The sequence below is a fragment of the Onychomys torridus genome, chromosome 8 (assembly GCF_903995425.1).
Source record: "Onychomys torridus chromosome 8, mOncTor1.1, whole genome shotgun sequence".
Classification (NCBI taxonomy): domain Eukaryota; kingdom Metazoa; phylum Chordata; class Mammalia; order Rodentia; family Cricetidae; genus Onychomys; species Onychomys torridus.
Window position 1 is genome coordinate 53,740,590 of NC_050450.1, and position 72,089 is coordinate 53,812,678.

Consider the following 72,089-nt stretch of genomic DNA (forward strand, 5'->3'; position numbering starts at 1 on the left):
TGGGGGAGCTCTGCACTTGACATGTTCCGCCTCTGTCAGTGCCTCATCAAAGCCAGGGAAGGGAGAGCAGAGGAGAAGAAACAGCTGGATTCACTTACACTTAAGATACATATAGTTTGGAAATAAATTTTCTATCAAAGTGTGTTTTGCTTCTTGCTTATTCCAGCATGTTTGAAAGTGTCTGAATTGTTTGGTTGGGGCCAGAATTCTCCAGGGATCAAGCCTTTCATTTTTGTGCCAGGGTCTGTTCACACGTGCCATGCTTTCTCTGCTCCTGCCCCGAAGGAAATAAATCACCACCTTCATATTTGATTTGGCAAAGCCCTAAATCTCTGTCCCCGACAGCAGATTCAGGTGGCCCTACCTGCAAAGACAACAGACGCCGATAGTTTCTCACAGCCTCTCTGCTGCTAGCTGGGTGTTGTCCCGGAGAGGTTAAGCTGTCTCCTCAAACAGTTTCCCACTTTGACCCTTAACCTTTCTGTGATCAAAGTTCAGGACAGAAGCCAGAGATTGATGCAAAGGCTTAAACCCTGTCAATGTGCTCCCATAAGTGACCCTCCTATGTACATCAAGTGTCCAAAGAAACTGCCAATAGTGAATGTTCTTTTATAAAATTCCTTTTTTAAAAAAAATTGCCCCTGTAATGTAGGAAGCTTACAAGTCTAAACTGGATAGGGTGAGTCATGGGGCTGGAGACCCAGGGAATAACAAATTCTGTAGTTCAAGAGTTCAAGGCATTAGCCTGCAGAATTCTCTTCCTCTGGGGAGGTTAGCCTCATTCCTTTCAGGCCTATAACTGACTAGAGGAACAGTATGGACAGTAGACTACTTTCCTCAGCATCCATGGATATCAATGTTCATTTCATAGAAAGATCTAGAACAATGTTTGTGTGTATTTCTGACAGCTGTAGATCCCTGAGTCCACAGAGAATCTGGTCTGGAATAATGATCTAGCTGGGACTGCAGAATATTTTTAAAGCCTCGCAGTTTTTAATGCTCAACAAAGGTTAAGGACGATTGCTCTGTAAATCTTCACACACACACACACACACACACACACACACACACACACACACACACGCACACACAGTGCTCTCTTCAAAGGCCACATAATTTGACACATCCCTTGACTCTAGACAAAAATACAACCTCATTTCCTACAAGACTTACCTTGTGGTTACACTCATAGTTATTTGAAACATGATTGTTTTCATTTGTTTTCTGTAGCATCATTATTCATCCTCTAGTATATGTACACACACACACACACACACACACACACACACACACACACACACACGAAGGTAAATTACTGCTTTTCTCATGTTGGACCTCTCAGGAGCTACAAGAAGCCCGGTGGACATTGTCGCATGAACAGATGAATGATGGATGAGATGCAGAATTTCTTCTTCCCCAACAACTCAAACAACTCACCTGTCTTGTACTCTGAACCATCTCACTACATACCAATGCTAATGTCTCGTAGCAGAAGTTTTGTCACACAAAGCCGGGTACAAGCTCATGGGCTCTTTAGAGAAGTCAGCCAGTCGGTACCCCTGCTGGACAATAAGATGTCCTCCTCTTAAACTGGAATCTTGAGTTGTTCCATCGATCCTGATCCTTGTTTTGGTAGGAACATGGACTGGCTCAGGGACAGGTGATTTTTTTTCTTACTACAGGCAAATTTCTCTTTGTAAATAGTTACAAGTAGAGTACTAAATTAACTACAGGCCATATTGCCATTCCTGCCCAGCACTGGTTGGCATCCTGTTGTCTAGAGATGGCTGTTGCATTGACTTTCACATCTGAGAATAGTCCAGAGGCAGACATGCCCAATGCTATGACTTCACTTCCATATCTTACCTTAGAAGGTCCTCCTTGGACATTTGCATAAAGCATGTATTGTATTTCCTAATTATTTCAAAACCTTTTAGGAAAGCTTGAAAGCTAACTAGAGTTTTGACCAATGGTTTTTAACTGTCCATGTTTCCCCTCGCTTGTTTGAAACACAAAAGAAACTTCTGGGTGTGTAGAATGGCGGAAAGTCAGTGACCTCTTCGGGAAATCCCAGATGCCACTCCCTTTCTATGATAGCTTAAGAGAACTTTCTGAATTAAACATTTGCACAAAGGCCTGGATTCGAGTTTCTGGGAAACACACTTAGGACATCAACTCTGTGTAGCCATGTGAGCCCTCAAAGTTCCAGAGCAGTATACTTCTGTTATAGAAGCAGACAAAACGATGAACGGCTGTTTTTCCTTATAACTCAACCTCAGGGGCTAGGAGTGCAGTATGGCATGGAGGGGGCTTCCCTGGCATTCAGGAGGCCAAGTTTAGATCTCCAGCTCTGCAGAAGTCTGGCATGGTGGCAAATGCCTGTAACCCCACACTCTGGAGGTAGAGACAGGAGACTAAGAAATCCGAGGTCATTCTTGTCTACTTGAGGAAGTCAAGGCTGGGCTAAAGACTGTCTAAAAATGAAACACCTCAAATATCCCTATCTCAGAGTCACCTGATAACAGTGTCCCCCCGACCTCAAACATTGGTGTATGATAATATATACACAGTTGAAGAGAGTCACTCTTCTTATAAGCTGTGAATGAACAAATACATTTTTTGAAAGCTCATATCCGTTTGTTCTTTCTCAGGTGCATTGATCAAGTGCAGCAAAGTCTAATAAATTGTGTATTTGCACGAGAGAATTATTCCCTCTGAAACTCTTGAAACATAGACCCTTCTCTAATGTACACTAAGGTACCTGGTCATCTAGCAGCTCTTTTCTACCATCAGCGCTTAATGTCTTAAAGCAAGAGAGCTGTTATTCCATGAAGTCAGATGAGTTTAGGGGCTCCAGAGCCTACCCGTGTACACTTGCGTGTATATTGGAGTTCAAGCAAGGATATCTATAGTGCAAGAGGAAGGGACCTTGAAAGGGTTGCAGAGTAAGGCTGAAAAGATGGCATTTATTGGCAAAGATCTTGAAGGGAAAGATCATGTGGGAAGATAGAAATGTGGAAGAGACATAATATTCAGAATTAGCAAAGATCTATGTCATGATTTGGATATACAAGAGAACAAACAAGGAAGTTGTGTTTTGTTTGAATATTGTACAGCAGTAGCCCCTGAACAAAATAGCCGCCATCTTCATAAGACCAGCTGTTTCAGAAGCTGCAAGAGATTTCCACAGCTGGGCTTGTAGATTGTTGATGTTCCCTCACAGAAGGAAGGACAGGGAAGGTCACTGGACCTTCACGTGAGTATCCAGTGCTTCTCACAATCGATTGTATGCAATTCTACCCCAGCTGCACATAGCTTAGGGACTCAGGGAAGGGCTGAGTGTATAGGAGAGGGAAGGGCGAGGGGAGTGGGCTCCATCCACAGCCACAGGAAAGCTACCATCTATGCTGGCAGACTTTGCAATGCAGCTGTTTTAGGGACACCCATGCCACTGGTCACTGCTCATCTGTGCTCTGTTTTCGAGTCTAACAAACTCATTGATTCCTAGGGTCAACTTTGGTGGATTTAAACTTGGGTTTGTTATTGGCACATCAGAGGGTTGGGAAGTAGATAGTGACTTGTCCCCCACCCCTTACCCTAGGTAGAAAATTCTCACACACAAATGTGAAGTGCCTTTACAGGCTCAGGTTTAGTGGGAACCTCCCCAACTGGTGGTGGTGTTGTGCAAGGCTGTGGACACTTTTGGAGATGGGCCCCTGCGGAAAGAAGTAGGCCACTGAAGGGGAGATACTTGGGGACATATTATTCCTGCTCCTTTCTTACTGAGCTCTCTGCTTCCTATCCATCATAAACTGTTCCACTTTGCCACATCTTCCCTGCCATGACAGACCAACACATCTGAAACCGTGAGTCAAGATGAATGTTCCCCACTTGAAGTTGCTCTTGAAGATATTTTGGTCACACAACACAAAAGCAGAACTAATAAAGACTGAAATAGAATATATATTTTAGTAGGATCCTCACAGGTTTTTTTTCTCCTCCTAGTATCTCATTCTGTCCCATCTCACCCACAAGTAAGGAAGTATGAACCAAAACTGATGCTGGGTACCCAGTTGTTAAGACCCAAATCCTCTTTCCTTATGAAGAGGCCCCGGTCACATTCAATCCACAGCACACGCCAGTGAGATAGCAACATCCTTCACCAGCTGGAGAATTAGGTCTGTAGAACCTCTGTTCAGAGAGAAGCAGCATAGAACGGGAGGGAAGGGAGAACCTTCCAGAAGTCTGTAACTAACGAGCACTGGTTCTGAACCTTCCTAACACTGTGACCCTTTAATACAGTTCCTCATGTTGTGATGACCCCAACCATAAAATTAGTTTTGCTGCTACTTCATAACTGTAATTTTGCTACTGTTATGAATTGTTCTGTAAATATCTGTGTTTTGCGATGGTCTTAGGTGACCCTTGTGAAATGGTGATGACCCAGATGTTGAGAACCACTGGATTATAGGATCAGCCATCCAGCAGAGGTCTTAAAAAGAGAGAGAAAAGAGAAAACACTGGCACTTGAGAATACAAAAAGCAGGACCTAGAAATTATCGTCAGTAATCATATTGGGAACATCAGAAATGAGATGAGCCCCTAAGCAATCTTCTGGGGATTGGGAAATGACAAGTAGAGGTAGCTAGAAATGACAAGGATCTATACAACAGGAGGGGAGGGTGGATGGCAGAAGGATATGCAATTTGGGAGAGAAGTGCTTCTGCAGAGGAGAGCATCAGAGGGCTGTGGGTTAGTATCCTGTTTCCTACTGCTGGACAAGACAGTAACCCAAAACTCAGTGCCTAAAAACATCAGGCTATTTATTACTGCACAGTTCTTCAATTGCAGCAGGGCTCAACGTGGACAGTTTGTTACAGATTGAATTGTGTCTCCTCCACCCTCCCACCCACCCCCAAAACGGGAAATGTTGAAATCCTAACTCTCAGGATTGGTAAGTGTGACTTTATTTGGAAATAAGGTCTTTGTAGATGTAATAATGTTCTGATGAAGTCATTATGGTGGGCCCTAGTCCAATGACCAGCATCTTTGTAGGAAGAAATTTGGGCCACAGTGTGAGGGAAAAGAGCCATGTAAAGATGGAGACAAAGATTGGAGCTTGCTACCTCAAGCCAAGGGAGTAGCTGGGGCTATGAGGAATTGGAAGAGGTAAGGCGGGTCCTCTGCTCAAGCCTTCACAGGGATCCTGGCGCTGGCACACAAGACCTTGATTTCAGACATCTATCCTCTATATGAGAGAATGAATGTGGGTCTCCTTATTTTGTGTCTGTTTTGGCATGCTAGCAATCCAATACAGTTTTTATCAGCTTCCATGTGGCACCCAACAAAGAGGAGGCTTAAGTGAAGCAATAGGATCCCCTTCTAAAATGACTGTGCTCCCATGCTGGAGTTAGTGCTGGCTGGCAGCTGTGAATACCTGGAGCTGCTGGCTGGGGGGCTTCTGTCTTTGTCCTCATGAACTTTGCAGGGCTGGCGTAGGCTCCTTGCAGCGTAATGATCTGAAGGTGGCAGGATCTGAAAGTAATGGCCTTTTCAGATCCAGAGTAAAAGACGCCAGGCTTCCTGAAGACAAAGATGAAGGCCAGATCTGTATCCCTTCTTCCACATCCTAGTGATAAAAGCAGGTCACAGGGCAACCCTGATTCCCAGGGAGGGGTACCCTGGAACTCGGGTTCCAGGAATCTATTGCCATTGGAGTTTCAAATTTTAAACAGGTGAAGAGTAGAAACAGAAAATTGGTAAATAAGTGACTGACAAGACAGGAGAAGTGGCCTGCTAAACAGCTCAACAGTAACGATCATGAATCCTCATACCTGCATGGAAGCATGGTAACTTACAAGTGCTGTGTGAGTGAATCCAGCCCCTTCCCCTGCCCCATGTCTCATGTCCACACAAAAATACCCAGCACATAGACAAACTATTTGTAAATATTTTCCAATGACTTGACTCATCTTTGAAAGTTCCTGAGTCCATTTGTATATGACACACTGACGTGAACTCTTGTACAGTACTTTCCCAGAATAAACAGCTAAGTATGTTGGGGGTGGCACTTTGGACAACGAAAATTCTTAAAAAACAGGAATAACTAAACTTTTTCATTGTGCGCTTTAGGTTCCAGTAAGCAGGAGAGGCAACCAAAGACAGCTCAGAAAATGCAAGTGTACCGAATGAAACATTTTAAGTCAGTTTAAAAGGTAGATTTTGCACAAAAGGATGTGAATCCACAGGAAAACACTGAGCCACACGTTTTGACCCTCCAACTGTGTGTTACAGTGTGGATAACCATGTTAAATGCTATAACCTTTTTTTTTTTCCTTCTTTTTTTGTTAAGGCAGGGGAAATGATCCCTACCACGGAGATCTACTATACTCCTGATAGTTTCCTTGGTATTTTCTCCCACTTCCTGGCCCATGTCCCAATGTGGCTTCTGAATTCCTTTTCAGTTTCGAATGAGAACCATTCTCTTTCTGAAATTTCCAAGATAATTAAAAAGTTTTAAATGGGTTTTACTCAATTAAATTCAAGAAATATCCCCCACTAAACTCCCAGGTGTCAGGCACGGGTGGATCGTCCTTGGCCAAAATAAATACACAAATCACGTCTGTGGTGGCATCTAGCATCCTCGGAGAAGGCCCATAAAAATTTACTTTCTATGGGTTGGTCACCTTCTCCCACCAGCTCATAAAAAACCCATTTAACATATTATATGTTCTTGCTCCGCAAGACTGACTTACAAATCAATCTTTGGCAGAGGTCAGGGTTTGCCTGTGCTGAGAGCAGGCCAGTCTAAATGTTTTCAAGCTCTTTCCTCCTCTCCATCCAGCTCAGTGAGACTGCAGAAGTACCCAAAAATGCCTGTCCCTTCAGATGCTGACAACCCAGCGCAGCGTGTTCCCAATGCTCAGTACAAATGCGAGAGATGACTTTCCAGAGGCTTGTGGACAAACATTTTCTGTTTTGATAGATATGTACTTATTTTAATGTGTACCTCAAAATTATGACTTGTAATTTAAGTCAGTTTTATCTTGAATATTATTACTTAGAATTTGGTTGGGGAGGTTCTTGTATGTCTATGAAGAGTCTATTTAAGGAAAAGTGATGTGTAAGTAATGTTATAGATGGTGCACCCATACAGTCATGAAGGACTCCTGTAGATACTGATGTAGGGATGCTGTCCAAAGTGCCAGCACAATGCAAGCATTTCAAGATCAGATGTTGGCTATGATAAGAATGGAAATCTCTAACCAAAATGTATATATATATCTCCAACATTTCTAAGCAGATGGTGGTGGCACCTGCCTTTAATACCAGCACTTGGGAGACAGAGGCAGGTGGATTTCTGAGTGCCAGGCCAGCCTAGTCTATAGAGTGAGTTTTAGGACAAGTCAGAGCTACATAGAGAAATCTTGTCTCCGAAAAAGAAAAAAAAAATCAAAGAACAGAAATATTCATATTTGTGGTGATTGGTGAAGTCATATTTTTAATGTTTTCATTTCAATATTCAACTGACTGTTTCCAGATGTTAGTAAACTGTTTTATAAGCTTAGGCATTTCCACAACCAAACTGGCCTTCTGAGATCATCTCAGAGATACGTACGTGTACCAATGAGCATATACACCCTTTTGAAGGCTATGCGTCCTGAGTTTTGGAAGTACAGATACATCCATAAGAAACCACAACATGTTCCCTTTGAGGTCTAGAATCCAAGAGTATCAGCTGTGCATGTGACTGAGACTTCCGCTCCCATGCTGGGAGTTTTCTCCATCTGTTCCCCTTAGAATATAAGACAAAATTTCCTTCAAATTAAAATAATTATTTTCATTGTCATGTTACAAAAGTAATTTATGGTCAGCATATAAAAATTCAACAATTAATATGAACAATTTTTCCTTTATTTATTTATTTTATTATTATTATGTGTTTTAATTTTATACATCAGTCATGGGTTCCCCTGTCCTCTCCCCTCCCGCCCCCACCCCCACCTTTTACCAGCCCCTCCCCTCCATTCCCATCTCCTCCAGGACCAAGACACCCCTGGGGATTTATTTAAACCTGGTGAATTCAGTACAGGCAGGTCCTGTCCCCTCCTTCCAGATTAAAAAAGTGTTAAACCACCATGATTCTAACACCAGTTAACCACATGAAAAACCTTGAGTGATTCCTTCTTAAGGTCTCTTAGTATCCATATATCTCAAACACATACAGTCATATTGGCTGTTTTAATATGGTCCTGGGAAATTTTGTACTCTGTAACAGACATTTTTCACTCAGTGAAATCCATGTCTTTAAATATGTGCATTTAAAAGATTGACAGCTCTGTACAGGATGGGTACACACAAATGGTTTTTAATACTTCCTGTTACTTCCACTTCTGTACTATTATCAACAATGTGTTGGCAAAGTCATTATGTCTCTATGTATTTCTTCTTGATTGATTCCTGGTCATAGAATTCTTCTGAATTAGAGTCAGAGTCGGGTTCTGTGGGAAACAGAAGAAAGTCAGGTGAGCACTGGGAGATTGTCAGAGCACATTCAAACCATATCTGCTAGACGTTGCAGGAAGAGGGAAGCAAAACCCCACAAGGTCCCTGAGCTGTCATGCAGCCCCTGCAGCTCCACAGGGAGCCCTACAACTGTATGACCTCTCAGAATGACCCCAAATGGAGGCAGGTTGGTGGCAGAGAACACTGGCTCTACACTGAACCGTCAGTACTGTGGCTGCTCCTGCCTGAGGAGGAACTGAGAGCCAGAGGTCTGCACAGGTGACAGGTCCTGAGGTGGGGGCAGGTATTTTGAGCTGTGTGCTGAAATATAGTATTAATAATATTATATTAATTATATTATATTATAAATATTTTAGGATAGAGCAAAGCCAATTTTCAATTTTTTAAAAAAATTCAACCTGATCAAAATGCTGCTGAGAAGGCTCCACCAATTTTCACTGTAAGAAAAATATCCCTTTCTGCCTTGTAAAATCTGTGAGTAGCAGGATTGTAGCAGGGTAGAAATATACCCAGGGACTGTGCAGCAGGGGATGAGGAAATGCTAACCTACCAACAACATTGACTTTGCTTTTTTCTGCCATTCTTCAGTGACTGAGTTGGGAACTACCTTACTGGAGGGGAGGGAGAGAGTTTATGATTATGAACTTCAAATAGCAAGCTAGATGTGGTAGCACACACCTTTATCCCAGCACTTGGGAGGCAGAAGTGGGCAGATCTCTCTGCGAGTTTGAGGCCAGCCTGGTCTACAAAGTGAGTTTTAAGACAGCCAGGACTGTTACACAGAGGAACTCTGTCTCAGAGAAAAAAAAAAAAAATTAGAACTTCAGGTGGGCCCTTCTCACTTTCCGGCAACAGCGTGTTTCATTGTCCCCTTTCTCCACAACTCCCTTAAGAGAATACCTTACACTTCTCTATTCTCAATGTCCAGCATTGTGTCTTTGTGTCCTCTTTCTTCCATTCATCGACAGCTTCCTTCTGCATGGGACACATTCTATTTTCTACTAGCCTCCTGTCTTTCCTGATGGAGCACCCTCCCCACATGCTCACACCAGGCCTTCTCACAAGAGTGTCTCCTGCCCAGGCCTCACTAAACTCTACACTCAGATCCCACTGGCTGTGTGACACCTTACATGCCCAATATTGACCTAAAACTGTAAGTGCCTCCATCTGGGCTCTGAGTTTCCTTGTCCAATCTGTTCCTTCTATGGTGGTTTCCCATCTTACTCTCTATTTCCTTTATTATTCTACTAGCCTGATTGCTAAAGCAAGGTCCCCTACACTCATCTCATAATGCATAGTCAGACTACAGGAAATCCTGTTGGCTCTCCCTTCAGAGCTGGTTCTAGATTCATCTACTTCTCCCAGGTTACCCTGCTGCCACCATGGTCTCAGCCACCCTCACCATCCCCGTCAGCATCGATTCTCAACGTGGCAGCCAGAACAATGCTTCAGTGTAAGTCTAGTAATAGCCCTCCTCTGGTCAAAGTGATCCCTTTTATCTCATAACAGAAGCTACAACACATTACAGAAATCCACCATGATTATGTCATCTGGTCCCCTGCAACCCCTTGGCCTCATTTGCTTCGATTGTCACCCAACTCATGTCCTTATAGGCAGTCCATTCAGTGGCTTCTGAATTGTCTCTGCCTCTCTCTAAGGGGCTTTTTTATCCAGACTGCTGCTAGGCACACTCTCAACTACTTTCATGTTTGTTTAAATGGCAATAACATAGTAAGGCCTGCAATAACCTTCCTAGTTTAAATCTTAACAAATGCTTGGATACCCCACACCAATGTCCTTAACCTGCTGGAATGGAGCGTGTAGTGTACCACATGGTGCCTGTATCTCCCTGGATGCATCTTGTGGTATACCACACAGTGCCTGTAACCCAATGGTAATATTGCTTTGGTAACATTGGCAGCATCTCCTGCCATGTATGCACCTTTGGCACCTCTCTTCAAGCCACGGAAGACCTAACATTCACACCATCAAACCAGAATTTTGAGAGGAGTGGCGATTCCCCAGGAGGAACGTGTACCCAGAGATAAAGTCCTATGTTCCTCATTGTTCCAGAGGATAATTCTTTCTGTTTGTTTATGGGATGAGGGTTGGCACTTGGGGCCCTCCTTGTGCTTGCTCAGTGTGATGGTTCACCTTCACTGTTAACATGACTAGACTTAGAATCGCCCAGGCAACACACTTCTGGTATCTATGAGGTTGGACTGAGGAAGGAAGGACCCACGTCAAAAACAGACGACCTTATTCTGAGGGCTGGGAAAGTGGACTGAACAGGAAGGGAGGTATGAGCTGACCACTAACTTTCCTCTCACATACATTCCCACCACTGTCTTCCATGCCCTGATGTACTGTATCTCTCAGTAAACCCTGGACCAGAGTAAGCCTTCCCTCCTTAAAGTTGCCTATTGTAAGTTACTTTGTCTCAGCAATGAGAAAGGTAACAGATCGGTCTGCCCAGGGCTCTGCCATGAGCCAGACACACAGCCCTAAACAGCTCTTTAATGACCTTTTCCTCATCTTGAGTCACTCTCTCCATCCTGAGAGTCTGCATCCTGGGATTACATGCTAAATAAAGCAGCCATTCCAAGTCCTGATTTCAGGCTCAGTTTAAGGAATCCCAAACTGAAATAAACCCTTCCTGAGCCCACACCTAGCTCTTTTGCCAAGTACTGCCTGTCATACAACATGTATTCCATGGTACAAGAGAAGCCAGATTTCATGCAATTCAAACACATGCAATTGAATTGCATGTGTTTGTCACAGTGGTGTATTACATAAGCTATCACATTGAGGCAAGCTCACAAGGGCAGAGATTTTGTTTATTTTATCCGCTGCAGCACCTAGAATACTTTCCAACACTGAGTGGGTACTCAGCCAACATTTATTGGATGCTAAACAACCTTCTGCACACTTTAGGACCAAGGCATTAAGAGTCAATGTAATGTTCGATAATGTTCAGTTTCAATTTCAAAATTCCAAGCCTTCCATTGATTAGCTGGGTGACCTGGAGGGAATTAATATCTCTAAGACTCCATTTGCTCCCTGTAAAATGAGGGAAAATGGTGTTCACTCTGCCACCAATGACTTAACCTAAAAAAAATCCAGGAAATTTCTGGATGGAAATTCCAGGCCCCTTTCTCTCAACCTGTCCCTGGGACCAACAAATCCTGGTGTAAATTAGCTAACCCCATGACTCAGCATCTTCTCCCTCAGATTCTCAACTCAAGGAAGATTCCTACACAGCATGTCCTTTTGCCCAGGGGAGGTCAGGAAGCCAGGCTTCTTTCAGTCCTCCAGTGAGATGCCAATTAGAAGGATATAACCAGCGGGAAGAGCTACTGGGGAAAAACCACACACTTGTTCCAAAACAAAGATCACTCTGCATGTCATAAAAGCCCAGAAATGCCTTCCAGATGTTGTATACTGGGCCTGCACAGATGTTTCCGATGTCAAACCATAAATGTTGGAAACATAAAACATTTGTGCCCCACAGATGTAGAGATTTAATTATACAGTGAATGTGATAAATCTTTGGGTAATAAAAGGAGACCACAAACTGGCCACATTACATTTTTTAAAATCTGTTTTTCCTCTCCTAATGTTGGCGTTCTACTGGGATATTCCCGGATTCCTTGTTTGGATTTTGGTTTTGAGATTTGACTGGACCATTTACAGAGGAAAAATTTGCATGTACACGCACATACACATTCAGAGCTGTTCTGCCTGAATCCCTCTGGATTGACAACTGCACAGTCTTTGACAGCTAGGGAAGAGTGTGATGACTGATGATAAGCTTGTCTCTTCAGTCAGTGTCCCTCAGTGGAAGTGCTGAGTGATGGCGCAGAGATCTGCTAACCAAATACTCCAGTGCACGGAACAGACTCCAGAAGGAACTCAGCATGACCGTTCATGACTCCATGCCATAGCAAGCCATCTTCTGGCATCTGCAAAACCAGACCTTTCAATACCTCCAGCTCAATAAATGTGTGTGAGAGAAAGAGAGACAAAGACACACACACACACACACACACACACAGAGAGAGAGAGAGAGAGACAGAGAGAGAGAGAGAGAGAGAGAGAGAGAGGGGGGGGGGAGAGTTCATGTATGTGCACCTCTGCACATACATGTATGCACATAAATACAATAGAAATTTTATCTGCTATATGCATGGAAGGTGACACAGCCTGACAGACATGATACCTCAGGATGTAGCACATTTCCCCAGCATTTCCCATCTATTAATTACAATGCATCCTCTTCTCTCTGGGAAAATTAATATTCCTAAAACACTGCACTTGTTCTTTATTTTAAATTACCTTTCTATTGCTGTGAAGAGACATCATGACCAAAGCAACTATAAAAAAAAGGGGGGGAGGGTATTGGGAGCTTGCAGTTTCAGAGAATTAGTCCATAGCCATTATGACAGGGAGGATGATACCAGGTAGGCAGTCATGGTGCTGGAGCAGTAGCTGAAGGTTTATACCTTGAGAGAACAACCACAAGGCATACACACACACACATACACACACACACACACACACACACACACACACACACACACTGAGAGAGAGAGAGAGAGAGAGAGAGAGAGAGAGAGAGAGAGAGAGAGGTCACTAACTGGGAATGACATTGGTTTTGAAACCACAAAGCTCATCCCCAGTGACACAGCTCCTCCAACAAGGCCACACCTCCTAATCCTTCCCAAACAGTTCCACCAAGGACCAAGCATTTGCATAGATGAGCCTATGAGAGCCATTCTCATTCAACCCATCATATTTTTGTATGTTGTAATGCAAAATGTTTACTAGATAGTTAACACTATATCAGTATTTTAAAGAGTTATTCAAATTTACAAAGTTTCATCTGCCCTCAGAAAGTGTCAAAGTACAAAAGAGGTGCATAGGGAAATAGGACACATCCATAGGTCTCATCACAGACTGTGTCCAATGCTTCTCATGGCATTTATGAAATAGCAAACAGTAATAAATAGAAAGGTTTGTTATCATTTTTATGTAGATTTAAAGTTGTGTTTTGAATGTTATGCCTACAATCTACTGTGTTGTTTTGAAATTTTTTTATTATTTTGCTTGTTTCATTCTCAGGAGTCTGAAATTTATCTTAGAACCTTTATTTTTGGAGAAGAAAACCTTTTGATACGAACAAAATATGACCATAACCAATAAATAGTTTTGGAGACATATGTTTAAAGTGTATTTGGATTTTGTTTTCTGATTCACCAATTCTGGAGGAAAATAACACACCATATTGACAGATTTATCACTAGTAAATTGTATTTATAAGAGTATGGACTCAGAATGTATGTTATTAAGTGAGGTCACACCATTTATAAAAAGATAAACTGCATGCTCTTACTTATGCATAGTCTCTAGATGATAATACATGTATGTATGTTAACAAATGCACATGTGGGTACAGTATAACATGTAGAAAAGTGAACAAAAAAGGATAAATACCAGAGGATGTAGGAGGACTGAATGTAGGTGATGGATACTAATTGTGAAAGAGAACACAAAGCTAACTGTTTGTGTAGTTCTATGCCATGGAATTTTTGGTAACCAGTAGTAGATACAGTCTACTCAATACTGAAAGTGTAAAATTTAATGGGAGGCTTCACAGTTTCCATTTCTGGTTGCCAATTCTAACTATATATAAATTCATTACGTTTTATAGATTTTGAGCCTGGTTAGTTTGGGTGTGTGATGTTTTTATTTACATGCAAGGGTTTTTTATATTTATATTATTTTTTAATGGTTTAGAAACAAAAATCTTTACTCCACCATGAAATTTGTTGGGTTGTAGGGTAGAGAGAAGTCTTAGAGGATGGTGGGTGGCGGGGGTGGGGTGGAGGTGGGAGATAGTAGAACACATGTGATAACAAATGCACAGGGAGAATGCCAGGGACAGAAAGGCTTATGGGAGGATGAGGGGGTGGGGATGGGAGAGTAAGGGTTTAGTGGGACTAAACAAAACTAAAGATGTGTGCCAAAGCCATGTGGAAAACTATTGTTTTGTAAGCTAATTAAAAATACATAATTAAAGAAGTAAGTTTGCACAGAGACACTCTGCATGGCTCAAGAATGCTGCCTCCTTCCAGATATCATAGGTTATTAAATGGAAATTCCAGTGCCGTGTGTGAGAGACCTCCATATGAGCTGTTGATCAAAGCGGCCCTAAAGCCCCTGCCCCCCAAACAGCACAGGCTATTGCCATTGCCCTTCATTGACCACCAAAATGATAGTAAAATTCTGCTGGGGCTGGAGAGATAGCTCAATGGTTTAAGAATAGTTGCTACTCTTCCAGGGGTGATTTCAGTTCTCAACATCCATGCTAGATAGCTCACAACCACCAGAAACTCTGCTTGCAGGAGACCCAATGGTTTCTTCTGACCTCAGTAGGCATCTGCACATGTGACATACATTCAGATGAGAGCATACCCATACACATGAATGCAAATAAAATCTTTTTAAAAGACCCTGTTGCTGAAGACACCAACTCTCATTGCAGGATAGAGAAATCAAGCTAGAACTGAGCTGAAAGCCTTTCCCCCACCAACACTGACTAGTTTTTATAGACTTGGAAGGTATTGATCCATTTGCTAGAGAAGAAAAAGCCACCGACAGTCTTACTTAGCTGTGAATCCTGGGAGCCACAGTACCAACCATCTGAGAATGATGTGAAATAGTGGCACAGTTGTTATAGAGGTAACCAACCTCTTTCTGACTGGATTGAGGCCTACTCACAGGAGGAGCTAACAATGGGCAAACGGTCACAGCTAGGAGGGTCATAGCCCTAGGAAGAAACCTATTCCTATTGGTTTGCTAAATGTTCATGCTATAAAACTGCCTTCTAAATATTTATGTTTATAGCCATAGATTAATGCTGCTCTCAACCTTGGTCAGAGAAGCTTCTCCTTGTATACAGTTTACAACAATTTATATATAGAGAGACTCATGACTGATTAAGGTGTTGAGTATAAATGGTGATCAGCTATTATCATGACATATTTAGCCTTGCTAAAGGTTCAGGAAATACTGCATAACGGGGTGGGGGGATTTAAAAAGTGGGAAATGGGGTGTGTGTCCTGTAAAATGCTGTCTTCTGGACATAACAGAGCCATCACACCCATAAACTTAGAGCAACTATGTTTACCTGCATAAAATCTATATATGAGTCTATCATGGATGGGAGAAGAGTTTGTGAGGCCCAACCACTAGTAAATGAGCAATTAGTAGTTAATGAATGCTGGGGAGGGATAGTCATTTTCTGTAGCTTCTGGTAAATTGCCCATGCTTCATTAGAAGGAGGAGGAGGAGAAGGAGGAGGAGGAGGAGGAGGAGGAGGAGGAGGAGGAGGAGAAGAAGAAGAAGAAGAAGAAGAAGAAGAAGAAGAAGAAGAAGAAGAAGGGGAAGGAAGGAAGGAAGGAAGGAGGAGGAGAGAGAGAGAGAAAGAGATGTTTATGCAAGCAACCCTGATTAAATCCAGTGAGTCATACACAGAACAAGATATGAAAGCCACAGGGGACGTGTTGAGAAATGACCCAGTAGGAATAGGAGGAGGGTGTGAAAGAGCCATGGGTAGTGAAATCTACCAAAATACATCATATACATTTATGGAATCATCAAAGAATATAAAAAACATATAATGTGCCTCAATTTACATAGCTGGTGCATGAAGGGGCAAACAAAAGATATAAATAAAGTCTCTCAGGAGATGCTCATATGCTAATGCTGTTTTAGAGCAGCATACATAAGATGGTTTCCCTCTCATATCCAGCAACAGGAGTTAAGGAAGCAAGCCTGTCCCTGGTGAAATGTGACTACCATGGTACTTTCTGTCTCCTGCTTATGCTACTGATACCACCAAGTGTGCTGCACATCATCATCACTTAGGAAAAAGTTTAGGGGATAAATAAAAAGCTGCTATTTGCTAACCTCCTTTTGGCAGTGTGGTATTTGGTTGTGTTTCTTGTTTGATTAGTGGTTTTTGATATTTGGGTATTTTTTTTTCCCAGATGTCACTCTCCAACTACTCTAGCCTTGAATTTGAGATTGTTCTGCCCGGCTTCTATGTGCTGAGACGACAAATGTGCATGCTGGGTCTTAGATCTCTCTCAGCTGTGCTTGAATTATTTCTGCCTTTCTTTGTTGCCCCTCAATCCTGGTTTCTTTCCTGATTGCCATGGTTGTCCCATACAGAAGTAATGCAAGTCACAAAGAGCACACTCTAAAATAGTAATGCCTCTGGAGCTTGGCATATCTGCTAGTCTGCAAAGGAGACCAAATTTCTGTGTCACTTACAACAGGGACCCATTCTGAGAGTGGATCAAGTTATTAAGTCATCCTGTAGACACTGGAGTGCTTCCATAGAGAAAGATGGCTGCAATATCACTAGGCAATATAATCTTTAGGGGACCCCAGGGTATATGCCTTCCATCCTTGACTGAAACATCCCTGTACTACAGAACATATGATGTCATAATGAAATCTGTTATTATATTAATTGTAAATGCTTGGTCAATAGCTCAGGCTTATTACTATCTCTTGCAATTAAATTAGCCCATAATTCTTATCTATGTTTAGCCATGTGATTTGGTACCTTTTCTTAGTAAGGCATTCCCTTCTTGCTTACTCTACATCTGGCTGGTGACTCCTGACTCCATCCTTCTCCTTCCCAGCATTCTCAAATTGGCTTTCACTCCTAACTTTCTGCCCAGCTTCCAGTCTGTCAGCTTTTTATTAACCAATGAGAATAATACACATTCACAGGGTACAGAAGGACATCCCACAGCACTTCCCACGTCCTCTTATAGATAGCCTCTTTTTCTCCATTCCTTACTCTATGATCAGACATAAAAGTAGCCCAAAATGCCACCTCAGGTGGATAAGCCTTGTGCCACAAACCTCTTGGCCTCAACATTTTAACTGCTTGTTCCTTCATTTCCCACTCAGAGCTGCGCATTTCTGCCCACTAATAATATGTAGTTTAGGTCTGACTCTTTGTCTGGAAAACTGATCCTTTAGTTATATTCCTTTTGCAGCAAGATTAAATTCCAAGCCTCTTGGTGGTTATTTGGGAACTGCTGGGTGAGAGAGAACCATCCATTTATAGGAAAGGTTCTTGAAGTGCTATATGCTTCCTTCTCATACTAAAATCACAGGACCTTGGCTCCTTGGGACTCACTTGTTTCTTTCTTTGTATAAAATGAAAGTTTAATTAAATAATCTAAGTGGATATTCTGTAGTTCAGTGACACCAAATTAAGGTGACAATCTCATTCTGGCCTAGCTCAAATGATCACACTAAAGATATATCAAATAATTATTCCACAGTTTGTGCAATTTAGATATTTTAGAACTTTTAGAGATTTCTTTGTTTAAATTACACATTTTACTCAAATTGTTGACCCAAATGTTTTTTGTTAATTTATTTTTCCAACTTCTACACATTTCCATGGCCCCACTTTGTAGTAGGACAGGCCCATAGGGCTGAGAAAATTGGCTCAGACCAGTTGCCATGGCATGAACATAATGTACTTCCTTATCAACCAACCTGGGGTATGCCTTTGGTCCTAGCAACAGGTGCTGTCAGATTTCCTGGTTGCTGTGAGAGTTCATGATCACTGTCAGAGTTCCTGATCATGTCCAGCCAATGAGGGATGACCATGCAATGCCACCAGATTGCATCAAAGACTGGGTGCTGGGAGGAGGGGGTATGTAATGCCTCCACCATTATTAAATAAAGGAGTTTGTTGTTTGCCTTCAAAAAAAAAAGAAAGAAAGAAAGAAAGAAAGAAATCCATTATTATGTAGAATTATCATAAGCTGATTTTAAAAACATTTGAAAATATACAAAATCTGACTGCTTCAAATGGAAAAAAATACTAAGGTCCTTGACTGTTATCTGGAAATGATAAAATTCTTGACTCTGTAATCATCATTCCTTGTTTGGTTCAGTCATGCTAAGAAGGACCAATCAGCTAAAGGGGATGTCAAACATGCAGAGCCTGCCAGTACCACACTATATCCAGCCTAAACACATACATTAGAAAAGAACAAAGGTGAAAATCTAGTTCTCTCTCCACCCCATGATGCTAGAGATAGAAAACAAATTAACCTAAAAAATGAGAATTTGAGGAAGTTAAGATAAAGACAGAAGATGAGGAGAAAGTCAAAGTACTCACAGAAAGGGTATGGTAAAACCTGTAAGCCATGACATGTGAAAATCAAGACAAGGGGTGAATTCCTGCTGACGAACCCTACTAACCAACCTTAAAACATGCCCAGTGTCTAAAGAATTACAGGTCTTTTGCACATCAAGTCTCTCATCTTTCAGCACAGAAACCTCCAGGCCTAGATAGGGTCAGCATTTAATATTTTTCAAATATAAGGAAATGAAATTGAACCAACTTCACAAGTTCCCTCCAGAAAAATGGAGACTTTGTTACTTATTCTGTGAGACCACCATAATGCTGCAAATGGAAACAATGTTAGAAAGACTCGAGAGTGGTACATTTCTTTAAAAAAACTATTCTTCCCCACCCCCAGACAGGGTTTCTCTGTGTATCTTTGGCACCTTTCCTGGAACTCACTCTGCAGCCCAGGCTGGCCTGGAACTCACAGAGATCCTCCTGGCTCTGCCTCCTGAGTGCTGGGATTAAAGACCTGTGCCACTATCACCAGGCCAGAGTGGTACCTTTTATGAAGATAGACACAGAGGTGGCACCAGTCTCTGCCTCGATAATTCTGGGTTTTTGGTTTTTGTTTTTTTGGTTTTTTTTTTTTTTGCCTCTTTAGCTTTTCCTCCTCCTGTGTCATGACCCTGAGGATACGGCAGGTTCCAGCAGAGACAGCACTATTCAGTAAACATCTCTGTAGCAAGAGATTGAAACCACCCTGACACAATGTCAAGCCTCCCAGGATGAAGGCAATCACCTGTCTCCTGAAGGAGGAGTGGTTACTTCATGGAAGCCAGGTTGTTCCCCCTCAGTGGCGACAGAGATGACAGCATCTCTGAGATACCTTACAGAGCCACAATGAGACAGTTGACAATCAGACACACACTGACCAGGAGACTCCAGTTCTTCCTCTGTTTAGACCCATAGCCCATATCAGTTCCCTAAGGACAGACAGTCAGACGTTTTGGAAGTCACTGAACTCCTTTCGGGGTTCCTCTTCCCAGTCTGTCACATTGATTCAATCTCCTTTCTCTGGGTTGTTTTTTTCATTCCTGTCTCTTTAAGTGTCCCCATGAGACAGTGACTCAGCCTAGTTTACAGGGACTCCTCAAGCTGGAGCTTTCCCCCCTAACACTCCCATGAACAGACACAGTAGCTTAGGAAAAACATTAGGAGAAAATCAGTAAACAGAGATAAAAGAATGAATAATACACAACCAAGTGGAGTACATTTCAGAAATGCAAAGTTGGCTAAACATTAGAAAATAATCCACATAAATCACACTATTAGCATAATAAAGATTACATAATAATCTCAACTGATGCAGAATTTTTTTTTTTTTTTTATAAAATCCAACATTCCTTCATGGTTTAGAAAAAGAACACTTGGCAAATCTGACAGAGAAAAGCTTTCTTAATCTAACCGAGACTGACCATCAAACCCTGAAGTAAGCGTCACACCAAGGTAAAACACTGAAAACTGACATTTAGAATCCAAAATAAGACAAGCACTTTCCTAGTGACCATCTCTTTCAATAGGAAAACAGAAAGGAAACAGACACAAGCATTAGGAAAAAGAAACTGCTCATAATATTGTACTTGAAAATCCAAAAGAATCTACAGGTTTTCACAGGTAGTAACCAGAATTAAGAACAGAGTGCTTCAAACTTAATAGGTACAATGGTAATATATAAAAATTAAATGTTTTTCCTTACACAGGTACCAAATAATTAGAAAATAAATTTTTACAATAGCATAAAATAATTCCAGCAATCAAATACCAACTGATAAACTTTTTAAAACCCATGAAAGACTATAAAACACTGAAACCAAAGTTTAAAAAATTTAAAAAGAACCTATCATACTAGTGAATTAAAAGTCTTACAATATAAAGATTCAGTTATTATTAAAGATATGTAGATTTACTGCCATCTCAATAAAACTTCAGCAAGGTTTTGTGAAAGTTACGAATTTATACAATAAAATTCATAAAAATAGATGAAAGGCCACGTATAGCCAATACAGTCAGGAAGACTGAAAGTGGAAGATTGTCACTACCTGCTATTGAATAACGGTCATGGAGAGATGTGTGCATCAGAGACACTTCCTGTGGGACACAGAAGTGGCCTTGAAGTGAAGTGGGAAAGAATAGGCTACCCGTGATGTAACAACAAAGGAGCCAAAGCAAGGCAGAGATGCATCCTGAACCACAGACCTCATCATGTGACTATCCCAGATGCACTCACAGTGCTGTGTGGTGGAGGTCCATCACTCCTTGTGGCCACTTGACAGGATCAAGAGAGTCAGTACCAGATCTGTGAGCTGCTGTCAGTAAAACATGCTGCATGTGTCATGGAAAATGTATTGTTGCATTCTTTTGATTACACTAAAAAGAATTCATAGGTCCTGTTATATTTGATCGTGACTCTAAAATATCATTAAAATATAATATATTTTAATAATATGGTGACATGGCCACTTACTTTCAGTATCAAATATTGCATACTACAAGTAATTGCATGTTCTGTACTTTCATAAGATCCATAATTAATTCAGTAGGGCTATTTGCACCAACACTACCCCTATTGACATTGTAATGGCTACAATGTCACTAAATTATGGTGATAAATTTTTCAGTTTCCTTTAACTGTCATAGGACCACAATTTGCATGTGTGTTCCCTAGTTGACCAAAATATAACATGACCTCCAGTGACATAGTTTGCCTTCAGTGAAAGAATATAGAAAGGTGGCAAGATCTATATTACTGCATGCACATCATTATGTTAATACAGTCCCCATCATCTTTTTTCCATGAAGAATTTGTTACATTTATTTATTGTGCACATATGGCTTTATGTCTTCCTGCACATTATATGTGAAGGTCAAAGGACAACTTCCAGGAGTCAGTACTCCCCTTTCTACATGTGGGCTCTGGGCACTGAACTCAGGTGTCATGCTTGGCTACAAGTGCCCCACCTGCTATTTTATCAGACTTTAATTTTTAATTTTTATTTTTCATACCCCTGGAACTTGTGACAACCCTTCTGTATCAGCCTTGCATGTACAGGAATTATAGATGTGAACCATGATATCTGACTGGCCAGTCATCTCACTGAGCACTCTCTCTCTCTCTCTCTCTCTCTCTCTCTCTCTCTCTCTCTCTCTCTCTCCTCTCTCCTCTCTCTCTCTCTCTCTTTCTCTCCCTCCCTCCCTCCCTCTTTCCCTCCCTCCCTCCCTCCCTCCCTTCATCCCTCCCTCTCCCCATTCTGGCTTTAAGAAGGCAGGGGAATTGTGTTTAAAATCTCACAGGACAAGGGAACTAGGACTAGCCTTCCAGAGCCTACAGAGAGCTTGGCGGTGACCTTGACTTCCAAGTGAGAGAGGATAAATGCATTTTGTTTTAAGCCACCAAGTCTGTGGTCATACTGTCACGTAACAGTTGATAATTAATGTGAGGTATGTGTCAAAGAGGTATGCACAGAGCATAGTGCTAACTGACCACGGAGGCTCGTCATAAATCATTTTTGTTTCAAAAAGATAAATGTGGAGGACAAACAACAAATTACTTGTCAAGAAGGGAAAGCATGAGAAATTTTGTTAAGAACAACTGTCACATCCCCTACATCTGCTTTATGGCTTACTAAAAATCTGTAAGATAAAAATCAGATGTGCACAGTCTGCTCAAATTGTCTTTTGACTTTATTCTTTGTCATATTAATCTTACAATTCATTCTCAAACAAACCTTTTGGACTTTGTTTTTCTTTATTTTTTAAGCATACAAAATAATAGGCTCCATTATGACATTTTATACAAATACAGCATTTCATCTTGCTCTGGCATTTGCTGCCCTCATCTGCCCTCTGACATCATCCCCCTCTACCCACTCTCCTTCCTCTCCCAAAATGATATCTCTCTGTGTGTCTCTCTCTGTCACTCTGTCTCTGTCTCTCTCTCTCCCTCACACACACACACATACCACACACACATACCACACACACATAAGTGTGCATGCAGGTGTGTGTGATACAAATGTGTGTGCTCGCACATGCGTGTGTGTGTGTGTGTGTGTGTGTGTGTGTAAAAGAGACGCCCTGCACGGGAAACAAAATGTGATATTTCATCTTTTCCCTTTCTTTTCTTCCCCATTAATAACTTGCTTATAGTTTCATTAAATATAGATTCTCTGTATATAGGAAAACAAGCAATGCTTGTCTTGCTTTATCCCACTTAATACAATGATTTCCAGTTGTATCCATTTCCCCATGAATGTCATAATTTCATCTTTACAGCTGAGTAGAATCCCACTGGGCATGGGTACCACATTTCCTTTACCCATGGATCTGATTATGGACAACAAGGCTGGTCAATGTCTTAATTATTGTGAACAATACAACGATAAATGTGGGTGTTTGGATACCTCTGTAGCATGCTGACTTCAATTCCTCTGAGTTTGCACCTGGAAGCGATATAGCTGGGTCATGTAGTAGGTTCACTTTCAGCTTTCTGCAGAACTCTCCACACTGATTTCCACAGTGGCTGCACCAGTTTGCACTCCCACCAGCAGTGCATATGGGTTCCTCTTTCCTCACAGCATGCTTTGGCAGCATAGATTGTCACTTGTTTCCTTAGTGATAGCCATTATGACTAGAATGAGATGGATTCTCAAAACCTTTTAATTTGCATATGGCTGATGGGCAAGGAGAGTGAACTTTTTTACTGTATTTATTGGTCATTTGTATTTTTTTCTTTTGAGAACTGCCCAATGTATTTGCCCATTTATTGTTTTGTTTTCTTGTTTAACTTTTTTAGTTCTTTAAATAGACTCTAGATATTAATTCTTTGTTAGATAGACAGATAGATAGATAGATAGATAGATAGATAGATAGGTAGGTAGAGATATGACAAAAGAATGTTTTCCCATTCTGTAGGCTGTCTCTTCACCTGGTGATTGTTTCCTTAACTTTGGTGTGTGTGTGTGTGTGTGTGTGTGTGTGTGTGTGTGTGTGTGTGTGTTAGTTATGCAGCAGGCAGGCATGTGTGTCTGTACATGACAAATATGAATTGGCTTTGGAGGCCAGAAGAAGGCATTGGATCCCTGGCACTAGTTGTGAGCATCATGTGGGTGCTGGGATTTGAACCTGAGTCCTCTAGAAGAATAGCCAGTGCTCTTTGCCACTGAGCCATCTCTTCAGTCACATAAAAGCTTCCTTAAGTTTATGTGATTTTGATTTTTGGTAATCCTTTCCTGAGCTATTGGGGTCCCTTTGAAAAGTCCTTGCCTAAGCCTGTGTCTTCAGATGTTTCACTGTGCAATGAAAATTGTTGAACACCTGCTTCATGCAAAAGATTGTGGACATGTTAAGGCTGCACCCTAATCCACCATGAAACAACCCAGAAAGTGTTTTTCACAACACAGAGCAACAAGCTTTCTTGGGAGACTGCACAGTGCTGTACAGCAAACAATTTAAGCTAGCCACAGGTGACAGAGAAGGCTTACCTGGACCGGTGTTTTTTGAGATATGTGTTGAAAGATGAGCAGAACATTGCCAGGTGATGAAGGAGATATGGGAAGGACATCAACTAGAGAGCAGAGGCATGGAGTCATGAGTCACAGTGCATGCTGGGATCATGAGATGCATTCTTACCCTGTCTTTGGCACATGTTGAACTCTACCAGGTGGGTCCATGGCAAGCACTCATAAACATCTGGTAGCTCAGGAACATTTCTTGCCTATATGTAGTTAGCTAAACTTCTACATTGTCCATCACTGTGTCTTCTGCTTAAAATACACAAAAGGATGCCCAGAGCACTGAACTCAAGCAGCAAACTTCAGTATCATCATAGTCTTCTTAATTATATATTCCCTAGGTTCCCACTAGCACCACCATCATGCTGTTGTGGTTAAGAGTTCACTGGGGACAGGATTGTTCAGCTCCATTGTGACCTTGAAAAGCAACCTGCCCTTGTTAAGACCACTACTTCTATGTATTAACTTGAGTCACGGGATCCCTGGCTTTCTGGTTGAATGTTATTTCTGGGCATGACTGAGAAAGTATTGGGAACTGTTATGTTTGAATTGATGGATGATTTCTTGATGTGGGACATTCATTTTCCCCTGCTGTATGCTCCACAAACGTAATTTTATTTGGAAAACTTTGAGTAAAAGAAGCCGGGCAGAGGAGTATCCTAATGGTATGATATTTATATGAAGTTCAAACACAGACAAAAACTAATCTGTGATGTTTTGAGTGAGGTGTGATGGTTTAAATGAAAAATCCCACATAGGCTCACATGCTTGAACACTCAGTCCCTGGTTGGTGGCACTGTTTAGGAGGGTGTATGGAACCCTATTGAGGTGCAGCCTTGCTGGAGGGAACACATCACTTGAAGGTGGTTTATAGGCTCCCTTCACTTCCAGTTCAGTTTCTCAGATTCCAGTGTAACAAAATCTGCAGTTACCTGCCACCACAGTGGCTGCTGGCTATCATACTGCCACCCATGATGGACTCTTATCCCTCTGGAACCTCAAGCCAAACTAAACATTTGCTTCTGGCCATTGCTTTTGGTCATGGAGCTTATCACAACAACAACAGAGTGGCTAACACAGGGGAATAGTGGTTCTCATTGAGTGGAATTTCTGGAATAGTTATTGAAAGACTAGATGGTTCTATTTCTTAATCTGAGTGCTGGGTTTTTTGGTTTTTTTTTTTTTTTTTTTTTTTTTGTGGATACTTTCCTCACTTTGATGATTTCTTTTTCTGAATGGATGGTGCACACTAATGCGTGCCTGGTGATGAAACAAATACAGCTTGCTGTTAGCCACACCACATCCCATTTTGTGCTGCTACACAGACTGTGTTCAGCCAACTTCCCAGCTTCCCTTGCAACATTCCTGGCTAAGGCTGAAGGACAAGTGTCACTTTCCAGCCATGAAGCAAAACTAGAATACCATGCCCACCCTGTCTTCTCCTTTGCAGCTGCTGGATGCTGTGCTAAGAAGTGGGAGACATCAAATCCTAAGAGGGAGGCAGCCAGAATTGTGGCTTTGAGGGGAGCTGTCCACAGACCAAGCATGCTGCAGTCTGGGGTTACAAGAACAAGCACCTTCCACTGTGTGCAAGCCACTGGCTATGTGTTCTGTGGATTCCCTGTAGCTTGCTCTACCGAATTCACTTTCCCAATGGTTCTCTGGGGAAAATAGTAAGTTCTCGTTTTTTCTCTTCTTCTTTTCCTCCCTTCCTCCTTTTTCTCCGTCCTTCTATTCCTTCATCCCTTTTCTCTTTCTACCCTTCTTATTCCCTTTCTTCCTTTTATTTTTCTACTTTGACTAGTTTTGTTCTCACTACTATCTTACATTTTTCTGATGCCCAGTGTATCCTACAGCTTACAAACTGTCCAGCCATACCTAATTGCTAATAAATGCATTCATTTCTTATTTCAATTATTTAATTTTTATTTCAGTAGTACTACCTGGTTGAGTTTTTTTAAAGACTATGTCAGAGGTTTTTATCATTATTATTCTTAGAAGATATTTATAATCTTGCTTGTTTTTTTCTTTAAACCCTGTAGAGAACCATTAGTGCATTGTGTATGCCTGGTAGCTCCAATATCTAAACACTTTTCTGTCAGTTGTCCTTGTTGCCTCTGACTCACAGCGAATGAGTAATTTCCTATTGTGCTCAGTTAACGTTACAATAAACAGTCCTTTTCCCTAAAACATTCTCTGTGAGACTTCTGAATGGCTGAGATGGAGAGAATGTGCTTTGCCTCCGTGGGGCTTCTGGAGGGCTTGCAGCTCGCAGATTTCAATGGATCCAGCAGGTCAAGCATTGCTGACCACCTGTGCCTGCAGCCTAATTAAAGAGGGCAGCACTTGTGGTTGCTGGTGGCTGGGAGTGTCTGCCTTCTGTTCTGCTCTGCACCCAACAAACAAAACTAACAATGACATACCAAAAAAAGAGGGAATAATTCAGATCTTGAAGTCCCCTGGGATAGCACAAAGTTGAAAGTTGATTCTGATTCACACTGCCCCTCAAGGGCTAGCATTTGGGAATTCCACTCTACAGCAGAAACATCTTCTTGTAGCTTCCAGTTGGGGAAGTTATGCTGCTAACTAGGAATGTCTTCAGGCCCCACTTACCCATGGCATCCTGAGATACAGGAGCCCTGGCCTCTGACTATTCTGTCTCTTCCTTCTTTGATGCCATTGAGCCTAACTTTACTGAATGTGTCCCCAAGAATCTTTAAGTTCCTGAAGGGGAGCAGGTCCTCCAGCAACATGCTCTGCCATTATACTGCCATGGCTACTGAGGATTTCTGGGGAGGAGGGGGAACAGGAGAATATCCAATATGGAGCTGAAACATGGAATTCTAAACTGTCATAGAACAGGGTGGGTTGAGGACTATGAGGATGGAGAAAATAAAAATATTCTAATTAGCAATGGGTGTAGGTGAGTAGCAGAGCACCTTCATGGAGGAAAGGAAGAACTTCAAGGCCCCCACATCCATGAAAAGCATTTGATGATGAGTCAGAAAATGAATAAGACTAGAACAGAACGGTCGTGAGGAGAGTCACCTACAAAGTGAAATAAATAAAGGGGATATACAATGCAAACAAATAATAAACAGAGAAATGAGGGTCACGTCTTACATTAAATGTGAGCAGGATGGATTATCCCATTAAATAATCAAGATGGTTATCTTGAGTTACAAAAAAAAGACCAGATATACCTTGTTTATAAGGAACACTCTTAAAAATGGAAAAGAAACATTGCAAACAGAGGGATAGGCACTAAGATGTCAGAGGAGCCCAAACAAAAGCAAAGGAGAAATAACAACATTAATGCCACAGAGGCTAGAACGTAAGGTTAGAGGCACCAAATGAAATAAAGGAGAACACTGTGTAATAATAAAAGACAGTTCATGGCAGAGAAGCGCTGGCCATAAACCTGCAATCCTGTAGAGACACAGCATCGAAGTGTGTGATATTAATTATTAGACGTTCAGAGATGCATTCATTCTAAAATAAACAGCCATCTTGAAAGACTGGCATGTTTCCTTCAGAAGGAGATGGCTTTGGATATTGGGGGGGGTGGATTTTTAACACAAAAGTCGAACAATGCACAAAGAATGTCTGTTCCTCTTGATGGTCAGGATCCTTCAGTGGATTAACAGTGGCTGCAAAGTCACAAATTTGAAGTGGTGTTTTAGGCTATGTCTGTGAGCACAGTTCAATAAAATTAGAAGTGGAAAAAAACAACAACAACACAGAAAGAGCTTTAGTTCTTTGAAAGTTAAGAAATGCTCGCCGGGCAGTGGTGGCACACGCCTTTAATCCCAGCACTCAGGAAGCAGAGGCAGGCGGATCCCTGTGAGTTTGAGGCCATCCTGGGCTACCAAGTGAGTCCAGGACAGCCTCCAAAGATACAGAGAAACTCTGTCTCAAAAAACCAAAAAAAAAAAAAAAAAAAAAAAGAAAGAAAAAGAAAAAAAGAAATGCTCACCAAATCGACTGATGTGTGGAATAGGAAATCAAAACAGAGCAATGGGTGATCTAGATAAAAAGATGCACACACACAAATAGGGAGCAATGGACAGAATACTGGTAACACCACATGTTCCTATTATCCAGGATAAAAAGCTAGAATCGATTTGTTTAAAATATAAATATGAAAAATTAACAAATAAATCAGTAAGGTTTTCTGGAATAAAGAGAAAGTAAGACAGGCAAGCTCAGGGTAAATCTAATCAAGATAAAACAAAATCTGAGAACTCCAAGTCAGACTGCAGGAACAGAGTGAGAGGGAGCAGCACCATGCTCCAATGGAGCCATGAGATTTCTAGATTAATTATAGTAACATAAAATAAAATAAAATAAAAATAATCATTCCATAGCTCCTTTGAAAGCCCTGCAAAGCTCTAAAGAGTGGAAGGAATTGGGAAGATTTTCAAAGGCTTCCCTACATGACAGAGCTAAGAGTTCTAAGTCATTGTTATAAGAAACCAAGCTTTTCAAGACACTATAATAACAAACTGATCCTGGGAAGAAAGGGGTTATAGAAAAATGGAATATTGAAAGTTTTGTTTTTCTTTTAAGTCAACAAAATACTCATAAAGGGGTCAGGGAGATGCTCAATGGGTAATACGCCTGCTGTGCAAATGTAAGGACCCTAGTTCAATCCCAAGAGCTCATGTTCAAAAGCAGTGAGGAAGCCGGGTGGTGGTGGCACATGCCTTTAATCCCAGCACTCGGGAGGCTGAGCCAGGTGGATCTCTGTGAGTTCGAGGTCAGACTGGTCTACAGAGTGAGAGGACAGGCACCAAAGCTACACAGAGAAACCCTGTCTCTGGGGAAAAACAAACAATGAGGAAGATGGCTCAGCAGTTAAGAGCTCTGGCTACTTTTTGTGCAAGGACTTGTGTTCAGTCCCCAGCACTTACACGGCAGTTCACAATCCTCTGTGACTCCAGTTCAGAGGGATTCGATACTCTCTTCTGGCCTCCAAACACATACATGGTTTTACAGATATACATGTAGGTAAAACGCCAAAACACATCTTAAAATGATATATATACCAATTATACATAAATATATGTATATTGAAAATCACATAGCTAACTATGGTGTCACATGTGTAATTTCAGGGCTGGAGAGCAGAGACAAGTAGATCCCTGGGACCTACCAGGCAGGTCCTAAGTGAGAGAGAGAGAGAGAGAGTGCTTAAAGAATGATACCTGAGATTGTCCTCTGGCTTCCACATGTACACACATACACATACACTCACACACATACACACACCCACACACATACTCAGAAAATGACTTCAACAAGATGTGAAAAGGATATTCTTATTTAATGAAGTGAGCTTTAAAGGATACATGACACATAATGATCTGTAAAAGCAAATCAAAATAAATGCATCCTATTGTTTTCTTTTTATGATGATAAAAAATCATAAAATTAACCACAATTAATAAATATAAAAACTAGCAATAATCATTTCTCTGACATTGCAGGCTGAGCAATGCAAGGTAAGACTTACCCTTCATATGACTTAATACAAACTTCTGCATGTATGTTGCAGGCACCCTATAGCTCACTCAACTAAATGCTTAATGCCAAATAATTTGTGCTGAATTTTGGAGCAGAGTCCCTACAGGCCGCATTGTAGGCAATGTGGACCCAGCCCAGATACCATACATCAACAAGAAAAGAGTATTTCTCAAAGAAGAGGGTCAGAAGTATGAAATCCACAACAGCAGAAAGAGCTCCTAGATCTCTGTCTTCCCAGAATAGAAAGCCATGGAACTTCCAGCTAGGTGTGTCATGGACTAAGGTATAATCTCTTTGTAGATCATCATTTGAAAGGACAATATAAAGTCACACACACACACACACACACACACACACACACACACACACACACACGGTATTATTGGCCATTACAGTAATCATTCCTGTCAAAGACAGTGGTCTGAAGAAGAGTTTCCTGGAGTTTCTATGTGTTTCCTGGAGTTTATGTGCTGGGTGCTGGTAATTGTCTTAGTTAGGGTTTCTGTTGTTGGGATAAACACCATGACCAAAAGCAACTTGAGGAGGAAAGGGTTTATTTCATCCTACAACTCTCAAGTCACATTCCATCACTGAGGGAAGCCAGAACAGGAACCTGGAGGCAGGAACTGAAGCAGAAGCCATGGAGGAACATTATTTACTGGCTTATTCCCCATGCCTGCTCAGTCTCCTTTTTTACACACCCCAGGATCACTTGCTCAGGGATGGAAATACTCTCAGGGATCTGGGCCTTCCTACATCAATCATTAATTAAGAAAATGATCCCACAGGCGTGTCTACACATCAATGTTACAAACACATTTCCTCTATTGTGGTTTCCTCTTGGATAATTCTAGCTGGTGTCAAGTTAGGGGGGAAAATAAAGCCTAGGTAGCATAGTAACTTACTCCTCAAAACTATATATTTCTGTCATTTGAAGGTGGCCCCTTTCAAAGCAAATAGTATTCAATGAAGTCATGAATTGAGACTTTCGTGAAAGATTTGGTGTCTTGATGGGAAGAGTTGGGGAGACCTGAGCTAGCACACATGCTCTGTGTCAATAAGCAATGCCCATCACCGTGGCATGACACAGTAAGAAGGATGTCACTAGGTGCAGAACAGATGAGAGAGCCACTCCTGGACATCCAGTATGCAGTCATGAGATAAATAGACCTCCAGTTTGCACAAGTCGCCTAGGCTTGGGAGTTTTGTTTTTAGCAACAGAAAATAGGCTACCAGAAAGAAGAGGGAATGAGAGGGTGGGAGGAAGGGAGGCATTTGGGTGAGTTCTGCTCTGTGGAGTGCATCTTCCTTACCATTCCCAGACACTGTTTTCCTACATTAACTGGAAGATCAACTTCCCAAGTTTTCCTCTGTATTCCATGGCTTTGCCTCAATAAGCCTTGCTGATTTTGTATCTTGAATCTCTCTTGAATTATCTTCCACTTCTTGTCTCTGCTCATATTCCCTTCTGTCTGGTCTGTACTACATGCCCAGCTGCTTTTTCTCTGGTGCCCTAAAAAAAAACTACTGTTCTTAACAAGAAACTCTGCCTCCTATGATGGAAGGAAAAAACGACACCCAAGGTTGTCCTCTGACCTCCACACAGGTACCATGAAACATGGGATTGAGGATGATTTTAACAGAAAGTATCTCTCTCTTTCTGTCTCTGTGTCTTTCTATCTCTGTCTTATCTCTGCCTCTGTCTCTCTGCCTCCCCTTAATGTTACAGCTAGTAACAAATGTCTGAGACATTAGTGTGTTTGTCATCTTTCTGTTACAACAGATCCCTAAGACAAATTAAAGAACAGAAAAGTTCATTTCAGCTCAGAAGTTTAGAGGTCTCAGATACTTCAAGTCACCCTCTTGATTTGGCCTTTGGTAGGCAGCACATCGTGGCAGGGAACATGTGGTATGGTAAAGCTGTTGGCCTCATGGTAGCTAGGAAAGATAGATAAGTAGATAGATAGATAGATAGATAGATAGATAGATAGATAGATAGATAGATAGATAAGTAGATAGATAGATAGATGGGAACCATGACCTCAACACATGGGCTCCTGGGAGGAAGAGGACATTCAAGATCCAAGCTGGGGCTGGAGAGATGGCTCAGCCATTAAAGGCTAGGCTCACAACCAAAAATATAAGATCCAAGCTGTAGACAGTAAATAGTACAGTTTTTTCTTGTCTCGTGGATGTAGTAAGTAAAGCCAGGAAATGTGAAATAGTCCATTACGGATGATTGCAGGGATGAACAACCATGCATGCAAGTTCTTATAGACTTGGAGTCAGGATCATTCCCAGGAGGTGAGGCATCCGTCAAACAGGTGTTCATTAAATGCTTAGTTGTGGAGCAGGCGCTGAGGGAAAGGAGATGAAGGCTTTGAAGACCACAGACTTCATATTCTGACAGTTAACTCATGGCTTTCCAAGGAAGAGTCCTAAGCCTCCCATACTTTCAATTGTGCTCAGAGCACTGTCCTTCCAGGGACAAAGCGATCAGGTTTGTCAGGCTAATCTTAGGATGTTAACAGAAAATGTCAGACTACAGGAATAGGAACTGTATTGCAAACTTACTCTGCAGCAGACCATTTTTAGTTAAATAAAAGTCACTTGGCTCTCCATGGCTGTATTACACATAGTTTCCTTGGATTTTTCTAGTACTGAACCCTTTGGAAATAAATATAACTGGCTTAGAAAAATAAAATATGGCTTGCATTCTGCCCAGTCCCTTGCTATTGTGGGTTTGTCCATGTTGAAAAGCTTTTGTAAACAATTCTCATGGCAATTGAAATTGGAAATATAAATAAAAAAGGTCCCAGCCTTTAGGCTGGCATTATAATGAGCCTAGAAAACTCATCACATTACAAATTTTTAAATTAACATGTGGGGATTATGGTTTCCTAATAATGCTGGAAACCAAGCAGATAGGATATACTAGAAGTGTAGGAGTGAAGTAGGAACATGTAAAGGTCTTGAAGACCATAAAACATTACCTACTGCATAAAAACAGGTACAAAAATTTCTTCAGAAAGTCGACATTCCGATACACAGATAACTTTCACAATAAAATTCAATGTCCTATTTTATGAGATTACACACACACACACACACACACACACACACACACTGCAAAAATAACCATTATAAAAGCTATCCATATTCAAGGAGAAGAGCCACAACAAGGCATGAGTTTTGGCTGACCGAGAAAGGAATGAGTGTCACTAGGAGGCAATCTGAAGAATTAAGCGGTTGTAACCCCTTTGGAGGGTAAGATACACATCCAAACAGCCAGTTGCTTCAATAAACCACCCCTAAGCATTGAAAAAGAAACTAAACAAAGAGGTGTTTTACAGAGTGATAAAATACACGAACATGAACGATAGACACTGGGAGCAATGTCTTCTAGAGACGAAGCCTGTCATAGGACAATTTTTACCTTCATAAAAATGTGATTTTGGTGTGGGGAGAGGAGTGACCACATTTTTCCATTTTATAAGCAGGATATTTTCTAGACCTAAATTTAGATCTTTTTCTATTAATATAGTATCAGTAGAAAAAAATGTTCCAAGAGAAACACACCGTAGAAAAAGGACTTCGGAACCAATATAAGAAAAAGGCAACAAACTCTTAAAAAACACATCCAATCAGTCTGCGTGTTGGAAGTGCTGAAAATGTTCTAAAGCCAATTCTGGTGGCGGTTGCCTAACTCTGGGAATATGTTAAAAAACACTGAATTAAGTGTTTTAAGTTAGTGATATGTAGTGTGTGATTTACTTGTACAAATACACACACCCCTGCATAGATACATACACACAGGCACACATGTAATTCTATTCATTCCAAAGTTTGGCTTTCTTTTCAAATATTTAATTTACAAGTAAAAATACATAGTTGAAGCATACTTTGCAGGATTGGATATGTATACATTGTGTACTTAACTGATGAGAAATAAGTTACCACTGAAGTTACCATTTTTATGTAAGGGGATGAAGGACACAAAAACCTCACCAGCAGTCCAGTAAATGCCACAGTACCAGGAGCTCTTGTAACTAAAAGTTCCTCGTCTTTGTGAACACCCACCTTTCTCTGTGATCAGAAGCAAAGACTGTGAGAATTAAAAAGAACATATGTCTAGGAATTTCCAGAGAATGATTTCCAGTATCTTGCGCATGCTGCAGACAGTTACCAGTTGTGTGTGTGGGATCTAGCAGCTAAGCAGGTCTTTAATATCTCTCTCTCTTTTTGGGGGGGGGGGTGGAGCTGAGGATCGAACTCAGGGCCTTGCGCTTGCTAGGCAAACACTCTACCACTGAGCTAAATCCCCAACCCTGGTCTTTAATCTCTTGCTTGCACCATAGTTTACCTGCTTTGCCATGAATATCCATCCAGCACTGTACACTGCCTATTTCCACAGACTTCTCTCTTCAACAGTGTTGCCCCACTTATCTCATCTTAGCTGTTCATAATATTGAGTTATGTTTGTGCTATTTGCTACAGGTTTTCAAGTTCTCAATTTCCTCCTAGTTTAAAACTTTTGAGAGAAAATCTCTGTTTCCTATTTGCTCTAGGCATCCTCTTTCTGTCTCTCTGTTTCTGTCTCTCTCTGTTGGTCTCTCTGTCTGTCTCTCTGTCTCTCTCTGTCTCCGTCTCTGTCTCTCATGTGTGTGTGTGAGTGTGTGTATGTGTGTGTGTGTGTGTGTGTGTGTGTGTGTGTGTGTGTAAGAAGTCCCATCTAATTTCTTTAGACTTTGATTGTCTGTGATCCATTCACTAGTTGTGTTAGCTGAGGTGATCCATGAGGCCACTGAAATGAACAGGTCGTTTCCTTGATTTTAAAGACGCCCAAATTATTTCTGGGTCCCAGATAGCTATGAAACATCATGAATATTTAAGCTCCAGCCGGCTACATGCACCTCACTTTGCATTACACTCCAACTTCACAGACACAAACCGTCCTTAAATAGGATCATTCTTTAAAAATCCAGATTTCAAGCTTAGAAAATAATTTAAACCAGAGAGAATACTTACGAGGTCAAAAGGACTCAGTGTCACAGTCACTGAGGGGTGACTTGTTCCGTAAATCTTTGCCATGTAAATAAAGTCATCCAGTTTACTGGAATATGTAGCCCAATTCCCCTCTTTTAGAAGATTGTGGTAAATTTGCTGAAAGAGGGATCTGAAGCTTACCCCCTCCTCTTCCATCAAAGCAATCTGGCTCCAGAAAAAGCAGTCCCAAATGCCATCATTTCATTAAAGACTTCTTTTTCAAGCATGAGTTCATCACTTTCAGTTAAATAGCAATAAATGATTTGTAAGGAGCAAGTTACGTCAGTTGGTATAAATAGCCTCCAACGGCTACATTAGATTTCCTTGAAACTCAGATGCTGGATACACTAGGTAGAAAGGCTGTGATATCTCAACCCTTCCTTGACAGCTAAGTTAGAGGATGATCACAGATCATGCCAAGGCATGGGCACCACATTCCACAAAAAGAGACTCTTCAGGTATCATCACGACACCCTGGCTAGGAAAGACAGAAGCAGGGACAACTGTGCTCCTGGGTTCACTCAGAATACATTGATTATTCTTACAAACAAGAATCATTTTCTATTGGCACAACCCTTCACTGCCACTTCCTCACCTTCCTCACAGGATGCTCTTAAAAATCTCAGATGTAAAGGGAAGATTTTGCAGTCCTCAGCCACTCTGGGACCAGATCATATCTCTTGACACTGTGCAACTAACCCATGTTTCTCTTTGCTGCTACTCAAGTATGTAGAGGTAAGCATTTTTGTTTGCAAACATAGTTATAGTGCAGGGTATGGAGGCCAGAATATGGCATTTTGGTTGCTATTATCATCCAGTGAGCCTCAAAATTTAATTAAATCAAATTGTGTGTGTGTGTGTGTGTGTGTGTGTGTGTGTGTGTGTGTGTGTGTTTAAGGAGGTATGGTTTGGGCTTCACAGACAGAAACCCCCTGAGGGTTTATTATATGAATTTCTAGAATTTACTCACTTAACTTTCAGCAGGCTTTCTCCAACACAGACAAAACAGTAGGATCCATAGACCTACAGTTGCCTCATAAAGGAACTGAGACCACCTAAAATACCTCTCCCATCCACCAACTCCTCCAAGGAATCACATGGATGCAAGAACACACTTTGGTCATATGAAGACTACACAAATAGATATTAGGTAGGTCCACCACATATCCAAGTAGGATGTGAGGCCATCTCCATCAGATAAATATAGAATTCCTGGTTCTGGAGTAATATACACTACCTGTAGTTAATGGAGTAATTGATCTCAATCCTTTACCTTAATTTTAGTTCATGGTCCCATGACTGTATTTATCACGTTGCAATTTTCCAACTGAAGTCAGGATACTCTTTGCCTGGGCACCAACCATTCAAGTTAGCTTGAAGCTGATAGACTTCTCAGATGTGTCTTTTAGTGACTTCCTAAGACCTAGAATGTCCCTAGAAAGCTGAAGTGGCTTTGTGAGTATGAAAGTCTTTTCTGTTTTTGTCTTTGGGATCAGCCACATAACTTACTTAAGCCACTGAGATCTTAGCAGAATTGATCTAAGTCACTTGAAGCATGTTGATATGCCGATGTTTGAGGCCCCGTATCTCTGCCATTGCTCTGTAAAGAGTTTCCTTCCTCTAAGTAGCTGTTGTCCCTTAGTGTAGGGATCTGAAATACTTATGAAAAAGACCTAAATACAACCTGCAACAGGAAGTCAAGTCCAGGTGAAACAATCTAGATATAGCTTAGCTCAATCGACTCCCAACAGACCTACTGACATGTGAACAAGCATGAATGCTGGTTGTTTCAAGATACTGACCATGGAAGTGGCATGTTACACAGCAGCAGCTAACTGATACACATCATGTGTCTTTCCTTTCTAAGATCAGTTTGTGTTTTATCTTCACAATAGGTCTTACATTGTATTCTTCAGGGAGGCTAGTTATGCCCTTCTTTGGTAGCACAGCTTTGTCATCGATTCAAAATCCACTGTACAGAAGGAAAAATGGCAACTCAGCCGTTTCTTACTTTGTAAAATGAAAGAACAGGCATACTCTGGACTCACGATAACTTTGAAGTCACTTATTAGTGATCTAATATCTTTCCCTCAAGGAATTATCCTGGAAACAAGCAGGTCAAAGGAACAATTTTATGTTTCTCCTCAAAGAGTAGAGGCTTAAGGACACACGTAACCTTGCTGCATAGCACCTATCCACACCCCTACAAGCCTCCCACATGCCATACCCTTCCAAAAAAGGACTAAGAAATGTATGAGTATGGAACATACCTTACAACTACAGGAAGCCCTTTGGCTTCTTGATGAGATCAGCTGAGGCATGGTCGCTTGAGGGCCTTTCCTGTGGATGAAGAATGAAATCAGGAAGGGAGGGTGCAGGAAGAGAGAGGGTGGGAGGAAGGACTGTGAGACATTGAGAATTCATTGCTGATGAACCAAACCAGGGCCTTTGTCTTTAAAGGTGTGTGTGTTGTGTGTGTGTGTGTGTGTGTACAGGCGTGTTTAGAAGTTTAATTTGGTGTCACAGAAAACTGTTAGCCTTGGCTTTGCTTCTGGGGGATTGGAGCCTTCACAGAAGAGGGTAATCTGTAGACGCTCAGCTGAACTGTGCAGAGAAGCACACATTGCAGGCCTTTGTGGGATCTGGTTACTATTCATCCATGAAAGCTGCCCAACATAATAACAATTATCCATATTGTTAAATATGTAAATGCAGCCAGATTAACTCCGTTGTAAAATTTTAATGGATGGCAACACAAAACTTGGCATGTCCTCAGTCATCTCAATTGGCTGTCCCCAAATTGCTGTCAAAGGCTCCCTACTTTGAGGAGCTTCGGAGAACATTGGCAATGATGGAAAGGAGTTGGGATGCTTGAGAACACTTCTTCACTGTGTGTGAGGTCACCACTTTGCTGTGCCAGTCTGCTTCCCCAGGGTTTTAAGGGACACACCCGCATTAGCTCTTAAGAAGCTAAAACACTCTGCTTACTCATTTCAGCTTCTCCCAATTAGCTATATAGTTCTCTATTGTGCATCAATACACAAGCCAGATGGCTTATATTCATCCTATTTACACTATTTTCCCCAGCCAAACAGCATTAATCCAACAAGATAAACCAACCCATGTAAACTTGTTGCTGCTGAGACCTACAGCAGCCTCCTCTCTTCCTTCTTCCCCCTAGTTGGGTCACCTTGTGGTCCTCCATCCATCTGTCTAGGCTTTTCCTCCTTCGACTCTTTCATCCCTCTCCAGGGTCTTCTCTTCTTTCCACAGAAACCTCTGTGGGTGGTCCTCAGAGCCAGCCTTGGCATCATGTCTATTCCGGACATTTCCTTGTCTCGATACGGGTTATTTTCCGAGGCCATTTCCTGAATCATCCATATGTGTAGATTATATGATCCAGCAGACGTGTGATTCTGGAACTAAAACTGTCTCTTGGTTCTTCACTTCTGCATTTACTGCCTCTATCCTTATGATAACCTTCCCTGTGAGTTAAACACACATACTCAAAGAGAGGCTAAGCTGTGCCCAGTGTTTTGCTTGGCTATAGGCAGCACCAAAGAGATGTTGTCCCCAAACTAGAGGTGAAAGATTTTACTTTGGAAAGAGGAAGTTGGGGGTGATGATGGGGTCCTCAGGGGAGGATTAACAAGAAATGAAACAACTGGCAACACACACATGTGAATGAACACATACACCCTGGGCAGTCTGATGAGCTCTACATCAGACACAGTCAGACGAATTCTCCACCCTGGTGGAACCCAGTGGTGTGAGAGAAGCAAATTGGGAAGGATGAGTCCGAGAGGGGAAGAGTTAGAGATGAACTTGAAAGCCACTTGATCTTGATTGACAGGAAGAAAAGAAGCCGGTATAGACTCTAGTAGAACATGTTAAAAGGTGGGGATTAGAAAGACGCCTGGAAGACTGGAGAGATGGCCCAGAGGTTAAAAGCAGGTTGTGCTCTTCCAGAGGACCTAGGTTTGAGTCCTAGCACCCATATGGTGGCTCATAACCTTCTATGACTCTGGTTTCAAGGGATCCAATGTCCTCTTCTGGCCTCTGCAGACTCTAGAAATACACATGGCGCACAGACATACAAACAGGCAAAACCCAAAAAATAAAAGTAATGAATCTAAAAAAAAAATAAAAATTTACAAAAAGATTCCTGGGGTCAGCTCTCCACACAGAGCACAGCAATGTGGGAACTAGATTGATTTTTGACAGCCTTTTACTAAACACTTCTCTTGGGTGCTCATTTCCCACTCATCCAGATTCTCCCTCCAAACTTTAGGACTCGGAGAAATGGTGCCTGGTGCTTCGAACTAAGATTCAGTAGCTGGATTTTGGTTATCACACAAAAGCACTGCACCAGAGAGTAGGGCAGAAAGGAAGGTAAAATCATCAACAGACTACTTTGTCTTCTTTTCCAGAGATACACGGGAACATTCAAAAAAATGTGCCCAGAATCTGGAGGCCTAAGAACCTAGTATTCTTCATCCTTAGTACTTTCAGGACAAAGTAGATACTTGAAAGAACCCTGGGCTCAGGAAAGGGAAAGGTTTACCAAGAAGATTCCTTTTCAGTTTCATAACTGAAAGCTTTTTTCAAGAGGTCTCCAGAGAGCAGAGGTTTCGGCTGCTTGCAATAAATTGGGGTGTGTGTGTGTGTGTGTGTGTGTGTGTGTGTGTGTGTGTGTGTGTGAACAATATTGATTTAAATTAAGATGAATATATACAAACTTATACCTGAGATTACTTCCAGTCCTGTAGAATAGAGGATGAGGAAAAGCATATAAGAAGTGCAAGTCACAGGAGATACGACCAAAGGAGATGACGGACAGAAATGGGAAAACATGGAGGCACCAGAAATGATAAGTTCTTGATCAAGATGATGGCGACTTGACCCACCTGCCTCCGTCTGTTTCACCACTGCTTCCCGCAGTTGTCTGAGACTGAGTGATTTATAAAGTAAAAAGGGCTGGGGCAGGGGATGAACACAGTTCATTCACTAAAGTGCCTGCTGCTACAGTGGGTGGTATGCTGTACTCAGTTTGTGTTCCCAGCCCTCACACAGAAGCCACACACCTGTAATCCCAGCACTGAGGAGTCATCCCCGGGGCTTGCTGCTCAGAAGCCTCGCGGAAGCAGGGGGCTCCAGGGCACTGGCAGATTCTGTCTCAAAAACCAGAGGGACTGAGGAAACACCCAAAGTCAACCTTTGGTCTACACACACACACACACACACACACACACACACACACACACACACACACACACACGAAAAGAGGAAAGGACAAAAATGGGGGGAAAGTGACTCGGCCCTCGCTCTGGGGGTTGGAAGACCAACAGCAGCGGGCTGCGTCTGGTGAAGTCCTGCTGAATCCGGAGCAGGTCAGTGGGCACACACGGAAGATGAGGGCTGCCTGGCCTTGGAAAACCTAGTCCTGTAACAAGAAGGCTCTGTCCCCACCGTGAAAACACCTCCCACAAGGCCCCATCTCCCAACCCTACTGCTTTGAGAAGTTAAGCCTTAGCCTGAGTTTTTTTGGTGAGGGCAGAGCAGGGCAACACTTCACTGAGGCAAAGTGCTAGCGACCGCAATCATCTTCCTCTCGTGCTTCCTCCAGAAGCAGGGGCACCGGGATCCTCTGGGAAGCCCGAGACCCAAACAACAGACCATGCCGGCTCGCGGAGGTCTTCACGTGGCTCCACTGACCTATATGCTCATCTGTCCCCCAAGTTCCCAGCGGCTGTCCTCCATCTTCAGCTAGGCTCTCCCTGCCTCGCCCGCAGATACAGAATCTGCTTGTACCTCTGAGACCTGATGCTCTCTGCTAAAATGTCTACTGTCTCCACACTGCCTCTTTAGTCCATCTCCAGTATCAATCTTCCTCAGAAGTTAGCCGCCAACGGTGCCTGTTCATATCAGTTGATTGGCTAAGGCTATCCTGTGGGACGACCATGTCTCGCTGACCCTTGTAGACTGCCTTCCATGCCCTTTTCTTTTGCACAGCGTCTGTACTCTCCAAGGAAGATGGTGCACCAGCACATTGTCCAGATATCAGTGCTATGGAGCCCCGTATCAGGCTTTTGATTCATTCTGGTACTGGATCCTCAGGTAAACCCCTGAAAACATCATCTTTGGGATCATCTCCAAAGGAGTAAAAATCGAACAGCCTTGGTTTGTTGACTTTTTCTAATCTTGCACACTGCTTACTGCAAAATAAATAATGGAACTGGGCCCTTTATTAAACCCACTTCAAATCTACTGAGTTCCATTCTGCGAAATAACCTGTCACCAAATGAAGAGATGACAGCATTGCTGAAGGAAGTGTTGAAACCCTTTTCCTAAATGGCTACTTTGCATGGCATTGATTTCTTGTTTCCTTTTTCTTTTTAGTGTAGTCTGTAATTTTCTCAGCTGTAGTTGGTTTTGGTGTGTGAGCCATAAAAGAAGAACAGCATTATTGTTATTTGATAGAGAGGCAGAGTGCCTTATCCAGCAGAGGGCAAAGCACAGAGGAGGAATTCAAGGCAACTTGACAGTAAACCCTTAAAGGGCCCTGTGATGCCAGAAAGAGAGAACAGCAGGGCGCCCAGACACCAAACAGAATACCATTCAAAGGTCAAGAGCAAAACCCTTGGGAAACGGAGCAGACATGAGGCAAACGTGCCCAGCTCCTCAGCAAGAGCTGGAAAGAGAAAGACTTGATAAAGAAGGGCTAGGCAAGAGGGAAGAGAAACATTATGTCAATATTTAGACTACCAACAAGAGACAGTTGAGACCTGGAAAAGACGGTGGATTTGTGGTCCAGAAAGACAGCTCTCAGCCACTCTGGGGGCCAGCATGAGAGGAAGCGAACTGGTTGGTCTGAGACTGACTTAGAGATGGAGCACATTATATCCACATATTAGCCTAAGCTAAATAAAACAAGTAATAATATGATGCAGTTTGTTTGGACCTGCAAGACTTCCTCTTATTTTAAAAGCAATAGTTGGTTTGGGGCACCTCATTAGCGAACCTCATCATCTTTGCAAAAGAATCTCCTGGATCCCTGGGTGCTGGAATGTGAGCTGCAGCAAGTAGTTTCCCTGAAGCCAGTTTCTCCAAAGGTGTCTGGGGAGGAGGGATGGGTAAAGTGCAGCAGCAGCAGCTGTGTGTCTACCATGGAATGCATGCACTAAATCTTCTGGCCTCTGTGGTTATGGCTTTAGGAGCAGAAAGGACTCTGGACTGTTCTGTGTCACCCTCGATGGGGCTCCTCTGATGGGTTGGCTTGTAGACCAGAGAGAAGCTGAGCAGGGCGAAGAGAGCAAACCACATGGGCTTTGGCAGCCCCGGCTGGCCACCAGGGCAGAGAGCTGGAGGAATAAGTTTGTGATGAAATTACTATAAATCTCTGTTTAAAAATCCTTGTTAAGTTTTTTTTTTTTTTTTTTTTTTTTTTGCTTTCTTTTGTTGTGTTTAAATGTTGTTTAAACATCTCTGGTTCTGGAAGGGAGGTCAGCCCTAAGAAATCAGTTCTGAGTGACTCCTTACCGAAGCCCAGTGTGTCAAATGAAGTATTAGAATCCTGATAAAGAAAACATTAAACAGAAACTAAGTGTTTAATGTAAAATCCTGGCAGCTGTGGCTTCATTTTCCTTGGGACCTACCTGTCGAGAGATGAAAGTTCTCACTTTGTTTTAGCTGGAAAATTCTTCTCTTTTGATTGGAAAAACACTGTCACTAAGGGTCATTGTCTTCATCGTCTCCTTTTTCAGAGTAGTGAGCCATGTCCTGTATCCTATTTGTAGACCTCAAGGAGGAAAAAAAAAAAATCACTGAAAATCTCAGGAACTGTACAGTTTAATTAAGCGCCAATCAACATCCATTTTGGCTTGTCAGTGTAAGGGGAAGACAATGCCACAGCTAAGAAAATAAGCAGGCTAATATATGAACAAAATCCAAACAGTGCCAAAAAGATTCATGCCAACAGGACACTGATGGTTCAAAGTCAGGAGCCCAGAACTCTCTGTAGAATACAGCAAGTACACACTAAATGTCACTTGAGTGAGAGAAGTTGAAAGCTTGAGAATAGAATGAATGATGTCATGTTAAGCCATTCATAACTAGAACTTTATGTGGTTTGCAGAGTTCTGTACATCTTTACATATAGAAGTTGTGTTTCTGTGTCAAGACAGGCATGCATAGCAGCAGTACAATAACAATCTAGACCAGATCAAAGGAATCATCTGGAGACCATTCAAGGATCTGCAGACACACTGCACCCACCAGTTCTCCAAGATTAACAATCACCTCTTTACAGACATCTGACACTGCTCTGTGACACAGCATTGACCCATAGCACACTGTCTAGAGAGGTGTACAACATGGTGGCTCCCTGTACCTGTAATTTCTGCAGTCATTTTTTTTAAAGAAATGATTACAGTACCTTGATGTCAGAAGCCCCATTACCACCTAAGTAGATTCTCTTAATTGCAGGCAAAGTGTTTGTGAGGAAATGAATTAGCCCCCCCACAACCAACCTAAACACATATTTCCCCTAGTATTTTTATTATTTTAATAACACCCTCCCCAAGCTGGTGTATATAACAGTGTCACCAAGACAAACTTTGGGAATGTTGGGCTGTTTCAACTTGTCACCCTCTATCTAAACTATTCTTTCTATTTCAAGTCTAAGTTTTTGGTTAAGGGCCCAGGCCATCATGTTTGTCTAGTAAGTATCCACACTATTAAAGATGTTCATCAGCCACCATTCTGTATGTGGCAATATGGTTTGTGCTCATTGCCCAGAGGACCCTTGTGCTGGCTTGTTTTAAGTTAACTTGATACAAACTGGAGTCATTTGGGAAAATGAAACCTCAGTTAAGAATATGTCCTCTCCAGACTGGCCTATAGGCAAGCCTGTGGTGCATCTTCTTGATTGATGATTGTTGTGAGAGGGCCCAGCTCACTGTGAGTGGTACCACTCCTGGGCAGTGGTCCTAGGTCCTATAATAAAAAGGAAGAGCAAGTCAGTAAACAGCTTTCTTCCATGGCTTCTGCATTAGCTCCTGCCTCCAGGTTCCTGCCCTGTCTGGGTTCCTGTCTTGACTTCCTTCCAGAATGGACTGTGATGTTGAGCTAACTATAAGCGGTGTTTCATCACAGCAATAGTAGCTAAGACAACCCTCTTGCTGTTAATGAATCTGACTGGACTCTCATCAATGCAAGTCATGTTCAACTGACTGTACCTGGGAACAAAAACATTTAGGACATAGATTTGCCTCCTTTCATTCTTTTCCCATTTGTGGAAGCTGGGTCGAGAAAGTAACATAGCAATGAATCTGGATCCCTGAATCACCACATGGAGAAAAGCTGCCTGCCAGCTAGGAACTACCACTGCCAATTGCCACGAGAGTAAACCTGAGTGTCTACAGTCTCGGGGCTGTTGAACAATGTGTGTACATGTGTGACAGACACTGGCATTGCCCTAATGAGTCAAACTCTCCTCAGCCATAAGGAGTCCGGTTCTCAGATCTTCAGGTCCTCAGATCCTCCTTCTGCCATCTGCAATGGGTCATAGGTGGCCTCTCTCAGATTCTCAGACCTAACAGCCCACTGCTTAGAAGAGCTGCTGTGGTGCCTCTTCCACAAATGCCCCTCTGTCACCTGAGCCAGGCTAGAAATCCCAGTGTCCTGGTTCCAAGTCCTGACAGCTTCATCCCAGACCCATTCAAAGGAGTGGAATCTCCCATCTGCTTTATTGGCTGACACCATGAAATGTCCTGACCTCAGATGAATTTTATGTATTTCTACAAACATAACATTTCTTGCCATTGTTTAATTTGAGATGTCTTAGGGATTTATTAATAGTTTCATAAAGATATTTTCTGTTTTATCTGACTGAAGTATTTGCCGAGTATAAAAAAAAAAAATCTTCTGTTTTTCCATGCATTTTTTATTCTCTATTTGCTCTTGGTGTTCATGAAGCATTAACTCCACATTTGACTCAAATCCCAGGTAGAAACTCAGTCATCACTCTTATGAACACGACACAAACAAATCAGACCTCAGAAGAAAGAAAATAAGCACAGAGAGATGATGGGTTTATTTTTCTGTAGGACCATGGGAAGTAAGGGAAGGAACCTCATTTAGAACTAGACTGAAAGGAGAAATTAAAATCAGCTTCATCCTCAGTGCTCCACTCCACATGGACCAACATCACCCCACAGCATGTGAGGATTGTAGACTCTCAGGGGATGATGATCTAGACCTCACAGCCCAGGTGTTTCTGTATACATTCGGTAGACAGAAGGTAGACCACTTTCCAAATCATTTCCTTTAATCCAAATGATCACAGAAAGAGAAGGCCAACTCTCCCATCACATGATGGAGTCTTTTGAAATTGAACTCTTATCTAGATGTTCGCAGCCTAAGAACCTTCCTCTAACTACCTGAGGTCCCACCTCTGTGTCTTGAAGTTAATTCCACTTAAAAATATAGAGTGATAAATTCAATGCCACAGCAATCATGGCTCTCGGTGTATGTGAACTGGCTGGAATTCTGGGCCACAGAGACAGAAAGGGAGGGATGACGGGGGGGGGGGGGGGGGGCATGTATAAACATTGTACTATAGGGCTTCTGTTTTGCAGACAGGGTCCTCCATGTTCCTAGGCTGCCTTCAAAGCCACTACTTAGCCCAGACTAGCATTGAATGTACAGTCTTCCTGAGTCCTCCTGAGGCTCCTAAATTTTGGGTCTGTGCCTCTGCCTCTGGCTTCAGGTGTATTCCTACACATGGTGTGCATACCATGGAGTTTTGTTCTTCTTCTGAAACATAAAATTAAATCCCCCACTTAAGTATTTTGGTAGCTGTGCTGTATTTCATCCTGTTGACTATTGATGCTGTCTTAATCTATACCCTAATGGCATTTGGTTCCAATTTTTCACAATTGCAAAAATATAAATTATAAAAATTTTAATTATTCTTACCGATAAATTTCACTCTACATTTCTGGTTTCCCCTTTTGAGTTAAATCTTTAGAATTATTTGTGCTGAAATCTTAATGTTCATGAAATTCACTGTGCTTTGATATGTGAAGTTTTAATGCAATGAGTCTTTAAGCATGTCTCTATTGCCATTGTTAGACGATGCATGGAGCTGAATGCCAGGCACAGACTGAGTACATATTGTCTCCCAGCTGAACTCATGCTGTTACCTTTCTGCTATATTTTAACTGTCATTCTACCGTCTATTTGAATTTATGTTCTTGAGTGCAGTACTTTATTTTCAAAGTTGTTTTGGTTACTGTTTCAAACTTTAAAAAGCATTATGAGAAGTCTTCTTGGAGTTACACTGGATGAATGAACACCCTCACACCACTGAGATCTTTTCTACTGTTTAAAAATGTGTGGTCAAAATTTGTTATGTATCCTGAAGTTGTGCTCTTTAAATTCAATCATAGATGTGTTGTATTTCTTCTACTGCTGGGACTGGAACCACAACCTATCATCAGCTGTTGACACAGAGGAAAGCTATTGTTTTCATATAGTTATTCTCGAACTGACCATTTTATTGTAATTGTAATTGTTTTTCATTGATTCATTTGAATTTTCTGTAAATTGGGCCAAACTGCAAAGGCACAACAATTTAATTCTTTTCTAATATTTAATATGCTTCTCTCATCTCCTTTTTTTCCCCTCTTACTTTGTCTTTCATATTTTATTCTTACTTTATCTTTGCTTCAAACACATTATATAAATGGGGAGAATTTCGAGTGCTGTACTTGGAGTGCTGGGTGCTATACTTGGGGAGGATGGTGGGTGCTGTACTTGGGGAAGGTGCTGGGTCCTGTGCTCAGGGAGGACAGTGGGGCTATGTCTGGCAAAGGTGATGGGTGCTGCACTGGTTTCTAGCTTTGTTGTTGGGGTTTGGTTTCATTGGACACAGTTCCTGTTTTATAAGCTTCAGCATCATGATGCTAATATGAAGTTTTATTCATGGACACAGGAGCATCTTCTCAACAATGCCTTTTGACTATGTTCCCAATTTGCATTAGTGGCTTTAGTCAGGTATGTCCACTTTTAGCTTGAGGACTGTGGGATGAAGCACTAAGCTTAGGGCAGGATACATGTAAATAGTCTGTCTTTCTAGCATTTTCTATATGCTTTCTTTTAGACAGGGTCTCTCTCCTCTCTCTCTCTCTCTCTCTCTCTCTCTCTCTCTCTCTCTCTCTCCCCTCTTTCCCCTCTCCCTCTCCCTCCCCTCTCTTTCTCTCTCTCCCCACCCCCAATCCTAGGCTGGCCTAGAAATCATGGTCCTCCAGTCTGAGCCTACTGAGTGAGGCGATTACAGGTAGTGTTCACAAAGATGCACTTTCCTGTCTATGGAGATCTTCAGGCATGCTTGCCTTGTAAGCACAGGGTGTTTTCATTTCCTCCACTGAAGTTCATTCTGCTGTCATGATCCTATGTGCTGGCCTCTTCTCTCTCTGTCTCCCACTGCCCTGCTCCTTCCCTGACTTCTTTGCCAGATCCATGTTCCTTTATGCCTATTATGAAGCATACATATTATTAGTTATATTTATTAGAAGACTGTGCTTCCTGTCCAAGTTTCTAAGAGAATAAATAGAATATTTATTCTTTCTTTCTTTGCACTGTTATATGTATATGTGTAAGTACACTGATTAACAGCATATGTTTTTAAATATATTCTCATATATATTTATAAGACATGTGTCTTAGTTATTTTTATATGACTATGATAAAACACCATGACAAAAAGCAACTTGGGGAGAAAGGGGTTTATTTCAGCTTTCAGTTGTGGCCCAGCATGAAGGGAAGTCGAGGCAAGAGCCCAAGGCAGGAACCTGGAGGCAGGAATTAAAGCAGAGACCATGGTAGAGTGTTGCTTATTGGCTTGCTCCTCATGACTTGTACAACTTTGGACAACCTGCCCTTGGGTGTCACCACCACAGTGGGCTCGGCCCTTTGCATTAACCACTGACTAGGAAAATGCTCCAGCAGGTTTGACTACATCCAATCAGTCAGAAGCATTTTTCTCAGTTGGGGTTCCCATTTCCCAGAGACTCTAACTTGTATCAAGTTGACAAAAAGTCAACCAGCACTAATGACCCCTTGTCAATTTGATATACCAATTCATTACTATTAAGCCATAACCCTTCCTTTCTTTTTTAGCCCCAAGATCTCATATTAATACCAGTATAAAACACATTTTAACTTTCAAAAGTCCCACAGTCTTTAAAGATTCAAACACTTCAAAAGTCCAGTCACTTTAAAAGCTCTAAAGTGTCTTCCAAAGTTTCTGTAAAATATCCAAGGTCTCATAACTGTGTTCCTGTAAAATTTTTAAAAAAGAAAAAGAATTAAGTACTTTTTTCTAAGAGAGAAGAACCAGGACACAGTTACAACCAAATCAAAGCAAAGCCACAGGCCAACAGTGTCAAGCTCGGATGCAGATTTCTAGGACTGTCCATCTTTTGGGCTCCTCGAGCATCTCTACCTCCTGGCTCTGCCATCTAAAGCACACACAACTCATTCCATAGGTTCTGGTGGCTCCTCTTCACAGCTGCTACTGTCCTTGGTGTAATCCCATGACACTGGCATCTCCAAAATGCTGGGGTATCTACTGCAATTGGCCTTCACCTTCACCAGGAGCCTCTCCTGGGCTCTCTCCAGGGATTCTGACCTTGCCATGTGGTGCCAAGACTCATCCTCTCTCCATGACCTCTTCAGTCCTGAGGTTTTCACTGCCACTGAGGCTGTACCTGTGCAGATGGCCCCTTTATGGTGCCAAGTCTCAGCTGTTCTCCATGGTCCCTTCAGTCCTTCAACACCAGTACCATCTGGGAGACTCTTGTACTACCAAGTTCAGCTTCCAGCATAAGACGTAGCCTTGTCTACCTCTGCTGTGGATATCTCTCTGTGTAAATAAAGTTCTGATTGGCCAGTGGCCAGGCAGGAAGTATGGGCGGGACAAGAGAGAAGAGAATTCTGGGAAGTAGAAGGCTGGAGAGAGACACCGCCAGCCGCCGCCATGAGAAACAACATGTAAAGACACTGGTAAGCCACAAGCCATGTGGCAAAGTATAGAGTAACAAAAATGGGTTAATTTAAGATAGAAAAGGTAGATAACAAGCAGCCTGCCATGGCCATACAATTTGTAAACAATGTAAGTTTCTGTGTGCTTTCTTGGTTGGGTCTGAGCGACTGTGGGACTGGCGGGTAAGAGAGATTTGTCCTGATTGTGGGCCAGGCAGGAATACTCTAACTACATACCTCTGAACCACAGCTGTTGTGTGCTGGCCCTGAAGAAACACTTCGCAAAAGATTTTTGCCTCAGCAGTGCTGGTCTCTCCTTAATCACCACTAATTTCACAGTCGTGCCCCCCCCCCCCCCCCCCCCCCCCCCGCCACCAGCATCAGTTGTCCAAGGAAAGCAAAGGTTTTATTTTAGTGGTTCTGATCTCTTGTTAATCATAGCTAGTTCTCCAGCTCCAGCTAGCCAGACATCATAGATTATTAACTCAAAATATTGACTAGTCCTAGTAGAGAGTCTTTAAGAGACTCTCAAACTTCCCTCTGGAACTTCACAAGTGAGGTCTCCATCATCTGCACTGCTCTAAATGTAATCTTCCAAGTTCTCACAGAACAGCTCACTTGAGTTCTGAGCACTCAAGGGTTTTCTAGCCCAAAGTTCCAGAGCCCTTCTATAATCCTCCCTCAAACAATACAGTCAGATCTGTCACAGCAATGCTCCAGAACCTGGTACCAATTTCTGTTTTAATTGGGGTTTCTGTTGCTGAGATAAAAAATGCCATGACAAAAAGCAACTTGGAAAGGAAATGGTTTGGTTCAGTTTAGAATTCCATATCACATTTCATCACTTAGGGTATCAGGGCAAGAACTCAAGCAGGGCAGGATCCTGGAGGCAGGAGCTAATGCAGAGACCACAGAGGAGCGCTGCTTACTGGCTTGTTCCCCATGGCTGGCTCAGCTATGACTGCCCAGGGCCAACAGCCCAGAGGTGGCACCATCCACCAATCAGTAATCAAGAAAATGCCTAGCAGACTTGCCTTCGGACCCATCTGATGGAAATGGTTTCTCAGCTGGGATTCCTTCTTCCAGATGACTCTAACTTGTATCAAGTTGGCAAAAGCCACCTAGTCTAGCTCTTCAGTTGAGACTTCTTACTCAGATGATTCTAATTTGTGGCAGGCTGACATATACAGAAACCATAATAACATACAGTTATATACTTTTATAAGGCAAAATAAATGATATCATATTATCATTTTATTACCCCACACTGATTTTTTTTTCCAGGAGTATCTCTCCAAATAATATAAAAATTTTGCATAGTCTGGATATAGATGTCCCAAAGGCCCTTATTTTTAAAGGACTGCTTACCAGCCTGTGAGGTTGCTGGAGATGGTAGAACCTTTGGGAAATGGACCTAAGTGGAACATGCCATTGAGGAGCTGTTAGAAGGGATGCTACCACAGACCTTGCTTCCTGAAGCACCTTCCTTCGTCACACATCGTTGGCATGGTGAACACCCTCACCACAGGCTTAAAGGCAATGTTACCAAGCAGCCAGGAAGTGGAAACTCCAAAACCATGAGCCAAACCGAACCTTGCTTGTCTCCTTGTCACAAGCAGTGATGGAGACTAGACCAACCCAAGTTGGTATCTTCACAGAATTTTCTAGCCTCCTCATCGGAGTGTCTGAGAGTGGGTACCAAAGTTCCTTTCACACTCTGTGTGAGCTTGAATAACTGTTTTGCCATCACCATTCATCTCAGAGCAGCCTGCCTGCATCTCAAAGCCAATAATTTGCACCTATCTTGGGAAAGGAGACCTCTTCTGTCAAGGAGATCAGCAGAGCACATTTGGCATAATGAATCACCTGCAAGGTGACAAAAAGAGCTAGCCCAGGACTGGCAGCTGGAGGGTAGGACTGGCCCTGTCTAGGGAGACACATTGGAGAAGGTGGCAATGTGGGAGCTGGCAGCTGGGGCCTGTATAAGCCAAACCACAGGAGTCCCATCCAGTGCAAGGGAAAGCCAGAGGAGGGATGGCCTGAGCAGCCAGCCACTGATGGGCAGTGGAGGAGGCTAAGGAGTGGGAAATAGGAACAGGTCCAAGAGCAGACAGGCCTAGTACTGGCACCAGACCTTAGCAACAAAAGACTGTTTTGTGTTTGGGGTTTTTAATACTTAAGTAAAGGAATCTGCTAGATACTAAATCAACTCAGCCCATTCTGCTTGGTGCAGTTAAGTCAAACGTCAGTTCTGCTCCTTCCATTAATTCCTGATAGCGTGTGAACCAGAATCCACCAGAGTCCATTCACCAGGATGCTCAGCAAACTCCCTCCCTGGGAACATCACTGACAGGCATGGTGCATTGTACAGCAGGAGGCTTAGCAATATGTATATAAAGCAGTTGCCCACTTTACAAACTACCCACTCAATCAGCTCCACCCTGGATTCCCTGCTGTCATACCCTAGCCTTGGGTGGCATTTTAAGGATTAGGGTAAAAGAAAGCGATTGGGGATACAAATGGTTTTTATATAGTGGAGTCTATTCATATGGTCCACAGTCACCCCCATGTATAGTGAAGTTATTGCTCGCCATCCTGGCATGGGAGTGGCTTTTTGATGATGCCAGCTGCCTGCCATCCTCCTAACACAATCATAACAAGAAGATGCATGAGCAGAGATCGTATCATGAAATGGTTTCCCTGCCACATTTGACACCAGAAGCAAGTAGTGAAGAGAAACACAGTTAGAAATGGCTAGGTGACATTTCAGTCAGCATCCATGTGTAGGAAACTTTAAGATGAACCATTAATCCTGTGCACCCAGTCCACACAGAAGTTCACTACTGTAAGAAGTATACCAGAGCACCATATATTTTCAACTTATTTTGTGGGAAAGGCATCAAGAGTCATTAGTCAGAGTCTCCATGTTCTAAAAACCAGAACCTGTGATGACCAGACCAATGCAGAATATTCCAGGCCATGTTGCAGTGACCCATTGTCTTATATAGCTGAAATGCAGCATAGTGCCATAGGTATAGAATAATAGGGCACCTCTTGGGTTTGTGACCACCAAGTTTCATAACAAAACAGTGATCATATATTTCCAAGACCCACTTGCAATCAAGTGTGAACACCTGTCTCATGATTCCTCTTTGGATGGGAATTTCGAGTCACATCTCTTGCATTGCAGATCTTGCTAAGTCATCAGGCTCTTATGCAGGTCATTGCAAGACACCAATTGAACTTGTGTGTTACATGATGCAGTATGCAGTACTCTGCATGTGGGTCTTCATCCAAAAGCAGACAGCATTGTGGGAGATGTAGCTCACTTGTATTGCTATAGCTTTTCCCATGGCGCAGGAAAGTCCACACATTGGGCCTGTTGACAAACTCATGGCTTACACTTAATCTTCCTGGAGATCTCACCAAGCTCTCTTCTGAAGGAACTTCAAGAAAATTTCCTAGTTCTTTATTCCACCCCCCAAGTCCCCAATCCCTGACTCTTTGCAGAGATAAATCTGATGGAAAACACTCTCAGACCACAAGCTGAACCCCCAGGAATGACAGCATGGAGCCAACCACCCTGAGGACCTCAGGCAGGGTTTCCAGGCCAGCCTTCTCTGGAGAGAAAGGAGCTCCCAGGGTAGTGGCAGACAGCCAGGCCCAGAGTGGCCTCAGCAAGGGTTAGGCACTTTCCACTCTATGTCCTCTTTGAATTTTTACTATGACAGCCAAGCAGGCATGTACAGACCACCAGCCCAAGGTCTCCAGGGGCCTTGCCCAATCTACCTACAAAACTACTTTCAAATGTTATTTTCTCCATACAGCCTTCCAGGACCCACCCATCTGAAAGTGTCTCAACCTCTCTTGTGGTTTTCTAGCCTCTGTCAATAATAACAGCATTTAACATTTTTATGTCTATCATTGAAAGCTATTTTCCTCCACTGGACTGGGAGTTTGTTAAACTAGTAATTTTATTATGTAACCCTTGTATCTGATAGAATGCCCCCTTGGGGGCATTAGAAGATTTTGAGTAAAAAATATTTTAAAATTTTCATCCTTGGCAACTCTCAAGTCCATTCAGTGATGATCTATCTTAACCAAATTAAAAACCAAAAAATCTTATTAATTTCTAGGCAAAATCTCTTATAAGTTGGACATTTTTGTTCTTTAAAAATTCAAGTCCAGCCTGATCTACATAGCAAGTCCCAGGCCAGCAAAAGTTACATGGAGAGACTCTGTCTCAAAAACAAAACAAAACAAAACAAAATAATTTTGTAGTCATTGCTGCAAAGAACAACCATGCGATTTTATTGTTGTGAGCACCCTTAATTACACCTATCAAGGAACTACTCAGATTGGAGGATTTGTCCAATGCCCCATGTGCTGGCTAGATTTAGACTTGACACAAGCTAGAGCCATCTGAGAGGAGGGAACTCCAATTAAGAAAATGTCTCCATAAGATCAAACTGTAGACAAGCCTGTAGAGCATTTTCTTAATTAGTGATTGATGTGGGAGGGCCCAGTTCATTGTGGGTGGTCCTGAATTCTATAAGAAAGCAGGCTGAACAAGCCAGCATGCAGTACTCCTCTATGGTCTCTGCCTCAGCCTCTGCCTTGGGGTTCTGGCTTGCTTGAGTTCTTCCCTGACTTCCCTCATTGATGGACCATTTCCTGGAAGTGTAAATTAAATTAACCTTTTCATCTCCAGCTTGCTTTTGGTGATGGTGTCTTATCAGAGCAGTAAAATTTTTTTTTGTTGTTGTTTGTTTGTTTGTTTGTTTTTGTTTTTCGAGACAGGGTTTCTCTGTGTAGCTTTGTGCCTTTTCCTGGAACTCAATTGGTTGTCCAGGCTGGCCTTGAACTCACAGAGATCCGCCTGGCTCTGCCTCCCAAGTGATAGGATTAAAGGGGTGCACTACCACCGCCCGGCTAGAGCAGTAAAAATCTTAACAAAAATAGTCCTGACTTTGAATTTATATTTAAAGCCTCCAGGAAAGCCATGGTAACAGATAGTAGTACTATTAAAATATAGGAATTCCAGTAACAATATCAAGAATTATCCTTTGTGGTCAAGTGTTTGTCAATTTAATGGGCAAATGAAGGTATTGAGTTGATTTCCATGTTTATTTGCATTGAAGTTAAACTTTTCTTTTGTATTCCTATCACTTGTTTTGCAAACTGCTTAATGTTGTCGCCTTTTGTGTCTGTCTGTGAATGTCTAGCTCCATCTCTCTGAGAGAATGAGATTTTTGAGGTTTGTTGTCAGTGTGAGAATTAAGGGATTTTTAATTCATCCAGATATCTTGCTTTGTTGTAGCTTAAAATATCCAGCTGTAAGAACATTGGGATTCTTTTAGTAACAAAACTTGGATATCCAGATCAACTAGCTAACTAACCAAGACAAAAAAAGGATAAAAAGTAAATGTATTGTTCTTATGGTAGGTGTATCCCATGTCAGACATAGGAACAGGAGTTCCTACATCTTCAGGTACGGTTTGATCAAGAGTCTTAAACAATGGCACAAACTCAATATTCCTCTCCCCTCTTGACTCTACCTTCTGCAGATCTCAACAGAGCAGTCTGGGTGGCCTCCACTCTAAAATCCAGTGTCTTTTCCTCAACCAGTAAATCTACTGTATCTCATTATCTCTAACGTGGTTGTACCCATCCCTGAACCAAGCACTGTAGACACAGAATTATGATATTCTGTTTGGTTGTTGTGTTATCTTTCCATGAATGTATCAAAATCCTGAGATAATTAACTTAGAAAGAAAAAGGTTATTTTGGCTCACAGTTTGGGAGGTGTTGGTCCATGACCAACTGGGACTAGAGTTAGTCACTGCATCATGGAGCGGGCATACAACAGCTCAGAGTCACTTGCTTCATCATGAGCCACAGAGCAAAAGAGGAAACAGACAGAATCCCACAACTTCCTGCACTGGCACTAGAGCTGGAGAGAGAAGAGAGAGACAAAGGTGAGGAGCCAAAGGAGCTGGTACTGAGTGTGACTGTCGACCACAGGCCTGGACAAGGTTGGCAAGGGAAGATGCAGCCCAGGAAGGGGTCAGAGCTAAGAGTTCTCCCACTACCGCACTCTGTGACCACTAACTGATGTGCACGCGCCGCTCTTCCCCGTGAGCTTCAGAAAGAACTGCTGCGTGAAGGTTTGCTGCATGTATCCTCGAGGGTCGCCCCATCAAGAAAAGACTCCAACCACAGCCTCCCTCTTATCTACAGTGTCTTCAAAAAACAAAACAAAACAAAAAACCAGAGAACTTGACATATAGAAGGTGAAGAAAGGTTAAAAATATTTACGAAATGTCAGTAGCAGTATCTGAAACAACACAAACGGAACATGGAAATTATTCCCAGCCCTTTCATCTCTCAGCCAAATTTATTTTTCAAACATTCAAATATATAAAACTTGGAAGCCAGTGGGATGTCTTGGAGTCATGAAATCTGTAGGACTGCAAGGCCCTCCATGTAAACATGTGTCCAACAAATCACAGAGCCCAATTTTCCAACCCTTCCTTCCAAGAAAAGGCTTACTTGAGCTGGGGGCCCTCGTCCTTCTGGTAGGGCAGCACTTGAGTAGGGATATGCAGACCAAAGACTCTCTGGAGGCAGTGTGCTAGAGTGTTGGCTCTCCCTTCTGGGGGTGGAAGAGGGTGTATCTATCAGCATCTGACCAGGAAGCAGGAGCATTTGACCCTTTAAAGAGGCTATAGGCCCTGACAGAGCCGGGGTCTCCCCAGGAGACAGATAAATGAGAGGCCAAAGAGAATAATGAAGTAACCCCAAGATTAGCAAAAGAGCCATTCCTCAATTTTGCTAGATATTTTTGGAAGGCGCTCATTATTTGAAGAAGAAGAAGAAGAAGAAGAAGAAGAAGAAGAAGAAGAAGAAGAAGAAGAAGAAGAAAAAGAAGAAGAAAAAGAAGAAGAAGAAGAAAGTTTAAAAATCCTTAATGTGTTTCCACAGGACACACTAGAGCAGAGATGGGGAGGAGGTGTCTAGAGCTGGAGAAAGAGGGGAGACAAAGGTAGGTGAAGAGTCGACATTGTGTGGGGAGGTGAGGGAGCTGGTATTGGGTGTGACTGTTCACCACAGGACTGGACAAAGTTGAGAAGGGAAGATGCAGCCCAGGAGGGGGTCAGAGCTAAGAGTTCTCACCCTACTGCATTGCCACCCAGAAGAGGCAGGGTCCCAGAGCCCTGGGCCCAGGCCACCTACAGTAGCTAAAAGATGATGGCTTGTCTGAGGGCATTTGGAGGCATGGAAAGTGACAGGGGCTGTGAGGAAGCATCCAGAAGCAAGAGAGAAGTGTCCAGGCAGGGACTGTGGTTTAAACAACATCTGAGTATGTTCCCTAAGATCTCTCACGAGCAGAAATTTAAATCCCCATTGTAAAGTGCTCAGAGTGTGGGAACCTGACACAAATCTGATATTGAGAGGTCAGACCCTGGGAGGTAATTAGAATTATACCGAGTCACCAGGGTGGACACCATAATTGGATCCAGAGAGTGCTATAAAATGAGGAGAGAGACCAGGCAGATGGACAAATGGACAAAGAGACAATGTGCTCTTTACCTCTCAACATATGATCCAGAACCACCTTGAAATTCTGGCAGCAACAGTTCATTTCACCTCTTTCTTTATAAAGAGGCCTGCCTCAGGTATTTCATGGTAGTGATGCCAAATGAGTAGATAACCTCAGTCCTCTCTGATTCTCCCTTCTTCCTGAGCCCTTATTCCTTCATTAAAGACTCTCGACACAGACCCTGGTCTGTGGATAGCTGTCTTGGGAGCCCAAAGAATACAGAGGACAAGATGGCCCCCCTGCCCAAGAACAGAAGGAAGGACCTAAAAATAGACGGAGGGTCTTGGCCACACATTCAGTTCTGTATAACGAAAGTAAATTCAAATAATTGTTTTTCTGGGTCATTTGCTTCCAGCCTTGCAGTTTGGCTGGGCATCAGGCAACAAGTGTGCACTGGCCATGTCTGCCCAGGACCACATCTTTTTTCTGAGTCATGGAGAGGGCCTGATTGCAGCAGATATATAGCTGTTGGGAAGGTAAATCTCCGTTCCTTTCTAGTCCCTGAAGAGTCTGTACCTTGTTTCTTTTTGTAGCTCACCACTTTAATCTGTTCTCCAGTGTCCCCAAAGTGGCCATTTATAACACAAACAGCAAGGTTTTGATTAATGAAATATAGCATGTGCAAAATGGTCCCACAACTCAGCAAGCTCAGTGTGTGTGTGTGTGTGTGTGTGTGTGTGTGGTGGGGATGGACCCTGGACTAGGCAAGTGTTCTACCTTTGACTACACCTCCTAACCCCAGCTTATAGTTTGGATGATTTCAGGTGCCCCTTCTCTTCCTAAGCCCCAGTTCATCCGTAAAGATCCACTTGTAAAACAGATCACCTTATCAACTCACAAAAACAAGATTGCGTACATGAAAGACACCATATAAATACGAGGTGTCATTCTGTAGTCAGTGATAGTGAACTAGACAGAACGGGATCTGGGTCCTTTCCACACGGAAGAAGGAAGGGGGTAGGTAGTGAGAAGGCCCAGGCATGGCTGCACAGGAGATGGAGGTTTCGGAAAAGCTGAGAGCCCAGAGGGAGACTGCTGAGTCATGTGACCTTGCTTCATCCAAGCTTCCCTCACATTTCCTCTGCTTTGATTCCCAGCAAATGTGTTCTCTCCAGCTTCAGGCCTGGTGTATTTCCCCTCCTCTGCCTCCATGCTGATGCATCCCCTGGTGTATACACCCCTAGCTCCACCTCCCCTCCCCTCTGCTTTGACTCACATAAAATATGTACAGCCCTTGGTTCATCTGCAATATATTCCCCACCCCATTCCCTCCACGCTGACCAAGGCCCCCTGGCTGATACCTGCAATCACCACAATTAGAATTCAGATGAGCCCTGAGAAGGTGTGCTTTGTTTTGTTTTGGGTGTCTCACATATCCTATATTTACACATTTTTTTTTTACTTTTTTGCATAGTTCCCTCAGGCATATGAAGGTCAAGACCACAGCTGTAGGACATGCTACTCAGATGGGAAAGGAGGGTTAGTGATACAAGGGGTTCTGGACTTCGAGCAGATGATGCTTCCTACCCAGCAGAGCATCTGAACTTTCAGCCTCTAGGCTATCACCCTAGCCCCTGTTTCTGGCTTAAACGATTCTGGAGATATTCACTTTCTCAGAATGACTTTCAGAGATTCCAAGCTATTGGGATCTGAACTGTGGGAGGCAGCCCGGAAGCTCCTGAGGAACAAGTCAGTTTCAAACAGTCAAACCGGATCTCTTGAGGGCATGGTGAGCTGGAAGGGGCCTCCAAGCAGCTTCCAGAAACAGTTGGAGAGCCCTTCTCTATAAAACAAATGGCCTTTGCTCCTGCCTCTGGGTGTGTAGGAAACAACTCTCAAGTCAGGAAACTTCAGGGCAGGGACAAATCAACCACAGACAGGGAAACCCAAGTCGGGCCTTGTTTGGGGCTGAATGGTGTCCCCTCAAAAGATATATTGCAGCCTTAACCCCCAGAACCAAAGAATATGATCTCATTTGGAGATAAGGTCTTTAACAAGGTAATGAAGTAAAAAATGAAGTGGTCAGGGTGAGTAGTAATCTGGTAACTAGTGACCTTATAAAAAGGGGGAAGTTTGGACAAGTCAGACAGAAGGAAGCTGAAGAGAAAAGATGCAGGGAAAAGATGAAGAGAAAAGAAGCAGAGGAGGATGAGTGGGGATGAGCATCCACCAAGCAAGGAATGAAGAACCAGGAGAAGAAGCTAATGCTCCATGGAGTAGAACCTTCCCTCCAGCCCAGATGGTGCCTGGCCTTGACGACACCTTGGTCTCAGATGTCTCCCTGCCAAGCTCCAACATAAAGTTTCTCTTATCTGTTTCAAACAGCATCCCTGGGAAACCGATTCTGACCTCAAAGGTCAGATGCAAATGAGGGGAAAGGGCAACAGACTGGAGGTTTGAAGGGTGGGGGATGGTGATAACCACAGAGGGCAAGGGTCGGCTGTGTGCATTATGTGAAGTTCCTTCTCACATCCATCAGCCCTCCTTTTATGCGATTTCTGGGAATTGAACTCTGGTTATCAGGCCTGCCTGGCAAGAACTTTTACCTGCTGAGCCATCACCCCAGCCCAGAAGTACTTAATCTCAATGACAATTTGGGGGGGTGGGGCTTACAGTCTCCATCTTAGTTAGTTGGCAGGACGAGCTGTATAGTTTCAGCAGCCAGTTGCAAAATAAAAGCATATGGTTGTCTTCGTCCATATGATGTTGCTATAGCAAACCAAAGACTGGATAGTTTAAAAAGAATAAGGTGAAGGGGTCCCAGAGTGAGTACAAGGGGGATAAGAAAGCCCAAAGAAGGTGAGTGCAATCAAAATACATTGCATACACATAGGAAGTTGTTGAAGAATGGATAAAAAAAAAAAAAAAAACTATTTTAAAAACTGATGGAAGCTTATTGGGCTCTTGGTTCTGAAGGCTGAGAAAGACATGGTGCCAGGGTCTCCTCGGCATCTAGTGAGAGCCCTCCAGCTGCACAATAGCATGGAGAAGAGCCTCCCGTGGGGAGGAAACCAGCGAGGCTGTGGTGGAGACCCCATGTCCTCAACTCATCTCATCTCAGCCTACTACCTCCAAACACGTCTAGTCCTGAGTCTACAGATCAACTTTCCAAAACACGAAGTTTGCAAGGACACATTCAAACATTGTGGGAATGCTTGCTTGATGATCATTGAGGTGTTCGAGATGTCCTTTGTAGGACGCCACCTGAAGCCAAATGTAGGTGCTTCTCGGGACTGCTCTGGTTACAGATTCACTGCGCCGACTCCTCACACTCGGAGGGCAAGGCCATCCCAAATGCCTGGAACATATCTTTGCAGATTCTGTCACACAGCGATGTATCTTTTGTGATTTTGTTTTACATTAAGCTCTTGCATCAATCTGGAGTTCATTTGCTTTGTGATCTGATGTCAATTAATTAAAAATTTTAAGAAGAGCCGAATACATGTCCTGACATCTTCCCCTGAAAATGTGACACAGACCAGATTCTCCACTGCGGTCTTGCCAGCCTGTCAGCTTGGGTGCTCGGTCCACACCATATGGATTGCATTCCTGGAAACCCATTAAAGGTTGGCTCTGTGTGTGTCCCTTCCGTCACGTTCTTCTTGATTATTTGATTTCTTGCTTTGTCTTTAAAGTCAAACTCTGAAGTCTCTTATTCAGGTTTAATAGGTTTACTAGGGAGGACTTCTCTGGAGCACAGACCCCCATGGCCAGGACTCACAGTGTCATTTTTGATCTGGAGGTGGCTTTTAAACAGACAGTCAATGGCTAGTTGAGCTTTATCATGAACCCTCAGTGAAGTGGCATGGTCCCTGCAAAATCTGACTGTAGCTCTCCTGGGAACACATACCAGGTGTATCACAAAGCATGCTCTGTTCATTTTGGTTTCCATTTTCCATGGCGTTGGACTCCCTCTCCACTTTTACTCCAGTTTCCTCACAGGCCTTTGCCTTTTTGTGTCTCAGGATTTAATGACAGGTTTTATAACTGTGACACCTATGTTAAGGTGACCCTGCACTCGGGGCAAATAATACTGATGTCTACTAACAGCAGTGAATGAGCATTTCCGACTTTGTTGTTTTTGTTTTGAATCTAAGTTTGGCACTGTGTATGCCTGGCTGGTCCTCATGGTGTAGACCAAGACAGTCTCAAACTCCGTGACCCGGGGAATGCTGGGATTATAGGTGTGGTCACTTTGCCCTTGCTGACAGCCTTTCCTTTCAACCTGACATGTTTAACTTTTTTAAGGAATGTGTTCAAACAAAAGCAAATGTGTCACATGGCTCCAGGAAGAAAGATTGTGAATGTAAATAATTACTGTACTATGGAGACCATCAGCTAGTCCCCTAGAGATCCATTGGATAGGAACTGAAGAGATTTAGGGTCTTTGCCTCACTTTACCACCAGCAAGCTGCATACTGGCATTGGGGTATTTAAGTGTTTCTACAGAGATCATTCCTCATCACCCACTCAAGTTGGGAGGGTTATATGGCCAGTCTTCTTTCCCCACAGAGAGAATTTAAGAGTTAGAAACCACTGACAGCCCATTAGAAAGCCCAGCATGCATGCAGGGAGTGAAGGGTGAGTGGAGGTGACTGAGAAAGAATGCTTTCCTGTGCTCAGCCTCAAAGAGGGGAGAGAATAGGAGCTGTTCAGATTGAGTAGAAAGATAGGGAGAAGGGCCCGGACTAGGTTATAGAGTTGGCAAACTTCCAAGACCTGAGACAAAGGCTTGGGCTACTTAGAGCCTAGGTGGCCTCCTAGGCTTTTTTTCTCCCACTAGCAGGACCCCTGCCAGTGGATGGGCTCAACAAGTTCACAACACATCAGGACATGTTTACACAACGGCTGTGGATCCATCAGCCATCCCATCTTTCTTAAAGAAATGAACCTGATCAAGACTGCTAGAGTGTATCAAAGGATGATGAGGCCACAGCCCATGGCCACCCTGTTCCATTCCCACCTGCTATGTGCAAAAGAATGAGTTATCAACGGTGGGGTGCTGTCCAAGGAACAATGCAGCACCATTACAATGACATCACAGATCAATGAGGATTACATCAATTGAGAATTACATCATTCCATCTCGTAAGTAAATGAAAGAAAAGAAGCTAAGAAAATGATGCACCACTTCCCCCAGCACTGCTCTGTACAGACGGCAACACAAAAATAGCTCTCCACCCAAAGGGGATACAAGAGAGTTTATTTATTCGGAAGCCAAATCTGAGTGGACATGGCCAGGACACACAGATTCAGGCTGCCTCAAGCTCCATTATTCCGACTTGGGAGCAGTATTACAGCATTCCTTTGGTGATAGAACCAAGAAAGTTATACATCAAGGTATTCATAAAATACATTTGTGGAAACACAAGAGAGGTGGCTTACGACAAGATGGGGAAGATCTCAGCTCTGGGCCTTGAATGCTGTTGGACAATACCTGTAGCCCTGCGACTGGTGGAAAACTAGGGTTAGATTAATATATTCTAAAAGTTGTTTTTTTAATCTGTTTGTCTGGATGTTATACCTGCCAGTACTGGAATATTAGGTTAGACACACAGTTGGTGCAGGAAATGGCTGATGGTCACCCAAGGTAAATTGCAATTAGGCTCTGGATCTACAACACTCCATCAGTCAGCTGCCATAGACACAGCTTCTTGTTGGAAAGTCTCCTTCCCATGGGCAAATGGGCAAGGAGGAAACATGGCAGGTGGAGATGTGTCCCCTGAGAAATTCTAACTCCACTCTAGAGAAAGTCATATACTGCAAACTACACTCAAAGGTAAGTATGTCATGACTTGATGAAGGAGCCTGTTCACAAACCTTGACAGAAATCTGAAGAAGACGACATTCCTCAGGGTAGAGCATGAAAGTTGGATGGTCTGTATCTAGAGACAGAGAAGTTTTACTAAAAAAGTACCCTAAGCAAAGACAAATACAGCCTCTTTGTACCCACAGAGGATGGGCTGCAGGACACACCCCAACCACCAGTACCAAAATCTAGAGGTACTCCAATGGAAGGTACCATTCTTGCCTATAATCTACTCATCACTGACTGAACATATTAAATGATCTATAAAGGGCTTCTAACAAGGAGTGCACATGCTATGTAGCTGGGTTTTCTTTTGTATTGTTTAAGGAATCATGACAAGAGGGAGTAACTCTGTATATGTTCAGTATAGATGGAATTGCTTCTCAGGTGCTTTGATTCTATGACAGGTTGGATCCATGAATTTGGAGCTCCCATATCTGAGGAGCTAACTACCAGCCTGTTGGCACACAAAGTGGGGGAGTTCAGTCTCCAGTGGTATAAGTTGCTGATGCTACAAGGTGGCTGGATCCAGACTGCCCAGACTTTGGGCACAGGCTCTGCCCATACAAGGGAGAGCATCCCAATGGAGGAAAACAGGAGCGAGGCTTGGCTCAACAAGGTGAGCGCAGGCATAGTACATGCTCTGGATGGTGGTATGAGGGCTTGAGGCTCAGTACCAGTGTCCTCAGGCTGCTTGGCCAATGGTGGAGTTGACCAGGAACACTGAAGTCATATTAGTAAACAGCAGAGAGGGGACCAAATAAAATGTTACTGTCTGGTATGTTTACTTTTCTAAATGTGTCCTCACAGTGTTTGGATTAGGTACCCTCGGGTCTGTAATTTAGCTGGAAATAAATGACTATTTGCTAGATTTTTGTTTATAAAATCGCACACATTCTCAGTGGCAGGGTTGAAAAGGTTAGAACCTAGGACTCTGTGGCTGTAACTTACCCTCTCTTATTGTCTAATTTGTCATTCCCTCCCTTCCAGAATGAGGACAAAACGTCAAAGAAGCTGTGGTTCTACGTTGTTGTTTTTCACCCAGAGAAAGTGTATTTGCCTTCCCAGCTTTGCCATATGCATCATCAAAACCATCAGGGTGAACCTCTCTAGCACAGTTCTCCCCTTCCATCCCGTCTCCTTCCTAAGGTGGGGGTGAGGTTTGCATCACAGTCCTATCCAAGTGCACCAGCCACTAGCCTGCAGCCTCCTGTGGGGAGTCTGGCTTTGATTACTTGGAGACAAAAATAATCTCAGCTTGAAGAGAGATCCCAATCACAACTTTCTAAATAATAGACACCAAAATATCCAATACTCTAAATAGACAAACTCAACCCCTGCTCCTTCTGCAAGAGGCAATCGACAGACGTCACAGCAGGCTGTGGTGCCAAGAACGCATTATACTTCCCAGATGCACAGGCTGACACACTCAGCAAACTATGTATGAAATTTCTCTGGAAGATTCAAGGAAAATAACATCCCCTCACACCCCACCACCAACAACAACGTTAACTGGAGTAACTCCATTCAGAGTGATGGGAGAGGAGACCTGGGTGCCATGATGTGGATGCTATAAAGGGACTTGTTACTATCTGCAATGCCTTTTTCTAAGTCTCTAAGATTTCCCTCTATTCCAATAGCCACCTAAAAGTGAGAACTCCTTAAAAAGGTGACAAAGCCATCATCAAATAGGACACAAAGCTGTAAAATTTCTTCTGACCCTTCCATGCGAACAAAGAGCCCTTATTATGTGAAGAACATAAGGGACTAAATCTGGGCCACACCTACCCACTCGTACAATACAACACACACACACACACACACACACACACACCAAAAAACAAAAACAAAAACAAAAACAAAAAACAAAAAACAAAAAACAAAAAAAAACCAAAAAAACAAAAAAATTTTAGAGATTTATCTATAACTAGCCACTTTTCTTCAGCTTGAGTCTTGAAAGGAACAAGTATGAAGCATAGTTGGTATGATTCACCCTTGGAATCCTTCTCCAAGGCATAGCTTATGCAGGTTCTCTGTCATGGAGGTATTAAAAACCCTCTGGTCTCCACTGCTGGAAAAGCAGGCAGATGGGCTTTTGGGTTAGCCAGAGGGATTCCCAAGGAATCTGCTTCTGCCACTGTCTTCTCCCAACACCCACCCTTGACTCTCAAGAAGAAGGAGGCACTTCATAGCATTCTGCTTGGCTGGGTGCTTAGTTTCTATAGGAGGCTTCCTGTCAAATGTTGAATACTAGCGAATACGATAAATACATAAACTCACACAAGTAAGGAACATGTTTTCAAACATGGTAACAGTAAAAAATGGGTGTAATTAGTAGGAACAACTTTGTCTCATTCTAAGCCAGGCTGCCTTGTTAAACACTATTCTCTCGGCTTCGCTTTTCCATCTACACTCAGGGTGTGTAACAAATGTGATTTTTGTTTTGTATTTTTGAATTAGCAAAAATGTTAAGATTGACCAAAATTCAGATACATTTGGGAATGCTGTTTACTTTTTTTGATTGTTTTTGTTTTTTCAAAACAAGGGTTTTTCTCTGGGTAGCCCTAGCTGTCCTGGAACTAGCTCTGTAGCCCAGGGGCTAGCCTCAAACTCACAGAGATCCGCCTGCCTCTGCCTCCTGAGTGCTGGGCTTAACGGCTTGCGCCACCACTACTGTGCTGGGAATGTTGTTTCTTACAGTCTCCCTTCCTCACCTTGGGGAATGAGGAGGCATTTAAAAGCATCTACACATCTCTGAGAAGTGACCCAGCAAATGACCTTGGGAGTTTTACTTTGTTTTGGGGGGCTTTGTTGTTCTTGGTTTGGGGGGGGGTGTGCTTTTGTCTTTTGTTTTGGATTTTTTTTTTTTTTTTTTTTTTTGCCACTGCTGTTTGGTAAGCTGCCTTCTCTTCCCTTTTCTAGCACCCCACACCATGCATCCTTCTCATCTGACATATCAAACCTGCCGAGAAAGACAGTCTGTTGGAGATTCAGAACAACACTACTCTACCAGTTTTCAGTGAATTCTCTGAAGTTCACCAGCTTTTAGGGAGAAGCAATTCTCTTTATTTTGCAATCTAACAGCAGGCTCCCTTCAGCCAGCAGAATAGCAGGGAACATCTACATTTAACTCTGAAATGCCACCTTTAATTTCTAGTCAACAAATGATTATGATCCCATACAGAGAGATGTCCCATTTTTATGAATAGAAACATAAAGAATATGGAATCCAGCTTATTCCCACTAGGAAATCCAATTTAAAACTAAACCCAAATAGAATTCAAATTTCAGAATAGAGCCTATCTGCTCAACACTCTACAAAAAAATCAGTATATGGACACTTCTTCCTTGTCACGACCCTGATAAGGTGTTGTGTTTTGGTTTTTGTTTTGTGTTGAGCAAGGGAGAACATGAAGTTGGGTGGAAGTGTGCGTAGGGGGATCTGGGATGAGTTGGGGAGGAAAAAATTGGATCAAAATATATTTTATGTAAAACATTAATTAAAAAGAAAGCAACTACTTTCCTTATTAATGTAAGCCACAAGACTTATTTCTAGACAAAACTACAGTGAAATTTGGTAAAGGTAAATAATCCCACCAGTGTGAAGAATTCAAAAGACCTAAGGTAGAATAATTCTGTGACAAGGGTGTGTGTGTGTGTGTGTGTGTGTGTGTGTGTGTGAGTGTGTGTGTGTGTGTAATTAATGTGACTTTCTCAGAGATAACCAATGCCCTGTAAGAAAAAGGAATTAGCAAATTTTTCCTGTCAGATATAATCTGTAGTTTCCTTTAAGCACAGGAAATAGGATTAATGGCACTGGGTCTATGGTATCAGGAATCTACCATACCCAGAAAGGGTTTTATAACTCATGTCTGAAGACTTAAAGACTTTCTGCTTTTAGCTGTGATACTCTAGCTTGTATCTCCCACACAGAGATACATCAACCCATTTTATAAAGGAAAAGAAGGTAATCTGTTTAAGGGAGTCAGAGAGATAAGAAGTAGCCAAGAGATGACTCAAGGTCACAGACAGAAGGGAAGCAAGGCACTGGCTACCTCATCAGCATACATGGGAGGATGTTCTCAGGCAAATTTGCCAAAGAATGGGGCTGAGATTGTTCATAATGTTTCATACCCAGTGTCCAACAATCGGTCTGAAAATGTCAGAGATACAAGGATATAGGACCAAGAACACAAAAGAAAGAGGTAGAAACAAACTCATGGTGGTGCCAGTTATCTTCTATGGCCTCAAAACAACAACAACAACAACAACAACAACACTGACATGAAGATGTTCAGTAAAGCAGGAAAGGGCAGGAAGAGCAGTCAAGAAGTGAGATTTGTGAAGAACAGCCCAATATAAAATACAAACTGAAAAACAGGTGTGCAACGTTAACAGTTCAGTCAGTGGTTTCAACAACAGGCAAACAGCCCTATGAGAAAGGACAAAGGATGAAGCTATGCCTGCAGACCATGGAGAATGCATGTGGCATTTAAATCTCAGAAGGAAATGGGAAGGGAAGTGGAGGTGAAATTTCCCTTAGAAAACTTCCAGAAGCAAAAGTTTCTAAATTGAAGTCATTAAGCCACAAATTCAAGAAATATGATGATATTCAAATTGAATGGCAACAAAGGAATTTTATCTTCCTAGAGCTGCTAAAAAAACGAGAGAGAGAATATATTCTCTCCTCCAAAGGTTTAGTAATAAAATTCACTTCTGGCTTCCAAACAGAAACAATAGTAAAGCTGTAATTTGGATCTGTGAGGCGCCTCAAAGGCCCATGCACTGAAGTTTGTCATCAAGATGGTACCACTGGAAGGTGGTAGAATGTCTACGAGTTAGGACTACAGGGCGGTCTTTAGAAAGAGAATGCACAGTGAATTTCAATGTCTTTCAGCACAATAACAATACCATATGGATACTAGATATATATAAACTAAAGTGAAGGAGAATAACACCCAGTGGAACTCTCACAGTGAAAATTATTCAAGTACCAGATTAAACACTTAACCACAACAAGATCATGTCATTATCACTAAGAGTGACCACTGAAGGAATGTAAGAGCATTAGCAGCTGACAGTTGGTGACAGCAATACAAACCATTAAAAATGCTGGTTCATCATACAGCTCGAAAATAAAGTAAGATACTTAAATTCATTTCTTTCAGTAACTGATGAGATAAAAGTATAAAATGTTAAAATACGGAAAATTTGTACTTACATAAAACACTGAACTCAGCAACTGCAAAGGTCATACTTTCTTAAATTTACATGAAGCACTATGAAGTTAGTCTGTGTGTTATACCCTAAATAAAATAGGTTTTGACTAATTTAAAGAGTCTGGTGGCTGGGGAGATGACTCAGTTGTTAAAGTACCTTCCACAGAAACGTGAGAACCTGAATTTGAATTCCCAGAACCCACACAATGCCAGGTGGGTATGGCCGCCCAGCTGTAATTCCAGCATTCTGAAGGTGGAGGTAAGGGATCCTCAGCACAAGCTGGCTAGCCAGACCCTCTTATCTGTGAGCTCTGGGTTCAACTGAAAGACCTGTCTCAATGAATGGGCTCTGGGTTCAACTGAGAGACCTGTCTCAATGAATGAGGTGGAAAGCAACCAAGAAGCACTCCCTAAGTCAACTTTGGGCCTCCACACACCCCTGCACATACATGTGTTCACACACACATGCAAACACACATACACATAAGAAGCTGTAAAGAGGGGCTGGAGACATGGCTCAACAGTTAAGAGCATTTGACTGCTCAGAGGTCTTGAGTTCAATTCCCAGCAACTACAAGGTGACTCACAACCATATGTAACAGTATTAGATTCCTCCTGGTGTGCCTGAAGACAGAACACTTATATACATGAATAAATAAATCTCTAAAAAGTGAAGCTATATAGAGCATGTTCTCTGAGATCAGAAGAATTGCATTAGAAATTGTGAACAAGAACTTCTGGAAAAAAAGCTGTGTCTGCAAAAACTGATTGACTTAGGACTGTAGTACTTAGAAGAGACTCGAATGCTACAGGTCTAGAGGCTAGTTATTTTATCTTGGGCTAGTTGTAGCCCTCCAGAATAGGCATCCCTTGTCCACCTCTATGTCAGAACTAACATCCTGTGACTAATAAATACAAACCTTTTAGAATCTATTAGCTTTTACCAACCCAAAGCCTAAGAATGTCATAAGATAGCATCTTGGACCCATAGAAAAGCTTCCTCCACCTTGCTATACCTGTCTTTCTGATGTACCCATCAATGTACTTTAAAATTGCCTTGACTTATGACTTTTTTTTTTCTCTAAAACCATAAAGTTTCGTGAAACTGCTTCCACACTGGAATATGCAATTTGGGGTAACCTCCATCTGTGCTCCTGGGCCATCATCACTCAACATGGCTCTAAAATAAACTATCTTTTAATCCCTTTAAAATGAGACCTGTGGTTTTGCATCAACACCATCAATGTACAAATGACAGTTACTACAAATACTTAAAAATTCAACAAGATTTTTCTCAATGATCACTGTGAAAGGAGAAATAAAACTGGATATCAGAGAACATTTTAGATAGAGGGAAAATCAACTGTTTATGTCACCAGATGTAAGAGACACTATAAAGCTGCCCTAACTACACAGTGTGATACTGGCATAAGAACAGACTGAGATCATATCTGGTAGCCCTGAAGAATGTGCACCATGCTGTGTATCAGTACAAAATAAGTCATTAACTACCACCTCTCATCACATATAACACATATTCCAGAGAGATAATAGGCCTTTATGAGAACAGTTGAACAACATTTTTTTTTTTTTGAGACAGGGTTTCTCTGTATAGCTTTGTGCCTTTCCTGGAACTCGCTTTGGAGACCAGGCTGGCCTTGAACTCACAGAAATCCGCCTGCCTCTGCCTCCCAAGTCCTGGGACTAAAGGTGTGCGCCACCACCATCCGGGCTGAACAATAACTTTTTTAATTTTTCAGATGTACTTGCTTATAAAATAATTGTACCTAAGATATGCATTTAAATCTTTTATTTGATGTTGAGTGTTTTGCCTACATGTAAGTTGATGCACCATGTGTGTGTCTAGTGCCCACAGAGGTGAGAAAAGGATATCAGATCTCCTGGAACTGAAGTTACAGGTGGTTGTGAGCCACAATGTGGGTGCTGAGAACTGAACCCAAAAGAACATCCAGTGCTCTTAACCATTGACTCATTTCTCCAGTCTCTGGGGGTATACATATGTAAAACCATTCAAACAGTTTCTGCCATAAAACATGGAAATGGATTGTGAAGTGTGATGCATTCACCTACTGTGTGGTCTGGGTCTATTCTTATGCTATTGAAATAGCATTGGAATTGAATGGCGATTACCACATCTAGTGACATGGGTCACACTCACAGATGTCATACAGTACTTTAGCTATGCATAAATTCCTTGTGACAAAAATTCCTGAGAGGAAAAACTTAAAGGAGGGAAGAATTCCTTAGGCTCATTCTTCACATGGTTGAGCCGTTGTTGCTGGGTCCCATGGGCTTGGGTAGATTATGATGGCCAGAGCATGTGTCAGAGAAGGCTGTAAGGCACACACCCTAGTGACCTAGTGACCTACTTTTTCCAGCTAGGCTTCATCTTCTAAAGTTTCCACAGCCTTCCAGAAGAACACCACAGGCTGGGCACTAAGTACTCAACACAGAAGCATGTGGAGGGACATTCATCTTCCAAGTCACTATCTCCCCAAACACCAGACACTCAAATGTACCAGGCCAAATGAATCGATGATGGGAGACAGGGTTACGCTTCAGTCCTGCTTGAGGAGGAAGTGGTCCAATGGCAGAAGAGAAAGCCAATAGAAAGAGCAGAGCTGAGCTGTGAGGGAAACCAGGTCCCAGGGATGCACAGGGACCTGGGACTAGACTGCATCTAAGTGCTTTTAGCTCCAGCCCTGAACTGTCCATTTCAGGAAACTTTCCCTCTCTGTTGAGTGTCCATCATTTGCACCGGTCTTGGAAGCTACCTCCTGAAAAACCTGAACCCTGAAAAGATCATTTCCTCCATTTATAACAGAAGGAACACAAGCAGGCTTTCTTCTATTTTTTTTTTTTTTTTTTAAATCTAGCTGTGTCGGAGTTTATATTTTGTTGGCCTTAACTCCCTCATCCAGGAAGTGGGAGTCTGAGTTTGTGAGCAGCCCGGATTTTGTGTTTCTGTAGCAAGTTTGTTTGTCACTGTTTAGGGACTTGCATGCATGTTCCAGCACATCTCAAATACAAATTTCCAGGCGCTTTCACATTGTACAGAATATTTATGTAGGTAAATATTCAAAACTCCATTTCCTCCAGATACAAAAGCTGTGTCGTGAAAGACACAACTTCTGTGATGGGTTCAATTCTGGTCCCTAAAACAGAGACATGGAAATCATAGCCCTTAACACCTATGAATGTACCTTTATCTGGAAATAGAGTTATTGCGACATGCTAGGGTGGCATCACCCTGGAGGAAGGTGAGCTCTAAATCCAACAAGACTGATGGCTATGAAAAGACTGTGTGAAGGCAGGGAGAAGCAGGGAGGGTGACGAAGTCCCTTCTTCAATATCCTGGTTGTTCTTTCGAGGCTGGATGAGAAGGTGGGGTGTAAAACATGGATGAAGAGGCATGTGCAAGGAGAGAAGAAAAAAGAAGAAAAAAAAAGAGGCATGTGCATATGAAGAGTAAGGAAAAGGTATTGTCCTTGCCTTCATGGTATGCAGAAAGCAGAGAGAGCTCAGAGGCCCTGCAGCCAGCCCTGGCATGCATTAGCCATGCATCTAGTTTAAAGACTTCAAATCCCTAAGTGCACTGGGAAAGCTTCTCATCAGGTGACCAAATGAAGGAGCCTTAAGGTTTTAGGTTTTTCATAGAGAGAATCTGGGGATGTTGGAGGGGTGAGGAGGAGGGGAGAGAGCAGGAGCCCTGGTGTGGAAAGAATTAATTATTTTACAGACAGAACTTAGAGAGTTAAAACTGCCAGCAGTCCTACTGAAGACTATGCATGGCAATTCGCTTCAGTTGAGAAGAAAAGAGCAACCAGAATCTCCCCTGCTTTAGAATTTACCAACGACACCAGGGCTGGGTAAGAGAATTTTGATTCAAGGCAAAGCCTGTTTCTTGAGTTTCTATTGAGTCCAAGACACTGTGCTATGGGTCAGATAGTAAACAATGAACAAATAGAGCCTTGTCCTTGAGAAGATACCTCCCACTTGAAGAGGGAAGGAATCATGTTTTTAACTCAGAATATGAGGCAGAGACACTCCACTAGACTGAGCTGCAAACAGCCACCCATGCTTGGGTTGAGTGTGCTCTGTTAATCAGCCATGAGCACAGGCAGCTGGTGTCCATTCATTCTGTTCAGCCATCTTTACTATTTCCAGGATTGTTATACAATTAAGACCGCAGCTTAAGTAACCCACCCAGGTAGCAAAGCAAACAGCCAGGCAGTTGCAGACATGAATATCTATTGTTGCCAGAACTCATATACTTAAACATTGTGCTAATTCTTACAGAACACGACTCTGGCTGGTGGTAGGGTGTACAGTTAGCTTTTGTCAATTTGACACAAGCTAGAGCTGTCTGGGAAAAGGAAATCCCAACTAAGAAAATGGCTCCATCAGATTGACTTATAGGTGAGTCTGTGGGGAGTGTTTTCTTAACTCATGATTGACGCAGAGGGCCCAGCCCCTGCTGGACAGGGCCAGCCCTGGGAAGTAGGTCCTGGGTTGCATGAAAAGGCAAGCTGAACCAGCCATGGAGGGCAAG